This window comes from Nelumbo nucifera, chromosome 1 (genome assembly GCF_055504915.1).
Source record: "Nelumbo nucifera cultivar China Antique chromosome 1, China Antique-T2T, whole genome shotgun sequence".
NCBI classification, from domain to species: Eukaryota; Viridiplantae; Streptophyta; class Magnoliopsida; order Proteales; family Nelumbonaceae; genus Nelumbo; species Nelumbo nucifera.
The window spans coordinates 180,260,248-180,332,336 of NC_142649.1; the positions used below are offsets into that span (position 1 = coordinate 180,260,248).

At 37.3% G+C, this 72,089-nt stretch overlaps 2 protein-coding genes and 1 long non-coding RNA gene across 4 annotated transcripts in view; 1 reads left to right on the forward strand and 2 right to left on the reverse strand.

Annotated features, from left to right (window-relative positions):
• Window positions 1-873: 873 nt before the first annotated feature.
• LOC104600298 (uncharacterized) lies at window positions 874-3,148 on the reverse strand. Its single transcript, XR_735651.3, has 3 exons — window positions 2,875-3,148; window positions 2,521-2,685; window positions 874-2,341 (listed from the first exon to the last, which is right to left on the reverse strand). It is a non-coding gene; the product is annotated as an uncharacterized LOC104600298 (long non-coding RNA).
• Window positions 3,149-41,073: 37,925 nt separating this feature from the next.
• LOC104600297 (uncharacterized) lies at window positions 41,074-53,231 on the forward strand. 2 transcript variants are annotated; one of them, XM_010263167.3, is made up of 5 exons: window positions 41,077-41,345; window positions 41,638-41,690; window positions 42,019-42,183; window positions 51,029-51,130; window positions 52,665-53,231. In XM_010263167.3, exons 1-5 carry the CDS (start codon window positions 41,147-41,149, stop codon window positions 52,797-52,799), a joined length of 654 nt encoding a protein of 217 aa, XP_010261469.1. In that variant the 5' UTR covers window positions 41,077-41,146; the 3' UTR covers window positions 52,800-53,231. The 2 variants fall into 2 exon arrangements, with proteins under 2 accessions (XP_010261470.1, XP_010261469.1); XM_010263168.3 differs by lacking the exon at window positions 51,029-51,130 and having other exon boundaries at window positions 41,074-41,345.
• A 4,469-nt stretch (window positions 53,232-57,700) lies between these two features.
• Window positions 57,701-72,089, reverse strand: part of LOC104600296 (Galactosyltransferase family protein) — a 25,164-nt gene continuing 10,775 nt past the window's right edge. Inside the window, exons 5-12 of the mRNA XM_010263166.3 lie at window positions 70,133-70,196; window positions 69,978-70,050; window positions 69,286-69,409; window positions 60,838-60,925; window positions 60,672-60,722; window positions 58,509-58,580; window positions 58,292-58,404; window positions 57,701-58,180 (exon numbers count right to left, since the gene is read on the reverse strand). Coding sequence (XP_010261468.1) covers window positions 58,158-58,180; window positions 58,292-58,404; window positions 58,509-58,580; window positions 60,672-60,722; window positions 60,838-60,925; window positions 69,286-69,409; window positions 69,978-70,050; window positions 70,133-70,196 — 608 coding nt within the window. The 3' untranslated portion in view covers window positions 57,701-58,157. The remainder of the gene's footprint in view (window positions 58,181-58,291; window positions 58,405-58,508; window positions 58,581-60,671; window positions 60,723-60,837; window positions 60,926-69,285; window positions 69,410-69,977; window positions 70,051-70,132; window positions 70,197-72,089) is intronic.

The following is a 72,089-nucleotide window of genomic DNA, read 5'->3' on the forward strand; positions in this document are numbered from 1 at the left end:
CCAAATCTACCATCATCAAAAATACTTGTCAAAATTTACAAAAACAGACTCCTATATAATTAGAAAGAAACATCAATTATAATAAATCACATATCTAGTATGAACTTAATTTAAGTTCACTCAGCTTATCCAAAAAAAAAATCGCTCAAATGGCCACTATAGTTTTATATGAAAAACCTCAACCAATAAGACAGATTTAGCTAAAATGAGCAAATGATTAAATACAAAAAAAATAAACTACATGGTCACTAAATGAATGGTTGGACAAGTTAGAGATGGCAATATATGACCCAAAACTAACGCATGTAACCCCACTAAAATCCATCCTTGATGAAGGTTGAATATGGGTTGATTGACCATTGGGTCAAATACAAAGGGTTGGGTTAGGTTGGGTCATTCACATCCATTTGGGTCAATTATATCAAAGATGTTATATTCTTCTTTTCTCCTTTCTCTAGAAATTCTCTCACTATTTGCTATCCTCTCTCTTCCCCTCACCTTTTCTTTCTTGTCTCTCTTCCATTTCTCCTTCTCTCTCTCTCTCTCTTCCTCTTCATAGCACACAATTATGGGCAACATACATCAAGTATTAATAAGCTTATGGAAAAAAAATAGTGAACTTTCCTTTTAGGGGGTGTTCTTTTTTCAGGTTTTGAGAGGGGTGAAAGTTGGTCAATGGGATTTTTGTTCCCATTGACCAAGAATCTCATGTTCTTTTTTCAGATTTATGTGGGGACCAAGAAAAGTTTATTTTCCTACCGGTAAGTGATACCCATTTCCTAGGTGGATAAATAACTTTCCCACCTAGAGGGAAAATCGCCAACACTTGAATGGGACAAAAATACCCTTTTTAATAATGGATTTTATGACTAAAATGGTCATTGCCTTATTTACATGAGAAATAAAAGAACATGGATAAATACACTTACCCCAAGTAAGTATTTCCTAGGAAAAACTTACTCAGGTAATTGCATTTACCCGGATAAGTAACTTACCAAAAAGCGAACGGGACCTTAAACCAATTGACATACAAGCTCATTCCTGAATATAGCAATAACAAAATACTTCTCAAGTAAGAAATACAACCATATAGGCCTCATGTTTCTTCAAGAAGGCTTATGTGTACGGTTGCTATTGAAATACAGCCAAGAACAAATACATGCAACAACGCATGAAGTAATAATAAACTTCTTAAAAAATAACTAATAACCACAAAAGAAAAATCTGGGCTTCACAAGAGCCCCCTTGTAACTAAATAGACAAAAGTTCAAAAACACCCATAAACCAGAACAAGACTAAAACTTAAAAACAGCAAATCCAAAATGAGAATACTGTAAAAACTAATACCTGGAACATTCCAAAAAGCTGAGTTGTAAACTGATGAAAGAAGATTTGGCCCGACCTCGCAATCATTCCACGTGGCAAAAACAAATAGCTCGGCACTTAAAACAGCGTACCCAGGGTGCAAGCACCAAAGGGAAGAAACCAGCAGTTCGAACTCCCTTTGAGGAGCCCGAACTCCCTACGAGGAGCCCGACCTCCCTACTAAGAGCTCGAACTCCCTACGAGGAGCCCGAACTCTCCCTTAGGCCCCGAGCCACACAAGGCAGTGACCCGAACTGGCCCGCCTCATGGCAGTTCGGGACACTCCCCTATTCGAACTCAAGACTTCACCTCGTTCGCCACTCCAACACTTCGCCTCCGAGACGCTGAACTGAACAAACGTACCATACCTGACACCGAGGAGGTCCGTATCCAAGGGGCGGCGCATCTGACTGACTTGGGATCTGACGCTTGACAGCCGCACTTCAACGGTCACCTACCACCGCCACCTGCCACCGTCATCGCCAGTCGCAGAGACGGCTCCGACAAAAGGAAGCAGTGGCAGTTCTGACCAGCAGCGGGGATGACACCCGAACTGGTAGGAGACCAGAGGTAACCGTACCCGACCTGACAGAAGCTTAGGAGTGAGTGCACGAGGTGGCTATAAAAGGCCCCCTACCCCCAAGAACAAGGTATGCAAACTTTGCGCTATCTGGTTTTATCTTGCCTTTGAAGGATTCTAACTTGAGCTTCGGAGCCTCCACACTGGGTTCCCCCGGAGCTTCCTCATCTTCTCCGTTTCAGGTTCCCCGCAACTCCGTTCAGAGGCAAGGTCGTTGACAGTTAAGACCGGCCAGATTGCGCACCATCATAAACCAAATACAGTCACATGATAGGTTAATGTCAGCAGATTTTCTCCACAAAAGGAAAATTTACGCGAACCACTAATTTGATTTACCCACAAAAAGTTACTCGATATCACTTGATGACAACCAAGGGCTCACTCTCACCATCCCACCTGGGTTAAGTAAAAAAAATCAAGACCAAACCCAAAATCGTCATGTCCCTATTCGCAAAAGACAAATCAAAACTGTAGAATCCTGAATCTATATAGCTAAAACTTATTTTGCTCAATCATCTAAGCTCCTTGGGTAGAAGCCCTAGCGTAGAAACCGTGGAAAGACAATGGTAGAGTACCTGAATCGTGAGCTCTTACACCCTAAGCCCCTTTCAAGGATCAGGACCACGAGAAGATTCAATCTTCGAAATGCAGTTATGTGATCGAAAGTCTCAGATCCCGACCGCCAACAATATCCATGAAATCGATTTCAAAAAGTAGGATAACATGATGAGCAATGAAAGCTATGAGAATGAAGAAAGAAACAAGAGAGACAAATAAAAAATAGATAGAAGAAATAAAGGATAGAAGCGCATTTAAAGCTACAGCAATTGCATAGAAACACATAAAGAAAGAAACGAATGATGAACATCATATATGCATGAAACGAAAACGAGGGAAGGAAGGAAAGCACAAAACCTGATAATACTTACAACAACTACAACAAAGATCTAGAGATCTCCTTGAGTGCATTTTGTATTGTATGATGGGCCGAAAGCTTTTTTTCGTAGTACTTCCATAATATCAAAATAAAAGCTTCCACGCCTTGCAAACATCATTGATAAACAAACGCACATTAAAACCTTATAGCAATGGAGAGAGAGCGAGAGAGACAAAGAAGCGAGAAAAGACAGAGAAAATGATTAAGGGAGAGTATGGGGGGAGAGACGGGTGGAGGTGGAAGATAGAGTAGGAGAGTGGGAGGAAGAGAAGGTAAGTGTTAAAGGGAAAGCATCCATTTTGCTTTAATACAATATATATAATTTTTAAAAATATAAAATAGCTTTTAATTATCTTTTAAATTAAACAAAAAACTTTTTTTTTTCAATTTGACACAATGTTTTAAAACTATCATTTAACTTTTTGGCCTGAAAACTGGTCAGGTTCCTGATTATATTTCAACCCAAACGGATGAACCGCCAACCCTGTTCAACTAGAGTAATGGTTTTTAGGCCATTTTTTATTTTCATTAGTTTTTGTTTTTTAAAGTGTCATGATTTGACAGTTTCGGTTCTAGGGCAGTTTCTAATTGATTTGACCATTTGGTCTGGACCGAGTCCAATGACATACAAGTTCAGTGTTCAATTAATTGATTACCCACTCCATATATCTATTTGTATGCTTCGAAGTTGGAAGAATTCATCCTGATAGGATTTACCGCGTATGTAGTCAAATAGTCACTTGGCACCGGTGCTTTTTACAAGTGTTTTGTTTCTGTGGATGTGTCATGTGTGCCATATCAATAAATAAATAAATAAATGGAATTGGCAGGAAAATCACATTTGGTAATCCTATTTCTTAAAAAAAATGTTTTTGTAATGATTAGTTTTGTAATTCAGGAAAAAGAAGGGATTTTTGAAACATCAAATTAACGTTTTTTAAATTATCTTGGTGATCCTGAATCGCCCTAATAACATGACACATTGAAATTTGAAAAAGCTAATTACTTCTATGAGATGTCACACAGTTATCATTATAAATATATTATAATATTAAGTTAAATCATTTTATATGCCCAATCTGCTTCCATCCCGATTTTTTTTTTGTATTTTTCAAAAAAAAAAAACAGATGAAATAAAACGCTTGCGAAACACACCAGTAACAAACACCAACTTGGTAAGTCAAAAGTTAGAAGTTCAAAATATCCCCACCCCAAAATTTATTTGAGAATATACTGTTCCTATTTGCCATATGTTCCACAACAATCTCATATTTGTCTCTTTAGGGGAAAATTTGCTTTTCTAATAGAAAATGCAAGAAGGAAAGGTGCCGGTAGAATATGGGTTAAGTGGCAACTCACGATTTGGGCTTATTTGATTTGAGAGGAATCAGAATCAAATTCTCATTTCTGATAAAATGACATTCTCCCATTTGAAAAAATGACAATTCCCTTCACCTAACTTGGAATTTGGAAATAAGAATTCCACTCCAACCTAACCAATCAGGTGGGGGAATAGACTAATCCAATTCCGAATCCAACTGCAAACCAAACGGACCCATTGATGCTTCCCATCTATCTGATGAGAAATGTCTACAGACTATAAAAGAAAAATATTAGCAGTTCGTGCAAGTAACAGTTGCCCAGCTGGTTTCACTTCCAGTAATGCAGCTAAGTCCAGAGCAGCACTAGAAATGCACAAAACAGAAATATGGAGATGGGCAATTCTAGATGGATGGAGGAAGACTCAGACCACAATAGAATACCTAATGGGCCATGAAACCCCTCCAGGAGATGCAAATGGATCATTATAGAATGCCTGAAGTTTGAAAGGGAGAACGAGCTCGAGATCATATACTCTAACATTTGGAGAGTGGAAAGAAGGAAATCAAGTTACCAATTGGTTAACAAACAAAAACAAGGGCCACAGGGAGACAATTTGAATGTCTAACAATTATCCTTCAGATTAATCTATATCTATATAGTAAAACAGGAGTGTCCAGAGTGGCACCTTCCTTTTCTCTGGTATTTTTTCAATTATTGTTTTTCCCTCTTAAAAAAAAACACTAAGGCTGTATTTGGTGGCAATGCATATAAATTTGCACTGATGCAAGACCATAACAGTATAAATGATTTGAGTGTAAATTTTGATCTATTTTTGTTTTAAATTGTAGTTTATTTTATTTAATTGCAGTACAAATGAAGTAAATTAAGCCATAAAATAGAATAAAGTAAAACCCAAAGAAAAATTGAACAAGAATGTGTGCACTCTCATACATTTGTACTAGTGCAAATAAATTTGCACTGCAACCAAACACAGCCTAAACGTTGGGCTCCAACCTAGGTTCTTCATATTCTATTTCTCACTTTTCTCTGGTGATACAAGTCGCACTTTAGTTCACGTGTGTATTGACGCTAAATGTAGCAGACACTCTTCTTCTTCCAATCTTATAAGATTGCAAAACATTGTACAACTTCCATTCATTCTCTATTCATTCCAAGAAGGCATTGTTGTGAAGGGGGGCATTCTCATTTTGGATTAAAGGATCTCAGGTTTAAGTAAGAACTTTTAAGTTGGGTTGTTTTACCTTGATTTAGGTTGTATTTGATATCATTAAGACATTTTGAATTGATAAATACAAATTGGTGAGAGATGTGTGTTGTTACATTACATGCGAGAAGTATTGCAGTTGGAATGATTACACTCTACTTAGGAATGACAATTTTCCCCATTTCCTCTATTCCCATTGGAACCCACGGGGATAGGGAAATTTTCATTCCCATTGGTAGGGACAGTAAGAGCACTCCCCGCCCTGAGGATCCCTGCTAATATATATGTATGCAATGTCTATGTATGTATGTATGTATATATGTATATTAATATTTTAAAATATGTTTGAATATATTTGAATATTTTAAATAGAATTGTTTAATTATTTTATTTTTAATTTTTTAAATAAAATGATTAACATTATAAAAAATCACGAAGAGTAGGGATTCCCATGAGGACAGAAATGGGAATAACCATGTCCTCACTAGCAAGGACGGAGACGGGGATGAAGATTTTCATGGGGACGGGAATGGGGAGTGGTTCCCCATCCCCGCCCTGCCCCCTTGCCAGTCCTAAGTCTACCCTTAGAGTAATAAACATAAACAGTGTCTTACACATGCATATTTAAGATATAATATGAATTCACATTTGTGCCCCACAGCACATCCCAAACATGCATTGAGAACATCTTCCAATAACAATTATATAATATATTTCAAATGCAGGGCCGAGATGTGAAAGCGCCTGAAATGCAAACTCATATAATATATTCATTTTAACGAGTACTAAATAAGAATTGTATGTCAATTTATATTAATCAACCCAAAACTTTTCAGGTACAAATAACAATAACAATGGTACCGCACACAACCTTATTCATGAGTAATTTTTGCCATTTTCCATTTTTCATGTTTCTTCTCATTCTCTTGCACCGGTTTTTTGTACATTCCAGAGCTAATTTGTCATCTGTATTGTATCATTGCAGAAATTTGCCTCGTGTCCAAAGTTGAACAAGATACGTGTAACTTTTGGATCTGGAAACTAAAATATAAAAATGAGTGAAAGTGTATCTTTTCTGGGATTAAACCCCTAACGAAAAATAAAAATTCGAGACAATGAATGGGGATATGGAAAGCCCGTTTGTCAAATAGGAACCAAAGATGGTGCCTAGTGGCATCGGCCGGATGCAATCTTGGTTGTCCGCTGCTAACCACCTCCAACCACACCCAGGGCAAAGTCAAGTATAAATAGGGGTGTCCCTCTACTGGTAAGATCACTAGCTAGCTCATTCCTGCTCTCAAGCTCTTTTGCTCCTAGGTGATCTCGTCTGAGCTCTCTCCTCAGGCCTCGTCCTACCCCCTTAGTGCACTTGACTAACTAGAATGTCGGAGACTCTGCCCCTGAGATAACATCCAGAGCCTCTGACATGCTCTCTCATTCTCAGGTCAGACACATCATCCCTCGGACACGTTAGTCCTCGGCTAAGGAAGCATAGTAACTCTGTTGCTCTCGGCCCATCCTTGGCAGCAACAAAGATGATCAAAACAGGTCATTTTTTACCCATTTTTATAGCTCCATTTAACATTTAATATGGGTAACCAGGTTTACTCCATTTGGACATCCATCTCGTATTAGACACGGTACCGTGTCACTCACAATACCAAAAGTATAAAACATTTAATATAAAATACAAAATAAAATATTTAAACAAATAAATTCAAGTATCTATAATTAATTCACAAAACAATTAAACAAAATAATAATAATATTAACAACAACAACAACAACTAAAATCGCATTCATTAACAACAAATAATTATATGAACAAAGAAGTAATAAATTTAAAATCAGTCCTCTAAAACAGATATAAACTTGGTAAAATTTAGAGAGAAAAGAAGAAGAGAAATAGAGAACAATAACACAAAGGAAGAAGATGAAGAAAATAAGAGGAAGAAGAAGAAGAGTTTGAATATCTCTTCCCTTCTCTAAACCTTTTACTAAACTTCAATCTTAGGTTAATTACAAGTATGACCTTAAATGGGCCAGCTAGGCAGAAACATAAAGAGAACTAACAAAAAAGAAATAATAGGCCCATTAGCCAACAAATAAATAAATAACATACTACAAGAAAATATACTAGGGACCATTCGACCCAGTCTCTCTGCACTCCCCCTCAAGCTGAGCAATAGATGTCAATCATGCCCAACTTGCTTATATAGTATGTTAGTTTCCCTCTTGGAACTCCCTTGGTCAAAATATCAGCCAATTGTTCTTCTAAGGTGATGAATGGCAAGCAAACTTCTCCTGAGGAAACTCTTTCCCGGATAAAATGTTTATCAACCTCAATGTGCTTAGTTCTGTCATGTTGAACAGAATTATGTGCAATATTGATAATTGTTTGGTTGTCACAGTAGAGCGTCATTGGCTTCTCATAGTCAACCCCCAATTATTCTAAAAGTGTTTGCAGCTATAGTAACTCTGACACACCATGTGCCAATGCCCTGTATTCTACTTTAACAGAGGATCTGGCAACTATAGACTGTTTCTTACCCCTCCATGAAACAATGTTCCCTGCCACCAAAGCACAACAACCCGAGGTAGATCTCCTATCATCAATACATCCTGCCCAATCAACATCAGTGAATAGTTCTACTTTCATGTGTCCATGTTTGGCAAATAGAATATCTTTCCCTGGAGTACCTTTCAAGTAACATAAAACTCTTTTTGCAACAGCTAAATGAGTATCTCTGGGAAAATGCATAAAATAACATTCACTGCATAGGAAATGTCCGGCTGAATCATATAGAGATATAACAACTTCCAAAGCAGTCTTTGAAACACTCCCCTATTAGATAAAAGTTCACCATCTATAGCAAAAAGCTTATAATTGGGATCAATAGAAGTGAAGGCTAGTTTACCACCAAGTTTACCAGTATCAGCAAGGAGGTCAAGGACATACTTGCACTGAAAAATGAAGACACCATCCTTAGTTCTAGCAACTTCCATGCCTAAAAAATATCGGAGATCTCCTAAATCCTTGATTTCAAATTCAAAGTTAAGAAACCTTTGAGTTTACTAACATCCTGTGTGTCATTACCCGTGACCACAATATCATCAACATAAACTATCAGAAAGGTTACCAGAGAGCCACTTCTTTTCAAGAACAATGTATGGTCAGATTGAATTTGTGTATAACCAAATAAGACAAGAGTAGCCCTGAATCTCTCAAACCAAACCCGAGGAGACTGATACCATAAATGGATTTCTACAGTTTACACACCTTTCGTTGCATTTCTTTTCCATACACTCCCGGAGGCAAAGCCATACTTGCACTGAAACATGGGTAACTTGTTTCCACTCCTACAAAAGAGACTCTTGCTCCTCTCATCATTACTGAGGTAACAGGTCAGCCTTCTTCTAACCCATCTACTTTTTCCCAGATCTTTATCTTCCTATTGCTCTTCGCAAGGACAAGTGGAAGTGTACAACCCATTGTATCTCTAAACACTTGTCCTATAGCCTTCTATCTCTTACCTACTACTCTTTTCTTGCTTCTATTTCTTCCCATGTGATACTCAGGTCTGTACCAGAATTCCTATCTAAACCTGAATGGAGGGATGCTATGATTGCTGAACTAGATGCTTTGTATAAGAACCATGCCTGGGATATTGTTAATTTGCTAGGAGGGAAGGAACCGGTGGGTCGTAAATGGGTATTTGTCATTAAATATCATTCTGATGGCTCTATTGAGAGGTTTAAGGTCATGCTGGTTACTAAAAAATGAAGACACCATCCTTAGATCTAGCAACTTCAATGCCTAAAAAATATCGGAGATATCCTAAATCCTTGATTTCAAATTCAAAGTTAAGAAACTTTTTGAGTTTACTAACATTCTGTGTGTCATTACCCATGACCACAATATAATCAACATAAACTATCAGAAAGGTTACCAGAGAGCCACTTCTTTTCAAGAACAAGGTATGGTTAGATTGAATTTGTGTATAACCAAATAAGACAAGAGCAGCCCTGAATCTCTCAAACCAAGCCCGAGGAGACTGTTCGATACCATAAATGGATTTCTACAGTTTACACACCTTTCGTTGCATTTCTTTTCCATACACTCCCGGAGGCAAAGACATATAGACTTCTTCATGTAGATCTCCATTCAAGAAGACATTTATAACATCAAACTGGAGGAGAGGCAATTCAAAAGTAGCAGTTAGGGACAACAAAACCTGGACTGAGGTCATCTTAGCCACAAGAGCAAAGATCTCAAGATAATCAATACCATACATCTGAGTGTAGCCTTTAGCAACCAGCCTGACCTTAAATCTCTCAATAGAGCCATCAAAATGATATTTAATGGCAAATACCCATTTATGACCCACTGGTTCCTTCCCTTCTAGCAAGTCAGCAATATCCTAGGTATGGTTCTTATACAAAGCATCTAGTTCAGCCATCATAGCATCCCTCCATTCAGGTTTAGATAGGGATTCTGGTACAGACCTGGGTATAACATGAGAAGAAATAGAAGCAAGAAAAGAGTAGTAGGTAGAAGATAGAAGGCTATAGGACAGGTGTTTAGAGATACAATGGGTTGTACACTTCTGCTTGTCCTTGTGAAGAGCAATAGGAAGATCAAGGTCTAGGAAAGAAGTAGATGAGTCAGAGGAAGGCTGACCTGTTACCTCAGTAATGATGGGAGGAGCAAGAGGCTCTTTTGTAGGAGTAGAAACAAGTTACCCATGTTTGAATATGTGTCTTTGGTACCACTTTTGGAGAACAAGATGAGGAGGAATTACAAGAGGATGAGATGGAGGAGGAATAAGGATACTGGAGGTAGGCCCAGTGGGAGAAGTGGACACCTCATTAGATGACCCAAAAGGAATTGGAAGATGAACTATTGGTGACATAGCAAAGGGTTCCTTAGATTTCTCCCCCTCAGGAGGAATGCTAAAGAAATGAACAAACTTAGCAAATATGACATCCCGAGATACAAAGCGGGTGCCACTAACCAGATCAAAACATCAATATCCCTTATGTGTGGAGGCATATCCCAGTAAAACACATTTACGAGCATTATGTTCAAATTTGTGCCTTTGATGGTTGTGAATATGTACATAGCAGGTGCACCCAAAAATACAGAGAGGAAGAGATAAGAGATTCTCATCCGGAAAGAGAAGGCTAAAGGGAGTTTTGAAGCCAAGAACCCGAGAAAGCATACGGTTAATAAAAAAGGTAGTAGTAAGGACAACATCACCCTAAAATTTTATAGGAACATGGGATGCAAAAAGGAGGGATCTAGAAACTTCAACCATATGTCGGTTCTTCTTTTTTGCCACTCCATTCTATTGTAGAGTGTAGAAACAAGAACTCTGATGAATAACCCCAAAAGTTTCAAGATAAGCTAAGAGGGTTTTCTCAGAATACTCCTTAACATTATCAGAACGGAATATTTTGATCCAGGTGTTAAATTGGGTAAAAATGAGTTCATGAAATTTTTGCACAATAGTTAGTACTTCATCCTTGGATTTCATGAGATAAATCCAAGTATAATGGGAGTAATCATCAATAAAAATGATAAAGTACTTGTAAACCCCTATAGTAGGCAAATGATATGGACCCCATACATTAGAGTGAACAATATGAAAAGGAAAAATAGATCTTTTATTGCTTACTGAATAAGATTGTCTACAATGCTTTGCCAGTTTACACAACTCACAATAAAGACTAGATAAAGACACTCCCTTAAACATATCTGGGAAAAAATGATTCAAAGTAGAAAAAGACATGACCAAACTGAAAGTGACATAACGTGACTTTGTCAACAGACTCTGACAAAACTGATTCCAAGGCAACTCCATGAGGTGGTCCAAGAACTCTATCAGGTGTGTTTAGCAAGTATATTCCATTCGTCTCATGGCCACTCCCAATCATCATCTGATATTACAGGTCCTGAAAAACATAATGAGTGGGAAAGAATGTTATGCTACAGTTCATGAATTTAGTTAAACTGCTAACAAATAAAAGATTTGTATTAAGTTTAGGGACATGAAGGATAGAGGATAAATAAAGGGTGTGCGAGGTCTTGATATCCCCCTTGCTAGAAATGGGAGCAAAAGACCCTTCAACAAGGGAGATTTTCTCTTTTCCAAAAAGAATGTGGTATGAACAAAAAAGAATAGACAAGCTGATCATATGGTTTGATGCACTAGAATCAATGATCCAAAGGATTTTATGATTACCTAAAATTAAAGTATGGTTTCCAGAAGCACAGATACTTGAGTGAGCAAATACTGATGATGATGATGTGTTGCTTGAAGAGTGAGATGTAGAGACAGTAGCTTCCAAGTGATTTAACAACTTTTCATACTTTTCAAAATCTACCTTCATTATTGCCAATTGTTCCATGATGGACTTCTCTTCACTCTCCTTATTTCCTCCTTCGGGTATTGTAGCAACATTAGTTGTCTTAAGCTTTCCTGTCTGACTGGTCTTCTTAAAATTGTTATTATTCTTAAATCGGTCAAGTAGGAGATCAGGATGAAGCTTCCAGCAAGTGTCCTTAGTATGCCTCGGTTTCTTGCAATATTCACATACCTTCTCCTTCTTCTCAGTTGGACCCTTCGGCTTTATTCCAGCATGTGCAAAGTGTTCCGTAGGTGGACTCTGTAATTGAACTTGCCGCCTACTCTCTTCACTACTTACCATAGCATATGCCTAGGCAAGAGTTACCTCATCCTTGGCTAGAATATTCTGCCTAGGGGTGGATTCGAGCTGAGCCAAGCTGAATAGTACGACATCACTTCTTGGCAGTTTCTAGCTAGAATTCAACTCTCCAAACTCTTAGCCAACTAGGCAAAAAGTCCTCTGAACTATAGAGAACCTATCTCTCCATATACTCTCTTAATCGAAGGGTGTATGGGAAAATAGTAAAAAAGAAAAAGAAGGAAGAAGAAACCTACTTTGATACCAAGATGCAAATCAGTCCTCTAAAACTGATATAAACTTGGTAAAATTTAGAGAGAAAAGAAGAAGAGAAATAGAGAACAACACAAAGGAAGAAGATGGAGAGAAGAAGAGGAAGAAGAAAAAGAGTTCGAATATCTCTTCCCTCTCTTCTCTAATCCCTTTACTAAACTTCAATCTTAGGTTAATTACAAGTATGCCCTTAAGTGGGCAGCCAGCTAGGCAGTAACATAAAGAGAACTAACAAAAAAGAAATAACAGGCCCATAAAGATAGGTCCATTAGCTAACAAATAAATAAATAACATACTACAAGAAAAGATACTAGGGCCCATTCGGCCCAGTCTCTCTACAACTTTTTCTTAAACAACATGGTCTTTCTCATAATGGTTATAGGTTTCTATTGTTTCACTTTCACTTAACAAATCCTGGGCATCGCATGCATACCCGCTAGTTTATATGTGTACTTGTAGTATGGATTAAATGGGGTAGGGCTTTGCTTTATTAATGTTTTATCTTTCATCTTACAAAAGGAGAGGAAAAAAAAGATGTACCAATGTCCCCAATTTTATAGGTGGCTCATGGTTGGCTTATTTAGGGGGCATTGGACACCATGGTTTTTTTATTTTATTTGTTGATGTGGCAATTGTTTTTTGTATTTGAAAACAAAATCAATAATGTTATTGAACATGAAATACTACAATTCAAGCTGAAATGCTTCAGCTTGAAACATGATGGTACCAAACCGCATCTTGGTCATTTAAACCATGGATTCAAATATTGACACGATAGGCCCGATATGGGGCGTATCGTATCGGTATCGACCTTACCCAACACACGATACACTATGACTAGAGGTGTATCTTGCCAGTCGTGTGTATCAGAGGGTAATGGTCTGATACCATGTGATACGAACCGATACGCACGAGCTTGTTTATTAAAAATTAAAGAAAATTGTACGACTCGAACCTAAGTCTCCTTAGATGGTAGGCGCATTTAAGGCAACTCGTAAACCATTTAGGAAACTTCTAACTTGTGTAAATATTTAACATAAAATAACTTTTATTACATATAGCATCTACATAGTACATATAATTCAAATAAATAATATATTTATGTTGTTCAGCAATTTTAACTAAAAATTATAAAGAACAATATTCAAAATTGATATTTTATAAACCAACGGAATAAATAATCTATCAAATCTAAATTAAAACCAAAAGATGATTTTAATCTCTAGAAATTTATGCAAATAAAATATTAATAATTAAATAATTATTTTAATACTTAAATTTAATATATATATATATATATTAAATTATTAAGTAATTAATATTTAAATTTACATCACATTAAATAACAATATATTAAATATTTACAAAAATTAAAAAAAATGTTTAGAAAATATTTGAGAGTATAATATTAAATAGAACCTATTAACTCTACTAATCAACATTTATACCAAAAAATGATTTTAATTTTAGAAAAAAACTATAGAAACAAAACTATCAATAATGTAATAATTATATTAGTAATTAAAAATTTGCATATTATATCTTAGAAATTTTAACATATTTGATATATTTTAAATTGAAATTATATTTTTCATAAATTATTCTTGATATTTTAGTTTACATTTGAGAATTTAATATTTAGTTGACTTTTTTGTTAATGTAAAATTTTTAAAATAGTAAAATAAAAAATAATTGATATAATAATCAAAATATAATATGTGCATATGTTATGTGTCTTGGACTCTTGATTGATGCATTATCAATAAATTGTTTGATATTTATGCATCCTTCTATATTAATTGTAATATATTTTATCATATATACCATTAAAATGTACATTTCTTTTGTATTTATACATTATCTATGACTATTTAATTTTAAATTTAGTATTATTAATATATTTGTGGAATTTGTATGTGTTTCCCCAACGTATCTAAGCATTTCCATTTTTTTCGTCCGTATACATGCATTTCCAAAGTGTATCCGTATCTATATCCAAGTTGTTTGATATGATGCTCGACACCGCTACTTTGATTCTTGATTCAAGGGATTCTAGGGATGACTATCACGGGGGATGGAGAGGTTCTGTCTCGAGTTCACTCCCCAAATTCTAAACTGGTTATCCGCTCGCGAGCCATCATTATCTTGCTGTGAGTGCCGAGGTGGATTCAGTTGACTATCTCTGGACCTATTCCTGAGATTTCCTTGCGAGGCAGATGGAATGTGTTAACCGTCTTTCCTCCCTCGAGGTGAGACCTGACTTCGGAGAGGAATCAATGCTTGTGAGGTCTCTTCACCCCGATGGGGGAATCTATTGATGTTCTGGTTAACTCCGAGGCAATTCGGATTTTGACCATGATGGGGCCATAGGTGCCGAGGTGGAACTGACTGCTGATTTGGCTGCAATGGAGGGAACTGGTGTTGGTATTGTTGGTAGAGGTAATATTGTTGATACTGCTAAAACTGTTGGATTTGCTGCATCTAGATCTGAATGGCCCAGACGCACTGAACGAGGTCATAAAACTGTGAACTCCCCACTCCGGGAGAAACCACGGAGGGATTAGAGAAAGTTGCGCCTACCACCAGGGGAAGCGAGGTGCTCACCTGTGCGGTTCTTGGAAGTGCAGTTAATGATGGGATTCCAAACGCTGTGAGCGGAATGGTGAACTGTCCGATGCACACCGTAGGAGCTTGGGGAAAGGTTGGCTGTTGGGCTTGCCCCCCGGTGGTGTTCATCTTGACGCTTTTCCCGGTGTGGCTGGAGGATGCCATTGAATTTGAAGTTGCAAAGAGGTAGGAATGACCTTTCAATCATTTCCCACAGATGGCGCCAATTGATGGCGCGCGATTTGACTACTCCTAGCTGAAGGACGATCTGAACTCCAGGTAGACGGCGAGCTGGATCGGTCTGCAAAACAATCTATCAGAGAACCTAGGGTGCCTAACCTGGTGAGGTCGCTCTGATGCTTAAGTTAGTATGTTGTAGATACGGGTTGAGTGCTTGAGAGCTTGAGAGCTTGAGTGCTAGAGAGTAGAGTAATCACGCACACCTTTGCCTTGAGGTTCCCGTCTTTATATACTAGAGTAGTTGTGGGTCTTACGAAAGAGCTCTAGGATCTTCGGGGTGTGGAGATAGGGTTCGTTCTGCTTCCGAAGGAGCACTATGTAGATAAGGCTTATCGTTTCACTTACGACTCTAGCGGAGCCGGGATGAGTCCTTATCGTGATCTCAAAAAAGTCAGGGTCTGTTAGCTCATCGTGATCCTGAGTAACTTGGGATCCGTTAGCTCATCGTGATCTCAAGAGATTCGGGTTTTGTTGGAGAGACCTCTGGAGTCGGTTACATGGCGATTCAGGTTGTTAGCCCCGAGCTAATACTTCGATTCGTTAGTTTCGAATTGGATTGGATACCGAGGTGCCTTGACGCCGAGGTGACTGAATACCCGAGCTCAAATGTTGCAAAATAGGCTTGCCAAACTGAATTGTCATCCCTTAATCAGGTCGCATCCACGTGTCCCCTTTTCGCTAGGTCGGGCCAAATCACCCTTCATCAGGAATTCCTGATTCCAAATCCACTAATCAAAAAGAGAAAAAATGCTTCTAATGATAATAATTAAGTCACCAAATATAATCAACAGTTCCCATAAACTTGAAATGATGTGAAGTTGCCAACGGTTCTCCATTACGTCTCTTGTTCTACAACTCCCCTCTATAATGGCTAACATTTTTTTTATAAGCAACAATACTATGCAATAGTGAGCATAATAATATTTAATAATGGAAAATTGGAGGATGTTGAACTCTGCCTCACAACCTGTCCTTTGGGGATGGATTGGGAAAATCAAGGTCCCAACCAAGGTCAGTTTCTTTTTTTGACTGCCACAATGACTAGAATCTTCAGCATTGACCACTTGATTGACAAAGGGCTGAACATTGCTAATTCCTGCTGCCCCTGTTGCCCTTAAAGGAATCAATAAGTTTCATATTCTTGACTGCGACTTTTCTGCTTAGGTATGGTCACACTTTGCAAAGTTGTTTAGAAGGATATAGGTTACACATGTCTAACTTACAAAAGCTCTAGCTGCCTGGAATGTCAATAGTCTGATAGTCTCAGACATAAAGGTGCACTTGTTTGGAAGTGGACTTCCCCTGGCCACCCATAATATGGAAAAAGCATAAAACAACATATATAGACATTATTATAGTAACTGTAACTAATCTGAACTAGCCTCTAAACAATGTACACCAACAACAACCACTTCCAAGCATCTTTTTCAGCACAAAAAAAAAAAAAAAATGAACCACATCAAATGATAGACTTCACAGGATTAGAAACTAAAGAATATGAGAAAGATAAACAACTAAAACTGAGAAAGCATTGCTTTTCAAAAAACGCAAATCAAAATAATGATGAAGATTGATAAGACAAACAACAATACTACTTTAACATTTCACTTCAATTTTAACTTGTAATGGATGGAGTTAATAAAATACCCAAAAATATCATTTCCAAAAGATCATATGGGATTAACATCTACAATGTTGAATAATCAGAACATAGATAGACCCAAGGAAATTTCCTGTTTCATTCCCTAACAAATATATCAATCATGATATCCTTGTCCCACTTAAGTTCCAAACAGGTGGCAAGTGCTAGAACCTACAAATGTACTCAGTTGACACATTATCTTGAACATGACAGTTAAACTAGATGTGAACTCTCTAATTATAGTAAAAAGATAAAAATTGCCTGGTGAAAGCTTGCTTTCATTGCCATGTTCTTACTTAAGCAAAGCAAGATTTTCTAACATTTCTCATCTCTTGAACCACCAAATTCTGATCAAACGAAATTTTCTTTATGTTGATAGCAACAAATTATGATCTTAATTAATTGTTCTTATTCATTTATGGAAATTCACCTGCTGTGGATATATTGGTAATTAAAAATTGATTTATTAGTATGATAAAAATCTAAACAGTAATTTTTCAAGCTAGCCTGGCCTCTAATGCTGGCTTACTTAGGCCTGTCTGCACCTTCCTGAACCAGGTTTTCCTACCTTTTCCCTTTCTTTTCCTGCCTTTTCCTTTAACTAAACACAGCCTAAAGGTAACAAATCTTGGCTTTACTTGCCTACCTAGACCTACATGAACCCACCAATGTCGTAACTCACATAGAGACATGAGAGGCTAAAGTTAGCAGGAAGTGCTATACACCCAAACAAAATAAATTGAATTAAAGCTTGTCGAGAAATGAACCATAACAATATTTTGAATGATTAATGAGATTTAATGTGTTGTCACTTACACCCATATGAGCCCAGATAGTGAAGTTACTACCAACAATTCTAAACTACGCATAGCTTTTGTCCATTATTAAATACAAGAAGTTGGATAAGTCTTTACAGAGTTGGGGACTGGAGATAATAAACACCCGAGAGGCCAAGACTGAAGCCAATAGGGGGTTGTTCATACCTAAGGTCCTAAATAACCTAGAGAAGACATAATAGAGCTAAAGAAATTCATTTCTAAGAAAGCTAGGATTATTCATGTGAAACTAAAAGTGGTTAACTGAAAGTAGTACAAGATCAATCAGATATGAGCAAACAGTAAACTAAAGTGATCACAAATCTATCCATGTTTAAATTCACCCAAAAGTAATAAACTGAATATTATACCAGGTAAAGGAAAAATACAACCTAGGACTAAGATTAGCTTACTCAGGCCTATGTAGACCCAAAACAGGATAGACCAGAGCCGTCACCACTTTATTCATATAAAGCAAAACTCAAAGAGAGGTGGGCTGAAACTAAAATTGGCCAAACCAGATCTGAGCATTTTCTTCTTAGGTAGATGTGCATCTTCTACATACAGCTGAGATCTCATTGGGAGAGTTAGTAAAGCAATAACTGTAATTTATTTGCATACACTGTTTAACTTGATCTAGGAGAGACAACAGCAACTAAAGACTGAAGGGCCATGAGTTCAAAATTCATTTGCAAATTTTGGCTCTAGATCTGAAATGGGGATAGGAACAACATGATCCACCATCATCCTAGAGCCAAAGCTCACATCTGATTTGGGAAGCCAATAGATTTTCATTTTACAACGCTTCTCTCAAAACACTTGTCAAAGTCTAGCTTTAAGTCATAACTAAGTGCCAAAAATGGATGTGGAATAAAAAACTATGAAACCTTAATTCATATTCCAAACAAACTCACGGGCCTAGTATCAACCTGTCCCAAATATCGAGAGCTGATTGGCTTGTTTGGGTGAAGAAGTTAAGCAAAGTGCCAATCAACTAGAACTACCCTAATCTTAGAACATGTTACCCTGTTTCTATGTAGCCGGGAGGCCTACTTGTTTCTAAAGCTGAAATCACAGGGGAAAAGTCCCACCCTGTACTGCAAATACAAAGTTAAGAAATTTACCATTATCATTGTTTTTGAAATCACTACTCAAGATTAAAAATCCAAACACTAATCTGAGGTTGTAATGCAAGAAATCCTCCCAACCCACTTTTAGAAATCACTACTGCAAATACCTAGCATGTAGGTTGTAATGCAAGAATCTGGGTTTGCATTGAATCAAAATATAAGTCACAATTTGATATTAGTCCTAATAAAAACGTCCGTGGAATCCCTAGCATGTAGGTCATACTGTAAGAAATGATAAGTGGAATCAAGTATTAAACAAGAGTTAATCCAATGCAAATCCAAATTCCAAACCAAGAGATCCAACAATGATCCATTTATAGGCTGAGTAAGGCTAGGTTGGGGAGCAGTCTCTTTGAAAGACAGAAAAAGGTCTCATGAGTAGGGGAGTGAGGGTCTCTAGGCCAAGGAAGTAGAATGGGAGAGTTAGGGCATACTCGAGAGTACTAGGTGGCTGATGCTTAGGATTCAATCCCCTTTATTTATGGAGGAGATCCCGAGATCCTATAAGGTAGGAGATGGGATATTTGCTCCGTATCGGGAAAGGGAATATTTGATTCATTATCAATTATTGGATGCACTACTAGGGTTTCGTCATGTGTCTTATGAGGATATTCTCAATGATTGATTTTCCTTATCATTAAGATCCCTCATTACTCACGTGCACTACTCCCTTTTGCGCACTATTACTAATCCTATGTGGCATCGGTGACGTCCTCGTTCGGCAGGTGGTGCTTCACCGGTTCCACGTGGCGGCTCGTTATGTCCTTTGCTGTGTGGGTTTCACGTACCTCCGGGTATGCACGGGCCTCATCATGGGTTTGGCCAGTGTCCCTTTTGTCTCGTCATCGCGAGCAAGTTCGTGGGCTGCGGGGTTCATCGCACGCCTTAGCGGGCATAGCTTCATCGCACATTCAAGTGGACCTGGGAACCTCGGATGGGCTCGGTCGTGGTTTCTTTAGGTTCAAGCGCTGACTAGACTCGGTGAACCACGGGTTTATCATGATTTTGTGATATGTATTGCGAGTTCATCATAGGGGTGATGGTGTGTCGTGGGTTAATCGCAGCATGGGGATTGATTGTAAACTACTCGCATGTGCTTCTGTGGTGTTAATCCTAATATTTGGGTGTTCTCTAAGGGTCTGAGTGAGTGGTACGTACCTACACCATTCATATTGTTAAAGGTTTACACCGATCAAAATAGACATGAAATATTAAGCCAAGAACAACCTACTAAAATGGATTAAAACAGGATGTTAACAAAATTGGTTCTTAACCAAGATTTTTCTCACAGAAGTTGTAATGTTCAAGCTATACTGTCAAGGCAACAAAGAGGGCCACACATTTAGATTTAAGTTAGGAGCTTACTTTTAACAACCAAACCAGGTATGTTGCAACAACTTGGAAGACCCAATGGTATGGTACTGTGATGTAATTAGAGAAATAACTCCTTTGTCCAAGGGGTAACCAGGTTGAAAACCAAGAGTATCTTAGAACTGGATTTCGTACTCATCCTCCATCTCATATGACTTTGGTCATTCAACCAGCAACGATTCAGCTTTGAAATGTGAGTTTGAAACCATAGGTACCTATGTCTATTGCCATTCACCGATTTATGCCCTAAAATGGGAGAAAACACAAATGAATCAACCACAAAAAAAAAGTAAAGTAGAAGAAGAAGATTTTAAGGGAGGGAGAAATAGATATTCGCATCCTCTATCAAGCAACGATGGAATGGAGCCACCGATCGATCTCTTCGTGTCCTTGGTTGAATAGATGGAATGGAACTACCTTTCTCTTGTTCTCAAGCAACCTATTGCATTCTCTGGATCAAAAAGGGTTTTTGCTACTATCCTGTCGAACGCAAGAAGTAGAAGAACGAATGCGGGAACTTTTTAAGTTTTAGCATTTCCGCTTTGGGTTTTGTTGATTTGTCTAGCAGAATGTGATGCTTTTAGACCGATTCAAATCCGGTTAAAAAATAAAGCGTCGTTCCATATGCCAAAAACCGCCGCCCAACTTTTAATTTTCTCTATTTCGGTTTTGTATGCGGTGGTCTTGACGAGAATGTCACCCAAGTTCTAGCTATGGCGGCGGTCTTTAAAACCGCCGGTTCTAAACCGTCACCTTAAACCGTTTTTCTTGTAGTGGTTGGCGTGTATTTCTGTTTATGGTTCATTAATAAATTTTGTTTAATTGAGCTTTGACAACTGTTTATCCACATTCAATTAAATTCAAATGGTGGAGTCCATTAAAAAAAAACGTAAACACACTTACGTATGTTTTTAAATGATTTTTTTTTTTTTTTTCTAATAGAACTTTTTCAATTATCTTCCCTCTCAATCTTTGTTTCTTTCAACTCACAAATATCGTGCATTGAATGAAAGCAAATTGACATTCATTGGAGGTTCTATCAAGAACAATGTAGGTCCTCTTCAAATGTATTGAATTATCTATACCAAATTTCTACACAATTACACATTAAACCTGATTTAATTTTTTAAATTAAATAAAAAACTTAAATCTAATTTATCATATAAACATAAGTTGTGAATCTCAAATAAAATAATAAATAATGTGGGCTCATTGTTTTAAAATATGGTAAGTCTCTTAAATCAAATAAAAACATTATCTAAAATTTTAATACATATGATTTTTTTTAAATTTAAATAGTTTCTGAATTTCAGATCAATGACCTCGTGTTTAATACGGGGTCATTCCTAGTATATATATATATATGAGCCAAAGTGAACCGAAGTATTTTCTCTTATTAACCGTTAATATGGTCCCACCTCAAATGTAGTCCATTAAAAAGGAAAGTTTACTAAACGAAAAATAAAGTCGCTATCAAGTTGACGTCCAATCTACTCTAATCTTGTCGGTAATTCCCTTTCTTGTTCAGAGTTAAATTTCCTTCTTAATCTGATGTAGGCGATCCTTTGGTATGAAATCATCTGATTGGTTCGTAAAGGAAACACTGATAGTCTGATATAGACGTATTAGTGATCATGGGCCGGTTTGGGCCAGGTGGGGTTCCAGATCGGGACCAATTGAATGTTAAGCCACTCCTCTACTCTTCGTCAACTTTCAATCCTATTGATTGTGCAGTTGTACTACTTGTTCATCATGTTAAAATGTTATATTGTTCTTTTTCGTGGTTGCGTTCGATCGTGTCCTATGTGGTTCACAAACACAACCAGTGTCTAATGTTTGTAATTGGAATTAGGAAAAATCTATGATGCCGAAAAGATATAATATCGGTGGGGGTGAGCATTATTCGGTTAAAAAATCAAATCGAAAATTTTTATTTTGATTTTGATTTGGTTTGGGTTTTTGGTTTTTAGAATATATAATACTATAATAAAATTTGATTTTGTAATATACATTTATATATTATATGTTATGATATATATATATATATATATAATATAGTATATAGTATATATTTTTGAAATTCGGTTTTAACCGAAATAATCAAAAACCGAACCTAAAATTTTGGTTTCAGTTATTTTGATTTTCCTATAATTCAGTTTTTAAAATTTTGATTTATTCGATTTGATTTTTAATCGAACAAACTGAATGCTGACCCTTAAATATCGAAAAGGATTTGACCGTGAATCTTGGTAAAAATCACCCGATTGATTCCTACTTATATGATGCCAGTTGATTGGTTGTGAGTTTTTCCCATATTATATCTTTTCAACATTATAGGCATATCATTGGAGTTATTATGCATGGTGTTAATTATTTTTATTTATTTATTAATCAGAACGGTCTATACATTCAAACCAGACTGACTGTTAAACCATTTGACCCAGAAACCGGTCCCCAAAACAGTTCTGTGTCCAATCTGGTTTTTAAAACCTTGTTATCATGTCTGATCTGTTAAGATCCCATTATAATTTATAACTATAATTCTAACTTGTAATTTAACATTTAACCTTTTTTTATTAAACTGACACATTTGGACATTATTATATTATCATATTACAAGTATATCAGAAGAAAAACAGGTATTTTTTTATAGTGAAACAAGAATAAAAGGAACAAGATTAAGAATATCTTTGTAATATGCCAAGGCATATACATATTTATATACACATGTATTTCGAACCACCAAAACTGATTCTAGAGCTCAGTTTGGAAGGAGTACAAAATACAAATATGTACAGTACTATAAATACATAAAAAATAATACAAAATGCATAGTTTTGCACTCTACGTATTTACATTTATACTTCTAAACTGAGCTTCAAAATACAAGTTTTTGCATTTTACATGTTTGTATTTGTACTCCTTCTAAGGCTCAGTTTGGAAAGAGTACAATTACAAATATGTGCAGTACTATAAATACATACAAAAAAATACAAAATGCATAGTTTTGCACTCTACATATTTACATTTATACTCCTTTTAAACTGAGCTTCAAAATACAAGGTTTTGCACTCTACATTATTGCATCTGTACTCCTTCCAAACTGAGCCTAAGCCTAAGCCTATATGATTGGTTCGGTGTTGGTTCAATTTAGGTCTGTTAGGTCTGCTCAATCCATTGACAGCCCTGCAGTTCATCTCCACCAGGTGGCATTTGATTACAGTCAAAGTGGCTGAACTGAATAACTTATTTGTTTTTTTAGGATCCACTTGAGAGGACTGAGCTGAAACTTTAAGCTAACCTGATACAACTGCTTTAAAGCTCTGGATAAGCTATTCAAAGCAGAACAAGAACCCTCCAAATGACTTACTGAAAGCAGACTTGAGACCGCTAGATTTCTCACCCAAATGTATCTTATAGGTGTACATAGGCTGTCCGCGTAGGGCTCACCTTGTAAAGGTCAATAATATTTATTATTTTTGTCGAGAAATATTTTATTATTTTATTCTATTTATTAAAAACAAAATAATAAATCATTCGGTTCAGCCACTTTAACTGTGATCTAATGATCCCTTAAACTTTATACGATCAATAAGGCTTTATAACGAGATCAAATCAGCCCGATCCCTACAACGTCCAATAACACATCTCCATCGTGTATTGGAAACATCTCCCAATGATAATATCATCATCAGGAGATATTTTTAATGCACAGCGGATATGTATTGTGGAAAGTTGTGGGGGCAATATTGCGGGGGATGATTTGAAATCCTTTATATATAAAATGTCTTTTTTATTATTCTTTTACTCTTTTATCTCACTAATTTTTCAATGAATCAGTTAGAGATTGCGAGGCAGGGAACATGCGAGTATCAACAAAGTGAGCCACTTGTATTAAAAATAACTTTGAATAAATATTTAAAATATTACCAGTCTCTGTTTCAGTGACTTGTTCTGAATATTTTACCTTTGATCCTCTACATTACAACATTCACATTTCTCCATTCTTACTTTTATTATGACAAATCTTAATTTGACTAAACATTCTTGTTTTAAATATGGGAGACATTGGTTAATGTAATCACAAAACTTCTGGTTGATAAACATGAAAACACGAATTCAAGTCCATATATTCAATCTACCCCTGCCAAAACCGTGATTAGGGATGCAAGTGTTATCCATTTATCCAAATTCAGATTCAAATTTGATCTGGTTAACGATAATCTGAATTCAATTATATTCATCTATAATTGGATTAAGTTCAATTCAATTTAAATGTACGTGCTTGTATATACTTGAAATTGATATTTTATCTAGTAGTATAGTTGGGTTAAAATTTTGATTTTACTAAAAAGTGATGATTCGAGTTTCATAAAATTTATTTTTAATATATTTTATTCAAAATATACAAGTTTTCAAAGTCATTTTTAGCTAATTTCATTAACAGTGCAAATCTATGATGCCAGAAATATATGATATCAAAGAGCTTTAGCGAATAAGAAAACCCCATGAAGTTTGATTATATGAGCTGATTGCTGACTACTTTAAGGTCTGTTTGGTTTGCAGTCGGAATTTAACCTAACTGTATTACTAGATTCTTGATAGAATATGAATTTCAAGTATATACAAGCATATATATTTAAATTGAATTGAACTTAACCCAATTATACATGATTGAATTCAGATTATCCTTAACCGGATCAAAATTTGAATCTGAATTTGGATAAATGAATAACATTAGCATCCCTAGTGCAAATCATGCCACCCTTTTGTCCAAGCCTTGGTCCCATAATTCGTGTTTTCATGTTTATCAACCAGAAGTTTTGTGATTATATCAACCAACGTCTCCCATATTTAAAACAATAATGTTTAGTCGAATTAAGATTTGACTAAAAGATACTTTGTTGTTTTAATTTAAAAGATAATTAAAAGTTATTCCTATAGTCTGTTTGGTTCAGATAAGAATCGAAATGGGAATTAAAATCATCTAGAATTGGATTTTATTCCCAAAAAAGAGGGAGGATATGGCCATTCCCTCAAACAGGGGAATGCCATTCCAGCAGGAACAGAAATGGGATTTCAATTCTGTCCAATCAAACATTTGGAATTGGAATGACCCATTCCAATTCCAATTCCAATTTCAGACACCTATTCCCATGAACCAAATGGGCCCTTAGTTTTTCTGGTATTATCCATGATATTCAATACCAATTGCAACTTAAATTTCTTTTGAACCCCATTTAAATCTGACCAATAAGATTCTATTTGAATCCAAATATAAACAAATAAAATTTACATCTAACTTTATATTCGATTCAATCGGATTCATTTGAAACTGTATTATAAAGTTGTCACTGGCTACTCGAATTTATATCACTCCTGCTCATGGGTTTGCTCATTAAGTGGATTGAGAGAAGAAACATTTTAATCTAAGAATGATTAAATTAATTATTAAAAGTACTCAAGTTTCATTGAACAAATGTGATATTTTTCCCTGACATCTATGCTATATTATAAAGTGATTAGGTCTCACCTTAGCAGCTCTCTCCTTCTCTCATTCCCCCTTTTCTCTTCTCTCCTTAAACCTCTTTCCTTTCTCCATTACCCCTTCCTAGCCTTTTCATGTAGCCAAGTGGCAGCCTTCTCTTATTCACTAGATTATCACTCAAAATCTCTCTCTCCTGTTCCCAATCGCTTAGTCACCCCTTCTGAAATTTTTTCATAAACTATCTTTCTCACCTAAAATTCTTCCTAAAACATCTCTTAATCTATATTGCCACTCAGCCAATTCGCTCAACTCCCTCCTAAAATCTCTCCTAAACAATATCTCTCATCTAAAATTCCTCCTAAAATACCTCTTAACTTATACTATAAACTATCTAAAAGCAAAAAATGTGATTAAATTAATTTATGAAATATTTTTAATATTCTCAATAATTACTGATATTATTGAATATTATTAAGTAAATATCAACACCTAAACTATAATTTTTCTTAATTTTGGTAAATTGAAAATTTTAATTACTAAGAATTACTTGCTGAAAATTACTGATTTTGGTAATTTAATTTCAGCATTTTTTTGAAAATTATTTATTTAAATCAATAATTAATAGTTAATTAAAATATTAATAAATACAAATTTAATAATTAAAAATTATCAGCAATTTTTAGAAATAAGTGGTTATTGTAATTTTTTTTCAATTTATTAATGTTTAATGATATTACCAAATAATAGTTAAATTTTTTTAGTAGTTTTTTAATGGAAAGTTAATTTGAATAAATATAAATTTATTTTTACATTTCAGTAATTTAAATATTTGCTATAATTTTTGAGCAATAATTAGCGATTTTGGTAATTTAATGAAACTTAAATTATAAAACTTCTAATTTTCAACTAAATAATTGGAAATTTTTAATAATTTCCATAAGTATTGGATACTACATTTATAATTACCATAATTAAGGGAACTATGTTTTTGGGTTGGGGGGTGTGTTATGTTTTTAGGAGATGACCCCTATGGTAGGAATGGCAATGAGCAGGTTCAGGGCAGGGATCATATCCCCATCTTGACCTCAAGTATTAAATTAATCACCGTAAAATATTTTAGCCTATATCCCCAATCCTCAACGGAGAGGGGTTCCCCATCGAGGACTTGAATGCTAAATTTTTTAATAAAAGTTTGTTTAAGAAAAGGTATTTATTTAAAATAATGGAAAAATTAAAATGTAAATAATATTTTAAATATATTTTGATATATAATATAAATAATATTATATATTTAATATAATATATACACATATATTTAATATACATAATTGGGGTTGGGGAGGGGTGTGGACTTCACCCCCTCGGTCCCCAATCAAGTATTCCTATTAATCCCTTCCCACCCTATTCCCGCTAAGGCAATCTCCGTCCCCATCCCCGCTTGATCAGCATGAGGGCCCGCTAATTACACATAAGAGCATTTTCACTTTGCTAGTCAGTTGTCTTATATGGATGTCATATGGCATTAATGGCACTTACGTGATTTAAGCTACAACAAACAATTGTACTTGTACATTATATTATGTGCCATATCACCTTATGTTCCCAATTTGCAAATGCAAATATTTAGCAGGCATAAAATTTTAAACACCAGGGTTATGTATAGGCGTGATATGGATTGATCTTATTTTTAACGCAATCCGGTTAAACCACTCCAAGCTGAATCTGCCAGCTCCATGAAAAGAATATAGCAGAAAGAAAAGAAAAATACAAATATAATAGAAAACACTACAAAGAATTCTTTTTCTTTTCTTACCACTAAGGCCCTATTCGCTTTTCGGTAAATTATTTATTTGGGTAAATGCACTTATCCAGGTAAGTGTTTAGACTTATCCGGGTAAGTGCATTTATCCATGTTCTTTTATTTCCCATGCAAATAAGACAATAACCATTTTAGCCATAAAAATCCATTATTAAAAGGGGCATTTTTGTCTCATTCAAGTGTTGACAACTTTTCCCCAATGTGGAAAAGTTATTTATCCACTTAGGAAATGGGTAGATACCCAAGAAAATAATTTTTTCCTAATCCCCACATAAATCTAAAAAAAGAATATGGGTTTCTTGGTTCCTCCAACAAAATCAAACCCATATAACTAATTGCATGCTCTCCGTGGTAAGATCAGTGGACATTGTGTACATACAACATAAGAAAAAAAAAGATATTTATAACTCCTATAAATTTGATGATCCAAGAAGATCCCTTAACATGGTTCAAAGTATTAATGCATGCACCTCTATGTATCGACACTTTGATTGATACATGTTTTTTTTTTAGTTTTTTGTTTTTAAATTCTAGTTTTGAATATAATTATATAATCTAGAAACTCTCTCTCTCTCTCTCCCCCACACATTCCAATAACCTAATCTCCTAAGCAACCTCCCCCACTATCTCCAACTTTCTCCTAACTTATCTCTAATTTAGTAGAGACTTTCTCTCCTAAATTATCTCTAATTTTTATTTATTTACTCCCTCATTTTTTATCTACATCTATCTAAAGAAAGTTTGAATTAAAAAATTTAAGAATTATTTAAATATTCTAACAAAATTATATAATAACTTTAAAATATTTATTAAAAAGAAAAAAATAATTATAATTGATTTAATAATATTAATAATTATATATTTTTACAAAATTCATCACGAAATTATGTACAAACAATATAAATTATGATTTTATGGATTATTCAATCTAAATTTTATTCAAATAATAAAAATCTAACATTAAAAATGAAATATTATTTATATATTTCAATAACTAAATATCTGAAATAACAAAATATTAAAATTAATATTTAAATCAATTAATAATATATTTTAAATAGTTACTTAATAACCTTCAATTATAATAAATAGATTAAGATTTTAAATATATTAAGTTAAAAAACTAAATATTTTAAATAATGAAATATTTAATATAACTAAATTTTAAATAGGTGAAATAACAAAATTATGTATTAATAGTACTATAATTTTATGGATTATTAAATTCAACAAGTAATTAATATTTTAAAATTTAAATAATGATATTATTTCAATAAATAAATAATATTGTAAATAACTAATTTCATTTATACCGATTAATAATTATAGAAAATAACTTTCAAAAAAAATATAGTTTATTAATAATAATTTAAAAAACTTAATCTTTATTTACTATATATTTATCTATACTAAAATTAATATTTATTATATTTCAGTAATTATTTATTGTTTTTAGTGATAAACATATTTTCAATAATTATGTAGAAATATATTTTTCTTTTGTTATTTAATAGAAAGTATTCAATAATTATGTAGAAATATATTCTTCTAAATGTGTTCTATACGACATTCTTTCATTGTCGTGCTACCTTCTATCTGTCTGATTACTAGTTTAGAATCTCCTATGACCTTTACTTTCTTTGCCCTAGAATCCCTTGCTACTAGGGCTACAAGTCGGGTTGGCCCGAGTTAATAGTTTATACTGTTTTGGGCTCGGGCTTCGGTTTGGGCCTAGCACCAGTGCCTCGTATTCTGTAATGTTGTATGAGTAGGGGAATTGCAACAGTAAAGGAATAGGCTAAAGTCTGTCCAATAGGCGAGGTCAATGTAACTCCGACTCCTACAGAGGAATTAGTGCTACTACCATCAAAAGTTAAGATCCATTCTACTTCCTCTACATCTGCGATGAGGGGGAGGTCTCTAGGTATCTTTTCGGAGATAGGGAAGTCATCACTAGTGGGGAAGGCAACTAAAAGATCTATGACTACCTATCATCTAATTGCCCTAGGTTGGGTGTATTCAATACTATACTTACTCAATTGCATCATTCACTTGACCAATCTTTCGAAGAGTGGGGGCCTATCGATCAAGTACCTAATCGGGTCATACCTTTCTATCAATACCACCTTTTGGTCTAGGATATAATGTCTGAATTTCTGTGCAGTGAAAAATAGGAATGACAACGGGGCAGGTTCAGGGCAAGGATTACATTCCCCATCCCCGACCCCGACCCCCAAATCACCCCCATCCCCGTCCCTGATCCCCGACGGGGAAAAGAATCCCCCCTCCATCCCCAACCCCGATGGGGATGAATTCCCCATTGGAGACCCGAATCCCCGAGGATTTAGCCATTATTCCATTAATAAAGCAAAACTGCTGAAAACATAAGAGAAAAAACTTGATTCCATTGTTGGATACTTGATTTGCCATTAACAATAATAAGAGAAAAAAACTGCTGAAAGCAATACAAGGTAAAATCATGTATAAGGAATTTGCCATTAACAATAATAAGCAAAACTACTGAAAGCAATACAAGGATTTAGCCATTAACAAAGTAGTCAAATCTTGTATAAGGAATATGAAAATAATAAGAGAAAAACCTCACACCTATTTGATTTGCCAAACTCCAAATTTCTTGAACAGATTACAGAAGTAATTAGGTGCTCTTGAGGTGCATGGATACAATTACAACCGAACCAGCAATGCACATCATACAGCCCAAGATCCCCAGTTTGTGTAATTTCTCCTTCAAGGTAAAATGAGCCAACACAACACTAGTCCATACCATCCAAACCACCATAAATAGTCACTAAAATTCTCTTTTACACTGAAAATAAAGATAGGACACAAAGATGGTGATTGCTTGACAAGAAAAACGAAGAGAATGCTGAACAATAGTTTGGTTTCTGAAATCTGAATACACCAATCATGAAAAAAAAGACCAACCTATAAATGGTGTTACTGTGTTAGACATGCTGTTAGTGTGTGCCTTGTTTCATGAAAATATGGCGTTTAGTTTCACTCACAGCTTCCTTGTATGCCCCACCTGAATTTTGCATTATATCAGTTACCAATGTGTCATTGTATTTACTTCTCTCTTGATAGAAGCAGCAAAAGAGAAAATTGCCCGTTAAGCTACATTGAGTCCTTAACAGAATGTAAATTTTAGATGTCAATTAAACTTGAATGTGCACCTTTTAGAACTCTAGAGTTTTATCTGGTTCCAGAGTTGATATATGCCACTAACTAGTATTGTTTCTTGGATAATCTATTTCAAAATCACATATCCTCATGTCATCTTAGGAAGGGCTCAACAGGTAAATGAATAAGATGTTAAATATGAAATAAAATTAATAATAAATAACTAAATAATGAGAAAACAAACTCTGTCACATTATATCCAGTCTCTCAAGTAAAAAGAAGATTGGCCACCTTTGGAAACAAAAAGATGTAGTGAAGATAATAATAATAATAATTCTGGCTCCATCAACGCAGTTACAAGAAATTGGCAAGTGACTTGAAATCATAGCAGTTACAGAAAAAGGAGATATTCAAATATTCAATCCATATATACTACACGATAACAACATGTCTAAACCAACCCAGTACTAGCTTTGGAAAATTTATCCATCTCCTATATTCTTGAAAAGAAGCATGGAAGTAATTTTGACTAAATGAGATAAATCCAAGAGTAGATGGAAGTATCAAATAAAGCTTATGGGAAGTAACTTACCTATCTCTTATATTCTTCCCCACATTATACTAAAAATAAGCGATTGCCAATTCCAAATTGAATAATATTGAACATCAAAAATATGCATAAGATCTAAAAACAGAACATTAAACATATGTACTTACCCACGAGAACTGTCCACCACGAAACCTATTGTTCGACCTAGCCAAATGGGAATCCAGAGGAGTCAACTTCAACAATCTTGGAGCAGAGAGTCCTCCACCTCCTCATCTAAATTTAGCAATAAAAGCTTCTGATCATTTAAGTTCTCCTTCCAACCACGATAGTTTCTTGTACACTAGACCATATAAAACAAGACTCTATTGTTAAATTTATTTGGAGTACTGAAGTGTAATGACAATTTTGAGCATTCTTTTAACAGTAAAACCCAGGGCTGAGTTCTTAAATGAGCAAAATAGAACATAAAAAACTATTAAAACATACATCTAAAGGGATGATATCAGCACAACATGTCAACACCAATGTGTGTACATTTCAAGCAAGAGAGGAAAGCATTCTTCGGAGCATGAAGCAATTATAGACAGCCTTTTGTAATGAAGAGAGAGAGAAGCAATTACATGGTTACAACACATAATTGAATCAATATAGAGATTGCACATATGCAATCCATTAACATACCTGAATCAATAAAGACAACTAAAAGTAAAAGGGAGTAAGTCACCAAGAAAACATTGAAATCAAAATTTGTCCAACATTCAACACCACCAACACCAAGTAAAATGTACTAAATTAAAAAATAGTTTAACTTCAAAACAACTCATTCATGGTTTATCATGGAATCATTAAATATTCAAGTAGTCCGACTTGATTGAGATTAACTTGTTGTCAAGACACTTTCCTAGAAAAATTAAAGTAATTATCAATTATTAATATAAATAAGAATCACAAAATTCATGAACATCAATAATCAAATTAAGAAGCATATTTATTACCCCATCAACATCAGAATCATATTCAATTGTGCAGTAATATGCATCTGTAACTTTCGAATGAACACCTAAAAAGAAAAGACAATAAAATAAAATTAAAGGTATCAAATTAGATATACATCAAAGAAAACTAATAGTTTATAATATTAATTCAAATACATTGTACTTGCTTCAATAACCAATTTTGGGCACACATTAACGCTTCCAAAGTTTCAACATAAAGTCTATTAAAATGAGGACTCACCAATCTATCATCGGTACTGAAAGCAAACTCGTAAGCCACAGTTGAAATGGGAATAGATAAAATGTCCCTAGCAATCTTCTGCAATGTTGGATACTTGATTCCATTAGATTTCCACCAAGCCAATATATCAAAATCTAGATCTCTTGGCAAGACTTTCTCCCCCAAATAATGATATAACTCAGATTTCATTGTCATATCATCAGAATCATTAATAAATGAATCATACCCATAGAAAAAATTGGAATCTATAGAATCATTCATTGTTGGACAATGAGATGAAGATGAAGAAATCCCTTTCCATTGATGAGTATTCTTGCTAGAGTTAGTTCTTGATTGATACTCATGGAGTAAATCACAACAAAGTTGACGAATCCTCAAAATTTCATTTGAAACAAAACTTCCATAAAGTTTAGGAAAGAAATACTCTAATAGCTTCAACTTGAACCTTGGATCCAAAACACATGCTACAGCTATTACTTCATGAATGATGCACCAATACTTGTCAAATTTAGCCAATGTACTTGATGCAATTGTTCTAATAATCTCATTAGAACATGAGAGCTACTTAGATAATGAAAGTCTAATATCACAAATCAATGGAAAAAACTTGTTTGTCATTGGATATTTAGTCCTAGAAAATATTTCAATGACATTATAAAATACTTGCAACAACTTGCAAATCTCTTTAGCTAAATTACAATCCTTATCAGTTGGTAAACACTTATACAAAGGCTCTTGTTGTTTCAACCGATGAAACACATCTTTATAAATTAAAGCAACATTGAGCATCAAGTATGTCGAGGTCCATTAGGTCTTACAATCAAGAACCAATTTTTTTGAACTTGATATTTGTAATTGACATGCTACTTCTCTAAAAGCTTACTCTCTTTTGAGTGATGCTACCAAAAAATCTACACTATTTCTAACCCTTTCTATGCCTTCTCCAATGATCCACAAACCATCTTGGACAATCAAGTTGAAAATATGAGCACAACAACACATGTGAAGCAATTTTCCATCTAACATAAATGCACTAGTGTTAAGCTTACTCAAGATAATCTCAACGAGGGAATCATTAGTATAGCAATTATCAATTGTCATTGTCGACAAGTTCCTAACAATATTCCAATTGATCATGCAATCCATTACATCATTAGAAAGTGCTTCCGAAGTGTATGGACAAGGCACATAAACAAACCTAAAAATGTAACATTAATTTACTAGTAAGAATAAGTCTCAAATATTTGTTTTAAAATCAAATTACTAAGAATACAAAAAGAACTTTGACAATGTACTAAGAAAATTAAATTTTAAAGTAACATGTTGAAAACTAAATACCTCATAATCCGACTTTGCATCTCCCAACTATCATCAATGAAATGCGTCATGATAGCCATAAAGCCTTTCTTTTGGTTGCTAGCCATCCACATATCAATAGTTATTGCAACCCTACTAGGATTCTTCTCTAAAAAGTGTAATATTTTTTATTTCTCATAGTCATATATCTTCAAGATGTCACTTTTGATAGTATTCTGAGAAAGAACCTTAAACAGATGTTGAAGACCAATTATGTATTTCCTAAATCCACAATGTTCAACCATTGAAAGTGGGTATTCATGTAAAATTATCATGGTGGCTAGGTCTTTCCTTGAAGCATCTTGATAAAAATGATAATTACTAACACAAACTTTCCCATCAGCCTTTCTCTGTTCTTTTACTAGAACATGTTGCCTTATATCTTCATAACATTTTCTTGGACAAGTCTTATAATGGTCATGCAAATGAGTTGTCCTATTTTTATTATTGCCTCCAAGCTTTTTATGACAATAATTACACTCCACCTTATCCTCCCCATTTACTTTTATCTTTTTGAAATGATTTCAAACAATAGATGTTAATTTCCTTTTCACACCAACATTAGCATCGGGGGCTTGACTAGGTGAGTCTGAATCATCAACCAAAATTTCATTAGAATTTTGAGCGGGAGATTCAACGGGTGACTTACTTGGAGAACCAATTGGAGTTGATAAAGCTGGAGTTTCAAAGTGTTCAAGTTCAACCCCAATTGGAGATTGATTGCTACCAATAGGTGTCCTTGATTTATAACTTTCAGCTTATCTTTCCATATTTTAAAACTAGAGAAAACATTAAAAAGCAAAAAATTCCATCAATTATAAATCTAAAAATAAAAAAATAACACCAAACATGAATTAAATAATAAGTATATCTGAATATGTTAACCTTCGATTAATGAATATCACTACCAACTTATATCAAAATATCAAATGTAAAAACACAAACCCAATGTGAATTAAAAATTTTTAGAATATGATAAAACTAAAAATTAGAATAACAAGAGTCTTTATTCCTAGTTGCTTTTCAATTCAGTGATTATTCAAATTATAGAAATAATAAACAATAAAACTAATATTTTGATAAAATAACATATGGTAAGTTGGTAACAGCCTAACAAGGATAGGGGGACCTTAAGGGTGATTTGAGTTTGACCCATACTACATTTCAGGGCTCGGCTCATACTGTATTTTAGGGTTCGGCTCATACTGTATCTGAGCATTTCATTTGGGTTTGGCTTATACTAATTTGAGTACTACATTCCAGGCATTCTATCTAAAGTCTGAACTATATTAGAAATTATTTTCTAGATTCTAGAATATAATGGAAATCAATCAAAGTTGAGAGAAAGACTGAGTTTGAGAAATTGAGACTGAGAGAGAGAGAGAGAGGACCGTTGCGAGAGTTGAGGTCAGCAACAGGAGAGAGAGTCTGATGGGCGACGATAGATGAAGGTTGAAGGAAGACTAAAGAACTGAAACTCTTCTTTGAATATCTATTCTTTGTCCTCTGTCCGATGTCTGACGGGCGAGTGGCGACAACAACGGCGGACGACGACGAAGACGAAGCTAAGGTTCAGAGTTCTCTCTTCTCTCTATCGAAGACTCGAAGTCAAAGTGTTTTACTGTCGAGTGTTTTAGTGCTTTACTATTTTTTAAGCTTTACTCTTTTAAAAAACTGAATAATAATTATTATAATTATATAATATATAATATTATATTATATTATATATATAATTATATATTAATTGGGGTCAGGGCGGGGTGGGAATTGCATTCCCCATCCCCATCCCTGAACCTGATCGTGAATTCAAGGATCGCCCCATCCCCGACCCCAACCCCACCAAAGTACCCCCCATACCCGACCCTATCGGGTCGGGGAGCTTGGGTACCTGTCGAGGACGAGGAAAATTGCCACCCTTAGCGAAGAACACCTCTAAACACTGTTGTTCTATATGCGAGTAGTTTTTCTTTGTCAGCTCCAAAGTCCTACTGGCATAATAGATAGGGCACTTGACCTTTTTGTCTTTCTCTTAGGCTAACAAACAACCTATAGCTTCTGAGTTGGATGCTATATATAACCTGAATTCTCAACCGCTCTTCGGAGGGGACATGGTTGGGGTTTAGCTAGGGTCTGCTTCAATTGGTCGAAAGCATGTTGGTGTTGCACCTACCACTGGTATTTTGTGGATTTCTTAGTGAGCTTAAGGAGAGGCAATATGTGTTCTAGACCAAGGATGAACCTTCTGAGGTAGGAGATCTTTCCTAAGAACGTATTCAACTATAACTTGGTGCTCGGGGTGGTAAGTCGAGGATTGTTTTTACTTTATCCTCATCTGGGTGAATTCCAGTGTGATCGACTCGATAACCTTAGAATTTTCCCGATTGCACTTCGAATGCGCACTTATGTGGATTAAGCCTCAAGTTGAAGGCTCACATCACATAAACACTTTCCTCAATACTTTAGAATGATCCTCTTTTTTCTTGGCCTTGATTACGATACTGTCCACATAACACTCTATCTCCTTGTGCATCATATCATGGAAGACACTCGCCATTGCTCTCTGGTATGTGGGCCTTTCCGCTGTATAGGGTGCATCTATGGAGTCCATATAGATCTGATTATAGCCACTGTATGCATCTAGGAAACAGAACATCTAGTTCTCGGCCATAGCATTAATAAGGGTTTCCATATTCGGCAATGGAAACTCATCCTTAGGGTAGGCTTTGTTCAAGTCCTTGAAGTCTACACAACACCTAGGGTAAGAGAGAATGGAAGTTAGTGCGCTAGACCTTCACAAATGACTATAGGCTAGTGTGTTGGGATCTGGATACTAACCTTGGTTAGCCATTCTTCTTCTTGATTGGAACAACATTTGCTAACCACTACGAGTAAGCGATTGGCTTTATAAAGCCCACCTTCAAGAGTTGTTCAACTTCTTTGATCTTTAGGGCAATTTCCAGTTTGAAAGCACGTTGCAGTTGTCTCACGGGCCTAAACTTGGGATCAATAAAGAGCGAATGCTTAATCAGTGCCAAGTCCAGCCCAAGCATCTGGTCATATGACCAGGTGAAAACATCTTAGAATTATTCTAATGGGAGAGGAAGTAGTTTAGTTATGTTTGACAAGGCTTCTAGTCTTGCGATTAGGGTGAACATTTAGTGCCTTTTAAGAGGTTTATCAGTTTTGTCTTTTCTTCAGGGTCTAACTTGGCTGACACATACAACAACCTCTTTTCCATTCCTTCGGTAGCCATTTCAATTTCTTCCAGGGGCTCTTCCACGACGCCATTTGAGTCTTGCATGTGCATAGGAGGCATGTGGACTTCGTCATAGTATTCCATTGTTTCTCTAAGATGGTCCTATTATTAGCACCGTCTCAATATTTCTCCTATCACTAATGGAAGTTTGAGAATGTTGATTCGTGTACCTTTACTATTGTTGTTTTGTCATGATTGTTCAGATTTTGTTTGCGATGGGAACATTGCAATGTCGTTGCATGGCAATTTCATGGTTGTGCCTTTAATGCGGTAGTTCTGACCATGACAAAATCCATAATGATCAATAAACAGATCATACCTCTAGAATGGTCTTTTTTGCAGATGGAGTGTCAACTCCCTCATACTTTTCTATAATGGTATAATAGCTCCTTCTGTTTTTGTCTATCACTTGTATACACTTGGACCACTTCTTTCTCTGAAGTCATCAAAGGCTCGTTCATTGGGCCCGATAATCGTGCAGTCTCTATCTTTGCCACATGAGTTTCCCCTTCTTTAAGAAGCTCTGTGTAGTATATGGCATCTTGTAGGTGGGATTCGGATTTGTCAAACAGGACATGCATTGTTGGGATCCTGATGGTGCAACCCTTGTGCTTGGCTTTTATGCACTGATGGTAAGTGGGTGGAACTAACGCCAGAATGTGTATCAGCGGGCACCCCAACAAGACATGGTACATTGTTTTCCCAAAAATTACTTGAAATTCCTAGTTGATAAAGAAAGGTCCAATAACTATTGGCAACTCAAGCGACCCTTCCATAACGAACTCATTCCCGTTAAAATCCATGACCTCCATGGGTAGTCCTCTAATAGTCTCCTTTTGTATATTCATGAGCTTCAGGGTGTGAAGAAAGATCAGGTTCATGGAACTTGATCGATCAGCAAACGTTGCATCTCGTACCCCCTACTTTGGCCATAATGTACAGGGGCCGATTGTGATAAGGGTCCACGGCCAACATATCATCCATAGTGAATTCTACGTTGGACTTGTCTATTCGGTGAGGTTTAAGTGGTCTCTTGAAAGCCTCTGCTAATGCCTTGATAGCGGGTCATCGCATCGTGGCATTATCTCCTTGTTTGCTAAGAAACTACTACAAGTCTGGGTTTTCCTCAAACCACTGTATTAGCATGTTCACATGGTCACCACCTTACGTCCCAACCATGTTTATACTGCCTCCTTGCGAGTGCACGGGGAGGGGATTGGTTTCCACCTGTTTTGGTTTTCTTTTAACAAAATCATCTAACTTTACCTTTTGCACGAAGAGCTGCCAAAGGGTGAAGTAGTCCATCAAGTCATGGTTTGGCGACTGGTGATAGTTACACCTCCTCCCCCGTGTCTTTCTTTCTCAGGGTCAATCCTAGATGGTGGTGGCAGAAAACTAATCACATGGTCTTCCACGAGTTTGTCCATGATCATTAATACTTCGTTCTTGCTACAAGGGAAAGCAGGAGGGGGTGGCAGCAATGGGCCATTTTGTCAGCTTTTTTGCTATTGTGATAGTAAGGCCCTTGGTTGGGCCCTCTGGTGTTCTGGGGTCTGCGATTGACAACATTGCTTTGTTCCTGGCATATGGTGATCTTGATGTAATTGACTGCGATGTCAGGGCGGCAATGGTCTGTGCTATCCTCTCAGCGCACTTCCAGAGTTGGCTCAAGGTTTCAACATCGATGTTCTCGTTCCCAATTCTGTACACTATGTGCATCGCATGGATGCACTACTCCACAATGCCCTTTTCTATCACGTGCTCTTCGAAGACTGAGTGCGTTAACTTCTGAAATCGCATGATGTATGTCAAAAGGTCTTCTCCAACATGTTGTTCGGTATTGCGGAGGTCCGCCATCGTCAGTCTCCGTTCGAGTGTGAACCACTTAGATAAGAACTTCTTTGTGAGCTCTGCCCACAAATCGATGCTCCCCGTCATTAGGTTGATGAACCATGAATATGTCGGTATAGTAAGAGATTTAGAAAACTCCCAAACTTTCAAGTCCCCGTCCAAGGCAAATGCTCCTAGTGCATCTTCAAATTTGTTGACATGTTCTTATGGGCTCTTTCTCTACCTATCATACTGCGGCCACAACTAGGGGAACATAGCTAGAGGGATATGGTTTGTATGAGATACGATTGGAGTAAGGCTTTTGGAGCATGAGTGTAGGCTGGGTTCTGTTTTGGCTCTCCTCCACTAGGCCTTATACATATTCTCTTATCTCCATTTGGCTGATGGGCGCCTCCGTCATCATATTACCCCATGGGATTGTACGGGGTTGTTCAATGGCGAAGAGGCAGGTCCTCTATACTACGTTTGGTGCAGGTGCAAGGTTGGCTTCGAAGGGATGCTTAGTTGCTCCAAGATTCAGGCCTCCAGGGTGGTTAGTAGGGATAGATGTAGAAGGGCCATTAGGGGTGAATGGGAAGTATTCGGTTGTCGTCATTTTCTGTAGGAGTAGTTGTAGGGTATTCCTCATCTCGGCTTACATCTATTCTAGGCGGTCGAAACGGGTCTCGAAGTCATACACTTTGTTGGTCAATATCTCAATATCAGCTTGGTCAATGGTTTCTTAACTAGCTTGGTCCTCAACTTCCAAGTTAGCATTCTTGAAGTTGTTGGGTTGTTCTTCTAGGATAGGGGAAAGGTTGATTCAGTGAGCAGCCATCCTCAGTGATCAAGGATGCATCCAGAGATTCTAATGTATATGTGGTGGTGAGGCTAGGTAGAATGGTCTCTTTGAAGGATGGAGAAGGGCTAAGTTAGTGAAGCTAGGTGATCTGTCAACTTTGGCTGAGTGACTATGGATTCCCCCATTTTCTGTCTAATCCCCCTTAATATAGGGAAGATCTCAAGGCCTTATAGAGAAACACCTAAAAGGATCCAATTCCTATTAGGGAAGGGGATCTTTGATTCGGCGTCAGCTGCTAGGAGGATACTACTCGGGGGTTCACCACGTGTCAGACGAGATTTTCCTAGGACAAAGTTTCCTTTCGTTCGAGGATTCTCATGATACACGTGTGCTACTTCCTTTTGTGGATCTCCTGTGTTGTCGTGTCATAAAGATTAGTATCAACGTGTCTTATCCGATGGCTTCATTATCCGCTCGATATTAAGCATAATCACAACCGCACAATGTTTTTTTTTTCGTTCATCATGCATTCCATGGTAACTCACAAACCTGTTGTGATGCAGTCCTTTTATGTGTCTATGTGATTTTATTTTGGTGTGGACATTACAGTTATAGTTACAGTAAATTACATATGCTTACAACATGTTTTTATTGTTTATCTTTAACTTAACAAATCCCGCACATCACATGGGTCCCTACTAGTTTTATATTAAAAAGATTTTATAAAAAACACATGTAATGCAAATAGATGTATGCTGATGTCAAATATCCCCACTCTATAATTGTAACCCAGAAGGGTCAACGATTCCTTAAGAAAAAATTAAAAAAAAAAAAAGGTAAGAGGGACTTGTGGCAAATCAGTGCTCTTGCTTATTTCCTCCCAACCACTCACGAAGACCATTGCCGTCTTATTTTGTTAAATACTGTTGGGATGAATTATAAAATCCCAAACTGGAGATTTCAATAATAACAGATACCCATTCCATCCCATCCTCCCATGTTTCTGAAATTGCAAACACCCCCTTTAGTCAGATCCCAAAAAAGAGTAGGTGATATTAGTAATAAATGCAATATCAAAATGATTTTACACAAGTAACCCTAACTTTTTACATACTAAATCCATTAATTCATTGTACTCAAATAATACACCAAAAAGGATGGCTCAATTCTTAAAAGGTTTGAGGGCAGTAGGGCACCCATAAAGGTTGAAATTATCATAATTTTTTATAAAAAGGTTGAAATGATGATTATATGATGATAGTATGGTACTTGTTTAAGGTAGCGATGGGTAATTTAGAAACTTGGGATACGTATTCGATATTATTGAAAACATTTTTGTAATTTACACAAAGGGCCGTTATTTCCCCGAAGATTGTTTCCTCTCTCCTCCCAGGCTTCCAAACTCTCTCACTTTTTAGTTTTTCCTGCCTGTCTGCTTCGTTCTCGGCTTCGATGGATTACGATTTCAGGAACAGAGCAGGACCACCATACGATTCGCACAACTCGATGTACAGGCCAAACGCGAGCTCATCATCATCAAGCCATCCACACCATGGCTCATCTCTTTACCCCAGGGTTGGCCAGCCCGGTCATGCCGTTATCCCTCCGGCCAGCCGGACGACCCCCCATCATCAAATTGCTTCACCTTCCTGTAATCTTTCACCTTTACCGATTTGAATTCAAATATAATTCAATTGTTTTTTCGGTAGCTGCCAACGTAAATTTGAATTCAAATATTTAATACCGATTTGGATGATTTCTGATTGATGATGGTCTAGGTTTCTAGGCTTTATAATCATACAATCAAACTAGTCACAGACCTTATATTTCCACCTATATGGTGAAAATTCTACTAGAATTCGAAGTACTTTATTTTTATCTTCTGCATAATCAGCTTTGATATTAGGGTGCATAAAAAGTTTATTATTTTCTTTGGTTTGCAGTAGGATTGGGCATTAGAGTTGCAATAAAACCAGAGTATCGAATAACTCCACCAGTAAGTCTTTCATAACATATTTATTTCAATTGCACCAATAAGTAAAACGCAACATATTCACATGTTCTGCTGAAAGTTAAGCTATCTTTCGGCCTTCTTACTCCATGATAAGTAAGAACGAGCAAATGATGTTTTACATTTAGGATGATGCTAATTACTTTAAAAGCAAGTTGAATCTGAAAATGCTGTGTGTGTGTGTCTTGACCTCCTAAATGGACATGTCATTACAACTCCAAATAGTTTCATGTGTACAAATGCTTGTGATTCTTTATTTGTTCTTAGTACTCAATATGGATCCATCTTGCATGTTAACATGCTAAATTTGCAGCCTCAGCTGTCCCCACAAATGGAAGATATTCCCCGAAGCACATTTCAATTTGATTTTGAATTTGAGAAAAAAATTCTAGCTGAGGCAGAGAAGGAGAGCCAGAATTGGAGCAAGCTTGTTTTGGAAAACCTTCCATCTAGAGGGACGGAATCAATTTCTTCTTTGGTATGATGGTTTTTCCTGGTATTTTAATGATAATACTACTACTAGAAATGCATACATTTAACTTCTTTTTTTTGTTGAAGGTTTTACTATAGGGTTAAGTTACCTTGAAATAGGCATACATACCTTTTCCCTGTAGTAAAAATTTAGTTTTATCACACTTTTTTTTTTGTCATCTCGATCTCAATTCTGTTAAATATGTTATATAATAAAATATCAAGTGAAGTAGAAAGATACAGAAGGAGATATGCTTATGCAGAAACACTTGGAGGTTCATCATAAAACACCAAGGTGACCAATTAGGATGGAGATGATTAGTGGAGCTGCAATTGTGGTCATTGAATTTGCATAACATTCAAGTACCAAAGTGGTTTAAAATAATTAAAGTTGAGCTTATTCTGTAATTCCTGCAAATTCTTGGGGCATAGAAGCAACAAACTGCCTTGATTTCTTCTCTAGCACGAGTCAAAAAGAGCACTACAAATTCTCCATTAGCTCTTGAGAGTTTTTTGTTGTCCTCATGATATGGTACAAGTTTGAGATTCTCTTTTTGCCAGCAGATCTGAGTACCTTATAGGGAGTGCTTGTTTTCATCCCCTTTGATTATTATTATTTTTTTTTTGTACAGGTTTGATAGGTCATTTAGAATTTGAATTAACCTAACCAGTAGCCTTATAGGCATAACAATAGCACTCTAATACAGAAGAAATACCACTATAATGCAAACCAAAATGATTGTTACCCTTCAAGTATCTAGATACTCAATTGATTTCTTTCCAATCCCCATATTTTTTACACAATATCAGGAAATTAACTCCAGTAGGCTGCAGGTACTATGGATTTCTGACCCAATTGAGTTGCCTTCCTGTGCCTTGCCAGTGCTGCTTGTAGGTTATGATGTGCATGTGCCTTGGGACAGCTGTCTCCTGTCCTCCTACTGGTGGAGAATCCGCTCCAGAGTTCTCAAGTATCAAAAGTTTAGTAGGTCATCATCCCTCTTAAACAAAAACAAAGGAACTCATCATTCATCCCATGGACGGGATGTCAAGTATTTGTGTTTTTTATGGGCCTTCCATTTCTAAAATGGATCATGGACCATGTCTGGTTCTGCTTAATTTGTAAACACCAGCAAGTCTACAGCCATTAGATTAGTTGTAAATAATTGCTGATAAAAAAAAGTTTGGATGTAAATAATTGGTACTAGGACGTAATAGGATGTTTGAATGGGAGTGATGAATTAACTAGATGTAGATGACACTTCCTTTTTTCTTTTTTTTATAAAGAACTTGAATTTTATTAATAAACTTTGTCATATCCTTACAAGCATCCCATAGAGAGGCACGAGCTGCTACCTCTCATACAAAAAGAAAACCATTACGAGTGTGCCCTGAATAAAATAGACCTATTTACCTCTGACTTAGCCAAAGCATCCATGATCCACTATCCCATTTTCTGATCTCCTTACCCATTGAATCCTCAAATTCATATTCTTGGTTAGCCACATGAAATTTGTCATTTCATTCTGATAGCACCGGATTATAGACTCTGGATTCTTTAGCCATTCTACCACCACTTTCAAATCCCGTTCAATCACCACAGTTGTCAAGCTTAGCTCACTAACTATCTGTACCCCTTGAATTGCAGCAAGCAGTTCCACTTTGTGGGAGTCACCATACCTGCCGGGCCAGAAAAAAGTATTGTAAGTTTACCTTCTACATCTCTCAAACCCCCTCCTATTCCAGAAGGGCCTGGATTACCTTGGCTGCTCCCATCAAAGTTCAGTTTAACAAAACCTTCAAATGGTGGCACCCAAACAACCTCCACTCTGTCCTTTCTCTTAGAGCTTTTAGCAACTGCTTCCTAATTCCTCCAAATATCATCAAAAGAAAACTAGGAAAACACCTCCAAATATCATCACACAAGTTCTGATTTCTTCCTTCTCTCCTTCTCTGAGAATATTCTTGCATTCCTCTCTTCCCAGAAGGTCCAAATCAAGGCTGCTGTTGAGGGCCCGAGAATAGGATCTCGTCACGGGTCGGTCCACGGGGAAAACCTCATGTTTTCCCTTGTTCCTTCCTGCTCTTGATGAACCTATCTTGGCACCTTGGTGATTTGTTCAAGAGATCACCAACTCTCCTAACTCACTTCTTTAACTGAATATTCGATATCTCATTCAATAATGGTGTCTCCCTAAATAAGAGATTACAAGAGTCCTAATCTTAGGGAGTCTCCTTGCTGAATAGGGAGACTTCCAGTCCTATCTTGCTAAGGATAAGATAAATTAATCCTAATCTGATAATCCACTAATAAGATAAGATAAGAGCAATAGAATAAGATAAGAACAAGCAAGATGATCTAATCTAATCTGCTGTTGCCGAACTGGGTAGGACGAGGATCATTGAATCACTGTTGCTGCTAGCGGTGGGTCAGGTTCCTGTTGCTGCCGGCGACGATGATACTTTTTCCCGAGGAATGCGTCCATAACATTACTCCCCTCCTGGACTAAGAGCTTGTCCTCAAGCTCGAACTCCAGATACATGGCTTGGAACTCTGCCAATGGAATCCAGGTGGCTTCGGCCGATGGTAAGCTACCCCATTCCACCAAGACTTCAAGAATTCCTCGATTGAAATGAGAGCGGGTGAGAGCCCTAGGCTGGGGAACAAGTTTGCCATCTTTCAAGGGCGACAGGGAGGGGACTTGGTCCGGAGGATCACCCGTAAATGGTTTCAGCAAGGAGATATGAAAAACATCATGAATCCGACTGTTCTTTGGCAATTCTAGCTGGTAGGCCACACTGCCAATCCGCCGTAGAACCTTGAAGGGCCCATAGAACTTAGGGGCCAGTTTCGGGGCAGCCCTGTGGCGCAAGGAGCGTTGCCAATAGGGCTGGAGCTTTAACCAAACAAATTGTCCTGGTTCGAACGACAGTTCCCGGTGGTCCTTGTCATAATTGAGCTTCATGCGGAGCTGGGCCTGTTGTAAGCGAAGGTGGACGTCGACTAGGAGGGCGTCGCGTTCTTGTAAAGAGTGATCAATTTCTTCCAAACGAGTAGAACCAAGCTCATAGGACAGCAAGCGAGGAGGGTCCCGACCATAAACGACACGAAAGGGAGTCATGCCGAGGGAAGAATGGTAGGCTGTGTTGTAACAGTACTCGGCCCAAGGAAGCCAATCCACCCACCGTTGCGGTTGATCCCCTACGAAGCAACGGAGATACATCTCGATCGTGCGGTTGACCACCTCTGTCTGATCGTCGGTCTGTGAATGATAAGCTGAGGAGAAGGCCAGGGTGGTGCCGTGCAGTCTGAATAACTCCTTCCAGAAGGCACTAGTGAAAACCGGATCCCTATCGCTAACGATGGATTCTAGTAACCCATGTAAGCAGAAAACATGTGTAAAGAAGGCGAGGGCAACTAAAGTGGCACTTTATGGATGTGATAGAGGGATGAAGTGGGCATACTTAGAGAAGCGATCTACTACCACGAAGAGGACCGATTTGCCACCTACCTTGGGTAGTCCCTCAATGAAGTCCATGGAAATGTCGGCCCAGATTTGTATCGGGATCGAAAGGGGCTGAAGGAGGCCTGTCGGGTCTAGGTTTTCCCATTTATGCTATTGACACGTGGAGCAATTCCGGACAAAATCCCGAATAGAAGTCTTCATACCCCGCCAATGGAAATCAGCCCGGACGCGGTGTAGCATCTTCTGAACTCCTTCATGGGTGGAGTTATGGACGCCAGTGATGATGGTGGAAATCAACAGGGAGTTAGGCGAAAGATGTACCCGGCCTTTACATAGTACCAACCCGTTGTGAAGCGACCAATTGGAGTTGGTAGTGCCGGACTGGATCTTTCGGACCAGGAGCGACCATTCCGGAGACTGGCGTTGCCTTCTTAATGTCGCCTAACAGGGAGATCCGGGGTTGGGAAATTGCATTCAGAGCCATTGTGTCTTCATCTCGCCTAGACAAGGCATCAGCTGCGCGATTGGAGGATCCCGCCTTGTATTCCACCCGGAAATCGAACCCGAGCAGTTTGCTAACCCAATGTTGCTGAGGGGAAGTGGTGAGACGTTGCTCCAATAGGTATTTGAGGCTGTAATGATCAGTTTTGACGACGAACGACCGCCCCCACAAATACGGCCTTCAGTGCTGGACGGCTCGGGCTAGGCCGATTAGTTTGCGCTCATAGGCCGGAAGTTTCAAGTGCCGATCGGACAGTCTGCGGCTGAAGAAAGCAATCGGGTGCCCTTGCTGCTGTAACACGGCCCCGATACCCATTCCAGAGGCATCGCACTCGACTGTAAATTCGAGAGCGAAATTTGGTAATTGTAGGATTGGGGTGGAAGATAGGGCATTTCTCAGTGTTAGAAAAGCTGCATCGGCTGTGTCGTCCCACCGGAAGGAATTTTTCTTTAACAGGTTGGTTAACGGGGCCGCCAACAGTCCATAATTCTGTACAAATTTGCGGTAGTAGCACGTTAATCCGAGGAACCCGCATAAGGCCTTGGCTGATTGAGGCTTGGGCCATTCCTTGATAGCCTAAATTTTGGAACTATCAACCGTCACACCCTGCCCGTGGATGACGTGGCTGAGATAAAGAACCTGTCGCTCCCCGAAGGAGCACTTGGACCGTTTGAGGAAGAGTTTGTGTTGGCGCAGGAGATCAAAAACGGTCCGCAGATGGTGCACATGCTCTACCCATGATTTGCTATAAGCGAGGATGTCATCAAAGAATACTAAAACAAATTTGTGCAGATGGGGCTGAAATACCTCGTTCATCAATGACTGGAATGTGGATGGGGCATTGGAGAGACCGAATGGCATGACTAAAAATTCGAAGTGGCCATGGTGGGTTCGAAAGGCAGTCTTTTCCACGTCACCCATGCGAACCTGGAAGTATCCGGACCTGAGGTCCAACTTAGAGAAGTACTGAGCACCATGCAGCTCGTCCAGCAGTTTGTCCACAACGGGAATAGGGAACTTATCCTTGATCGTCCGGCCGTTGAGTTCTCTGTAGTCAACACAGAACCTCCAAGTTCCATCCTACTTCGCCACCAACAGAACCGGCGAAGAGAAAGGAGAGTGACTCTTGCGTATGATCCCTTGTTTCAGCATCTCTGTACATTGCTTTTCTATCTCGTCCTTCTATAGGTGAGGGTAGCGATAAGGCCGGACAACGACTAGTTCTGAACCCGCCACCAAAGGAATTCGATGGTCGCATGCTTGGGGAGGAGGGAGCCCCTTGGGTTTCTGGAATATATCTGAAAACTCGGCAAGGAGTCTTTCCATGGTCGCCGGTTCTGTCTGAAGTGCATGGACCTATGGTGTCCTCTCTTTAACCCCGCAACCGTGCCATGAAACTTGTTTCCCATTCAGATGGAATGTCATTGTGAGTGCACTGAAGTCCCATAAAATCGGGCCTAGGGTAATTAACCATTTGACCCCAAGAACAACATCGAACCCATCCAAGGAGAGTACAAATAAATCAGCAAAAATAGTTCAGAATTGACCTGTATCGAGACGCTACCTGTAGTCGTGGCCGGAGTTCCATTGGTAGTTTTAACTGAAGGGCGGCATGTTCACTTATGAAGTTGTGTGTGCTCCCTAAATCGACAAGAATGCGCACCGGTTGACCTGCTATCTATGCCTGTAAATGCATGGTCTAAGAGGTTTTAATACCGGTGATCGCATGGAGGGAGATCTCTGGCTCGAATACGACGGGTTCTTCTTCCTCCTCCCCTTGCTCATCAACTAGGAGGCAAAAAAGCCTCTTGCACCTATGTCCTGCCGAGTAGAGGTCATCGCAGTTGAAACATTGGCCTCTTGCTCGGCGTTCTGCCATTTCTGCCCTGGTCAACCGCTTAATGGGTGGAGTGGCCATGTTGCTACCTGCACTTGTCACCGATCTAGAGGTGGCGGTTGTGTGAGATCTCAGTTCCCGGCTGGCTGCCGACGAGGGGGTCGCTGTCGCTGATTTTGGGGGTGCCCATGAGTTCGGTGGACGACCCACATTGTAGGTCCCGCGGCTGAGCTGCAGCTTGCGCTCGAACGCGCGGGCTAAGTTCATGGCTGTAACCAAATTTGGGGGATTCTGCATTTCGACATCCACCCGCAGGGGTTCTGCTAACCCTGCTGTGAACATGTCCACCTGCTGGTCCGGTCACACGGAGGATGCCCTCGCGATGAGGGTTTGGAACTGACGCTGGTATTCTGCCACCGTTCCAGTCTGTTTAAGGTTAATCAGCTCACCTAGGGGGTTGCTGGTCAATGGGGGTCCGAACCGAAGGAGACAATAGGACTTAAACTGGGGCCAACCAAGCCCGGGTTCTTCTTGCTCTAACCGATAGAACCAAAGTTGTGCTTCCTCTGTTAAATGAAAGGCGGCGAGACTTACCTTATCCCGGTCATCTGTCCTCTGATTCCGAAAAAACTGCTTGCAACGATACAGCCAGCCCAAGGGGTCTCCATTGCCATTGTACGACGGAAATTCCAACCTGCTGTACTTGGGGATGATTGCGGCTCCTTAGCTAACGGACTGCTGTTCGCCGGGAGACTCCGGCAGATCTGGTCGGCGGCCGCTAGTGGCTGTCCCTCCTTCAGTGTTCCTTTCCTTGTTAGAAAGGAACAACTCCATCAGACGTCGTAGCTCCCTTACCTTGTCTTTGATCTCACGTACTTCTGAACTGGTCTCCACGAGTTGGTGCTCGAGGTCGTGGACCCTGGATGGCAGCTGTTCCATATCTCCCATGACGCCTTGCTCTGATACCAAGTTGTTGAGGGCCCGAGAATAGGATCTCATCACGGGTCGGTCCACGGGGAAAACCTCCTGTTTTCCCTTGTTCCTTCCTGCTCTTGATGAACCTATCTTGGCACCTTGGTGATTTGTTCAAGAGATCACCAACTCTCCTAACTCACTTCTTTAACTGAATATTCGATATCTCATTCAATAATGGTGTCTCCTTAAATAGGAGATTACAAAAGTCCTAATCTTAGGGAGTCTCCTTGCTGAATAGGGAGACTTCCAGTCCTATCTTGCTAAGGATAAGATAAGTTAATCCTAATCTGATAATCCACTAATAAAATAAGATAAGAGCAATAGAATAAGATAAGAACAATAAGATAAGAACAAGCAAGATGATCTAATCTAATCTGCTGTTGCCGAACTGGGTAGGACGAGGATCATTGAATCACTGCTGCTGCTGGCGGTGGGTCAGGTTCCTGTTGCTGCCGGCGGCGATACTTTTTCCCGAGGAATGCGTCCATAACAGCTGCTTTGACACATCTCCACATTATCCTCCCTCTCTTCTTCAACCAAGTAAACAAGGAGGGATCAAATAGCATATTGGCCTCCGTTCATAAAGTCCATCTGCATCCAAACAAAGAAAAAAACCAAAGCCAAATATCTGCAATAAAGGGGCAGGAAATTAGTAAATGAAGACAACTCTCATTACTGGATTTGCATAAGACGCACCAATTAGGGAAAAGATAGGACTTAGGTCTCCCCTTTTGTAGCAAGTCCATAGTATTTATCTTCATATGAATTACTTCCCAACAAAAAGCTCTTACTCTGGGTAGGATGGGTCTACACAAAAACTCTTTAAAGGGAAAGGAAGAAGCTGAGGAGTCACAAAAGGTCTTTGACAAAGAAACATAGGAAAACAAACCCTTGGGGGCCCAAATAAGCTCGTCCTCCTGAGAAGAGAAAGAAAAAGGGATTGGGAAGAAAAGGAAATATTCTTTATATGATTCTAACTAACCGCTGAGGCCTTATATAGTAGTGGCCTTGTTACAAATCTCTCGCACATGGGAACCTCACTGTCTCTAGTAACCTTCACGTGGCTTCCTGGTGTAGACAAACGGAACAGGGGGTTTCATGGGCTGCTCTTTGATACCATTCTCCTGGGCTGCTTCCTGTCTGTGACCACCATGGGCCTGGTTCTCGTGGGCTCTAGATTGTGGGCTAACCAAAGTCCTATCAATTTAAGTCTGGTGTCGTGAACTGAGAGTACTGAATGGTTTGGGTAATGGGTAATGAGACCTCACTTGACAATAGATGGTTACTCATGAGGATTTGCAAGGGTAACCCTGCTTACCCAAACAATTATGCAACACCATCTGATCTGGCGGAACCCTCTTTTTTGATAAATTGTAAATTTCATTAATTTGAAAGAGGGTGAGATCCTCTGAAAACTAGAAAAAGAGAGAAACTAGGGCCCTATCTATTATTGTTGTCTCTGGTTGTTGTTATTTTTATTTATTGCTTTTGTGTGTGTTGCAGACAGGGGGTGGGGTGGGTAGTCTCATTAGCCATGCCAATAGGGCTGTCTCTTAAGGCTTACAAATTTAGAGTGAGCTTTGTCCTTTATCCCTCCCCCCCCCCCCCCCATTGTCCACCCATTGAATGGTGACCAAATAGCTAACCTCCTTGTACGAGGCAACAGAAGCTTGCTACAAGTTCCAGAGACCATACTTTGTGCCAGAGCAACCTATTTTTACCTAGTGCTATTTGAATGAGACTCCTTCCATCAAATTTTTAGCCTTTTATACAGAAAGATAGATTGTTATCCCCCTCCCCCTCTTCTCTTCCTGACTAATAGTAGCAATACATCATGAGATGCCCAATAAAGGATTGTTTCTTTAAAGTGTTGTTTAATTTGATTTGTCACGCAGCTATGCAGAAGTTACTTGAGATCAATTTAGATCAAGTAACTTTCATATATGTGAACTGCCTGTATTTGAGATTGTTTCGTTGATATAAAACATAACTCAATATGTAATTAAGAAGAATTAGTTGTAAAGATTGCAAGCTAACTGTCAAGCTGGAAGCTGAGAATTGTCTGATGCAGGGATCTGCCGCAGATCCAGTGGTGAGCAAATACATTGCTTCAGGACTCAATAGAGAAGCTGTGGCCCTTGCAGTTGCAAACTATGGAGATAATCCAACAAAGGTATGCACTTAATTTTAATAAAATATCTAACATGTTTTCATAAAGGATAGGGCCAGAAATGAAGTCATTCGAAAGAACCTAGGAATAGCTCTAATAGGTGATAAAATGAGAGAAAGTAAACTAAGATGGTTTGGTCACATGCATAGAAGACCACCAACAGCATCCGTAAGAAGTGATCTGTTGCAAGTTGTAGGGGCGGATGGGGCTGGAAGGGCTAGGGATAGAGGTAGACCAAAAAAGTTATGGATTGAAGTATTTAGAAATGATTTAAGCGCTCATAATTTAATAATGGATATGGCATTAAACAGAACAGAATGGAAAAAAAGGATTCACGTTGCCGACCCCATATAGTTGGGTTAAGGCTTGGATGATGATGATGATGTCTCCAACAGGTTATGACCTTGGTACATGTATATGTAAAACCTAGTGGTATATGTAGCTTGGACAAAGGTGGCACTGAATGCACATTTGATGATTTGTACATTAGTGACCCATGAACCTTTAACATAACGGACCTTTTCTTGCTGCAAGCCATATTTCTTAATTTAAAGAAGGGAACCTATTGATGGAATGGATGCGGTGATCCAGTCATTGGTATTATTTAATTTTTATCTGGGAGATAATGGTTGGGCCTAACATGGACAATCTGGGCCATCAAGAATGTAAGCACATGCTGTCTAGGAAAACTGATGATGCTGCCAGATTTGTTGCATGACCTAAAGTATCACAGATTAGTTTGTACAAACTATACTTGATTCATGGCATACAGTTTGCCACATTTTAGGCAATCTAACAAATTCATGTACTGGCAACCTCATAACCTGTAAAAAAGGACAGCCCAATGCACAAGGCTCCCACCAATGTGGGGTCTGGGGAGGGACAGTTGTACGCATACTTACCCTGAAGATAAATAGATAGGCTGTTTCCAAGATTTGAACTGTGGTCACCCCAGGTGGCAATGGAACAACCCAACTGTTGCACCAAGTCTCACCCTCAACCGTTAAGCTGTAAATGTACATTTCAACTGGCAAGACATGGCGTGGAACAACTTCTGGTTTAGGGATCTACAACAATCTTTTTTTTTTTTTCTCTTGGCGTAAAAGCTGAAAACCAATTGAATTGATACATTAGATATATCAAACTTAATTATTATCACGAATTTAATTAAAGAGCCTAACGAATCAGTGCTATGGACTGATTGAATCAGATTCACTGCTAATCTATGAACCATGTACTGTGAATTGAGTATTAATCGATTGAATCATAAGTACTGTAAAACATGGTAGGTTGCACCTCATCTCAGAATTAGCTGGTTATAATGATCTTAACTGGTGAGTTGTTGAACTAATTGCATTCTTTTCATATCTGCATATTTGAATTCCAGTAATTATTGCATGTCTGCAGGATCCACCAGATGTTGATCATCTTTCATATCTGCATATTTGAATTATCATGCCTACATGGAACTATATGACTGAGCATGAATTATTTTATCATAATCTAATGAAGCATCTATGATTCTATTCATGTTCAGGTTCGGGAGTTTGTAAATGGGTACAACCTTCTTAGCGAAATGGGATTTTCATCTAACAGTGTTGTTGAAGCACTGGCAATGTATGATAATGACACAGAGAAGGCATTGGCTCATTTCCTGAACAACCCATCGTGATGGTGCTGGGAATTGATGGTGTCATACAGGAACTTTGATTGTATAGCGCTTTGTGCATTCTCCTGTTTACTGATTCTGCTATGAGGAGTGCCCAATCCTTGAGAAACCAACAGACATTGGGTATGTATCTTTGCCTATCAACTAAGAAAAAGAAAACTATCTGGGTATCCTATTAGTGTGGTGGTTCGTAAACCCATTGCTCCTTTGTATATAAAGAACTCTGGTGGTGTCAAAAAAAAAAAAAAAACCGAGGCCATTGCGTATGTATTGCCTTATCTTTCTTTCTTTTTTTTTTTTTTTTTTTTTTGATCAGCATGTATAGGCTGTGTAGCCTTATCTCTTTTAAAGCAATTAGCAGTTGAATTTTCCAACAATTACAGCACTTTAGTATGTAATCGTTCTCCTTGATATGCCAATAATTTATCAACTGCATATCTAACATGTAGTACTGATATGATTACTACCGTCACAATTGGTGCCATGGCGAACCTAGATAAATGGTCTGTGATTTTTTTGAATGGGCATGGTTATTTACTGGAAGTACAGATTGAAATTGAAATCCTTTGTTTTAGATAATTGGAAGACCCCTCCTTTACAGAAATTTTGTGGTCGAAGTGGTTTTCAATCAGAGTGAATGATTTTTTCACCTTTTAGAGTGAATGATTTTGTATCGTACATATGTCCCTTCCTCAGACCCTGTATTGCTGGGGTAAGGCTGCCTCATGCACTGGGGTGTCCTTCACTAAAGAATGCTATGTGTTCACCGTTCAAAGTAGAATATGCCTATTTTTGGAGGGTTTTTCCTTTTGCTGGGAAGGCCCCATTTTTTGCTCATAAATAAAAAAGGTTAATACCTAATGTTGGCACCAGTTATCTAGGGTAGAGCTGTAAATCGGCCGTGCCGCCTACGACCCAGCATGATTTTGGACTAGCTTGGCATGACTCGACACAGTGGAACGGGGGGGCTGTGCTAGACACGATACAATTCTATGAGCCGTGTTAGGCTTGGGGTTTCATGTCCATGGACCGGCATGACTGTGTTCTGTGCTACCCACATGTCGGCACAGCCCACCACGTGGCATGACACAGCTTACGCCCTTGGGAACCCCCCCCCCCCCCCCCCCCCCGATTAGTTAGGGGGTATATGTATTTTAGCTTTGGGGGGGCGGGGGGAAGAAACAATAATGCTCGTCCAACAGTAATATTTTATATAATAGGTAGTTTGGGATTTTGGGGGCATTTGGGTAAAGTAATAAATGACTTTATAATAACCAAAATACCCAACTAAAAAGCAATTAGTTTTTAAAGGTATTTTGGATAATTGAATTATTTACAATTCCTATAAATAGCCCTATCCTCTACTATTTTCATCATACCTTCCAATTCTCATATACTTTCAATCTCTCATAAAGTCTCATACACTTAGCAATTTAAGAGGAGGCTTTGAGGCTTCAACCATTGAAATCAAGTTGAGATTCCGAACCGTTAATTTGAGTAAGTGCAATTAAATTAATTTTTATTTTTTTAGAATTAAGATAAATGGTCGACTTCTCCTCCCAAAACCAATTCCCCAACATTAAGTTGACTAACCCGATTTGAAAAATATTTAAAATAAAGGACTAAGAGTAGATTGAAGGGAAGGGAAAAAAGCCATTTGCCATAAGCATTAGAAACATACATCTACATTAAAGATTTGTTGGATGCTGAGGATAAATTACAAGACAAAGGAGGGCATGGCACTACACCTGATTAAGTAGATGATTAAAGTCAAGATGGAGTAATTTTTTTTAATTTTATTTAAATTATTTTCTATTTTTTCAACAATGTAATTTTTTATTTTCAAATTGTATGTTTTTTTGTATTTTAAATGAAATAAAATTCCTTTTTTTTCAATTTGTTGCCTATTTTGTATTTTGGTAATTATTTTTTTCCTTTCTTTCTTAGATTTTTTTATTTTTTTCAATTTGTTCCGAAAGGAAAGGTAAGTATTTTAGTATTGCTTAGCAAAAAAATCAAAATGACAAAAAAAAGTTTGGGCCTTCTGGCCTAGTTTGGCCTAGGCCCAAGGCCCAACCCATAGCCCCGCCCGACACAACCTGTAGCCCCATGTTGGCCCAGCATGCCCCAATTTACACATTTAATTTAGGGTGTTTAGGGGTGCAACTTGGGTGGGCCTAGCCCAAACCCGAACCGACCCAGTTCAAAATTTTACACAGGCTAGGCTTTGATTTTCATCCTCAGGATGGGCTCAGGCCCAAGAAGTTGGTCTTTTTTATTTTTCAGGCCAGGCCCAGGCTAGCCCTTAGGTAGCCCAAACCCAACCCAATATACACATTCATATAATATATATACATATGTGTGTGTATGTATATGTATAAACATTTGTATACATATATACATATATAATTTTAGAGCAGCTTCATTGATCAACCCAAGCTCCGCCTGGGCCTGAGCATCAAATTATAGTCTGGGCTGGGCTCGGGTTGAAAAGATCGGGCTTGACCTCGGACTCAGGCCTTAAACCCAAATTTTTGGAGCTTGGATTGACCATAAACCTGGCCCAACCTGCCTAACTTGCACATGGGTGTTGAGAGGGGTAGACTGGATATGATCTTAACCTTTGACAATTTTTTACACAAAGTGGCTGCTCTTAAACTCAAACATGTGATCTTACATTTGCAGCCTGAGATTTTACCATTACAGCAAGTAATGGCCCCTCCATTTTTGCTCATGGACAAAATATGTAAATGTTTTGAGGGAATTAAAACAATTGGGAACAGGATTGAAAATGGACCATAATTGAATATCAAAATGAGTTGAACAGTACCTCTCTTGAACAAGGATCAACCAGCAATCAAGGTGTAGAATATCAATGACATGATTTGTATTGGATCTATTGGTATATCGTATCCGTTTCCATGGAGATTGGCTCAGTGGAATATGGCTAGGTGAGTAGGTGCCATTCATTCCACATGTACCAATCGGTATCATCTATAACATTCCAAATTCAAACTGTGTCAATCGATATGAGGTGATACAGTATGATATGGACCATGTTTTGGTAGAATGATTTATGGTTGTTGGTTTCACTTTTCTAGCATATTTTCTCAATTCCAAGTTTTCCATCTCCATCCTAGTTGCTTGTAGAAGAGTTCCTATAACTCTTGATATCTTACCCAAAAGAAAATTCATTGAAATCAAGTCATCATCATCATCTAGGGCTTATCCCTATATGGGGCTTGTTACAAAAATCTTGTTTTGCCATGACCATTAAAGTGGCATAAGTTTTAAATGTCAAATGCCAACCTAACGCGACCCTCCTCTATCTAGGCTTGGGACCAATAATAGTATAAGACAAGCTCACACCAAAGAATAATGCATTTTTTTTTTAAATTTGATCCTTCAATATTTGGTAGATTCATATATTTTAGTGGTTGAAATCAAGGTTTAGAATTGTATCGTGCATATCATACCAGTATTGAGAGTTATGGATACAAGAAATACTAAGAATGATATGATATGCACGATACAATGCAATACATATTGAAAAGGTAAATAAATAAATGAAGTTTCGGTTGTTCAAACAACTACACAACTTTTGCTTATTGTGTGTACCGATATTTTAAACCCTTTTAAAATGCAAGGATATATTGTTTTTTTGTTTAATTCTGTCTTCTTTTTTATATGGATTTCTCAAAAAAAAATCATAAAAAATAACTTATTTTTAAACAGATTTGAACTTTTGATGTTAGGAAAAAACTATATATGAATGATCTATCAAAAATTTATGTCAATAAAATGATTTTTATATTTTTTGGTAATTTATAAATATAAAATAATGAAAAAATAATGATTTAGTAATTAAAATTAATGAATTGCATATGATGTGATATGTATCTCAAAGAAATTAATTAGCAATTATCTATCATGTTAGAAATTTATGATTAAGTTGACTTTTTTGCAGATATACAAAATAAAAATAACAAAATATAGAAAACATTAATTTAATAATTAAAATATAACGGTGGCTATATCCTCAGATAGCCAAGGAAAAAAAGAATACCGTGGAGATGCACTAAGCATGTTTATAATGACTTATAACTTCATTTCAGATAATATAACCTTAATAAAAATAACAGTAAATTGGTCAATTATTTTTGTTTATATGTTGATAAATCAAGTGTTTTAAACCAAAATTATCTTATATATATTATCTCAATAACCTTAAATGTAGCGTTTTAGGTACAAAATATGACAAATTACAAGAAAAAAGACCCTATATTATTAACTCAATAACCAGTTCAAGTCTTAATTGTTTCGGAACAATCAAAACTAAAACCAACCAAATTATTAATAAAGACAAATCACAACCATTCAAATCGGTTTGATTTGGTCAGGTAGAACCGACCATCCTGCAAAACAAACGCGGTATTAGTATAAGAACGAAATACAATGCAAATTTCTGTATCAGATGATTTACAAGCAAAGCATTTATTAGACGGCACTCCAAGAAAAGGGTACCCGACCGAACAAGACCACCACCAACGCATGGTTCTCCAAGCTCAGATGTCGCTCTTAAATCTTAACATTGCCGGCTATTGGCTAACGTGACTTTATTTTTTTTGAAAAGCCCGCATGAGCAAATTTACAAGCAAAGCATCAGTCTGACTTATTAGACGGCACTCCAAGAAAAGCTTACCCAATCGAACAAGACCACCAACAACGTAATGGTTCTCCAAGTTCAGATGTCACTCTTTATCAAAAAAAAAAAAATGTCGCTCTTAAATCTTAATATTGCCGGCTATTGGCTAATGTGAGTATGTGACTTATTTATTTTTGAAAGCCCGCATGAGCAAGAAACAAATCGCAGAACTTACACCAAAGAATGGATAGAGAAACAACGGGGAATCATCAATTATGTAGACACTGAAATGAATTTTCGTTTTTTCTACTGATACGAATTTTAATTTTGTATGGATTCTACATGGGAAAGAATGGTTAACCCCTTTTATCACCACACGTTGGGGAAAAATTGCTGGAATGCAGTACAAAAAAATCATTGGATCTTTTCCTCTCACTCTTCCAAAGTACCGTCAAATAGTTGCAATTGCCTGCATCCACACTCCAATCTCTGAAATATTGAGTTTTGACGACTCCTCATCAGGTGTTAATCGTTTCACAGCCTCAATCCTCTGACTAGCTTCTTGTTGGGGAACTTACTAAGAGGAAATGAATGTTGTCAGATGTGTCGAATCAAATGCCTGAAAAGTGAAATGGGGCAGTGAAAATAACACCCTCTACGGAAGCCTATTGCCACTGGGCCGACAGTCTTCTATCTATGGATCTAGAGATATTGAATCATACGGCTGCACAAATAGCCCCTGCAATTGGAGATTTTCAGTCTCTTTGGGGAAGCAATGCTATCATGTCCAATGACAAAAATAACTTTGTAAGTGCAACTGTGTGTGTGTGTGAGAGAGAGAGAGAGAAACCTGAAGACCAAGACGAGCAGCAAAACTTCCCTTCGTCTATATGTTTGACATCAATGCCAATAAACCATGATCCGACGCTAACATCGTCATGTGCATATGTACGAAGAATATGCCTGCCAACACAATAAAAGAGGTATTTGGTTTACAAATACGAGTGCGAGAATTCAATGTACAAAGATAACAACAGAGCAAAATAAAAAGAGGAATGGAATATTACCTATTTATGGAAACAAACTGGGCCAATGCTCGGGATATAACAAACATCTCACCAGAAGCATGACGAAAGTAGCTGAAAAAAAAAGTATAAATTCCACATTGAAGATGTGAAATTTATAGCTCTAGGTCAGGATTTTCATCAAATTCTACATTGAAGATTTTTATGGATAACCCTCCAGTTAAGCATTAGTATGCTTTTTTACTGAATAAATACAAAATATTTATATTTATATTTACATTTTTATTGGTCCTGAGCTAATGTCAATTTATCAGAATACTCGCCTGAACCTCATGTTGACTATATGTGAAAATCAACAAGTAATATCGACATCACAGAAAGTTAACTTCCTAGTGCCCAAGGAAACAAGTGTTAAATAATATTAAGCCCTCGATAAACTTTTACTTTATTCCCACTTATCTGATCTATTGAAACTCCATAGAAAAATCTTCAGAGCTGGACCAGATGATCGTGTTGCTTGGACCAGGGAACTAATGCAAATGCAACTTAATTTTGAAGCAGGTGAAAATAGAACAAAATCCAGATTATAAAAAAAAAAAAAAAAAAAAAAAAAAAACAAGAACACTCAAACAAGAGTTTCATAAATATGATGCCTTAAGCATTATGCATTGGTCAAATCCATCCTTAAATATGAAGCTTCAATATTTGGGTCCCACGTGAACAATTTTTAATGCATAAAACCATATGCACCAACAGTGTTAGACGTTGAAGTCAATCCACTGTTGCCCACTAATTCTGAAAATCAAGGTTCAAACTATCGATACACAGGGGTATCAGTACTTTGAACCTCATGCATCATATTTTTTTAGTGTTTTTTTTCAGAATTCCTGAGAAAGCCCCTTTTAATGCTATTTTTTAATTCTTTTGAAGGGCCCAAGTCTCTGCTATGACCAGCAGGAGACCTTACCAACCAACTGGTTGGCACCTTGCACCCCTTTTAATGCTATTTATATTTAACTATTAAAAATAGTGTTTCCTTAAAATACCTTAAAAGAACCATATTGGCCACCTGCCCATACCGGGCATATCATGTCAAAATTTTGAGCCTTGCTGGCAATTAATCCTATGGGAGGTCATTGGCACAAAACATGAATCAGGATAGGTTTCCCACTTATTCTAGTAGAAGAGGTAAATATAGTATCCTGTGGAAACTTTCTTAACATGAGCCAAAAGCAACTAGCAACACTAACGTGCAGCATCATTTTGACAAATGACACATTAATTCACCATGGCAAGTTATAAGCCAATTAACATATACACTAATTTTTTCAGTAACAGAAAATTTTATTAATTAATTTAAAAGTAAACAGCTACAACAAGGGTAGCCTCGGTTAACCCTGTAAATCAAAGTTTGTGATCCCTATAACGCTTTGTTTTTACAGTTACAACTGAGCCCAGAAGCAGATTTCCCTATGGACCCCTGTTTTGCTAGTTGATCCGCTAAATTGTTATCCATTCTTGGGATCCACTGAACTTATACACTAATTGACTCGTATTCTTTTTTCCAAATCAGTCAGCTAGCAATAAGCCCAACTACTCATTTGGATAATAATCATTTTTTTTATAATAATAATAATATTGACTATTTTTTTATGATACAACAAGTATATTTGAAATTTCGGGTTTATATCTGGGGTGTTATACACTTGAGCTATTTTGGGGGCCTATATAATTCTTTTATTCATAGTGGCCTTGTCCAACAAGATAAATGGTTTTAGCTTATTTAAGCCATTATTGATCTCTGGTGACACGAGAGAGGATGGATATAGACCACTGGGTGTACAGGATTCAATAACCAGATTGGTACCATTTCTTATTTCTGATAATGTAGTGCTGCCCTCTCTTTCTCCCCTGTAGTCAATGAGCCAAACTATTGTAAGTCTCGTTTCTCATTTTTCTGTTTGTTTTGTTGTTTAATCTTTCCTGGTATGTTTTCTGTTCTCATAGATGGCGATCTGGCTTCCACCTATGCTAATTGTCTGGGTATGAGTTTCCTTCTGGTTCTCTCTGTTTCTCAGTCTAACAGGGTATCGAGAACATCCAACAAATTGAGCTGTGATTATGATCCATGTTAAATTTCTTTTTGTTACTATTATGATGTGATAATTTCTGAAGTTAAAAGACAGAAAGAAACAGTTCGCTTACGATTTTCCATCACCAAATTTCCACCAGTCTGGTTCATACCACTTGTGGTTCCTGTAGCAAGTCCAGCAACAAAGCATGTTACCACAAAAAACAGATGAAGCTCAAAAATTATAAGCAACAGCTCATTTTCTGAAATATTTGATTACAAGTATTTGACCACACTTACTGTTCAGAGAAAACTTCTCCTGATTTCATACACCCAATATAAACACGAGGTTTGTCCAAATGAGTTGCAAGCATAGCACCCAGAGCATCTGTATTACAGATAAACAATTACCTGCAGTTAACAACATATACTTCTCTGCTTCCATTCTTCACTTCGTCATTGTTACCACTGGACCCACTAATTTTAGTAGTGAACCTAATATCACTTCCTCTTTAGAAAACTGGATCTATAAATTAAACAGCTTAGAAGCATTAATTTATATAATTCATCGGAATACATTTCCTCCTAAAATGGAAAACAATTTAATTACAGTAGAACCACACAGATCTACAATGATGCACATTAAAAGAATTTATAGATAGTGATACAAAATCCATTCATTTGAACTGTGAACAAAACTGCATAGGCATTAAACTATCCCAGAGAGATCAGATACCATTTGGTGTATGCATTATGACAAATTTATGTTACACTGATTACTTGACCATGTCATTACAATGGCTACTAAAAGTTAAAAAAAAAAAAAAAAAAAAGTAAAACTACCACAAAGACATAATGATGATATACAGGGAAAGGAAAGAAAGCAAAAAAAAAGTGCAACCAGCAAAACTCAAGGCGATGGAGTTGGAAACCCAAACAAGACCCAAGAAAGCACGAAGAATTATTGCCTTAAAATCTAGGGAAAGCCCACCAAAACCTGAGGACCTGGATCCCCAAACTAGCAAATGCACTATTACAAAAAATCACAGCTCTAATCAAGTTAACCTCAAATTTCCCATAAATTTCAGATGCCTGCAGCATACAAAATCTTCAAACATGTTGTCATACTTTGTCTAAGATTATTAGATGAAGAATAGCTACATATAAATACATAACACTGACAAAAAAGAACATGGATATTGATAACTGGAAACAGGAATAATGCACTTTACATTCAAGAATCCAGGACAGACAGAAATATGATATCATTTTTTTTTTTTGAGAAAGGTATACTAATAAGGGTACATTTCGAGTTGGAGACCAAGAGATCAATCAATGTGACCTTTTCCATTACCTTGGTTCGAAAATTCATAATGCAGAGGTTGAAGAGGATGCCGCCCATAGAATTAGAACAAGATGGGCAAAATGGAGGGGTGGATGATATTGCAGTGACTGAAAATCATGGCGAGTTATTTATTTATTTATTTTTGATAGACAACCATGGTCAGATTCAGAAATTGCAATCTTTTCCGGCATCAAAATTTGAAATCAAAGATTTGGGAGAACTGAAATACTTTTTGGGAATGAAGTTGCAAGATCCAAGGAAGGTACATTCATTTCTCAAAGGAATTATACTCATAATCCACTTGAAGAAACCAGGAAAATGGATGCTAAGCCTTCTAAGACTTCCATTGATCCTGATCACCACCTAAATGGGAGTAATGGGGAGCTTCTTGAAGACAAAGGAGTGTTTCAAAGGCTTGTAGGCAGGCTTTGCTACTTGTCCTTTACAAGGCCAGACATTGCTTATGCAGTTGGTGTAATAAGTCAATATATGCATGCACCTTGGGTTCCTCGTCCAGTGGCAGCTGAAAAGATTCTCAGATACTTCAAGGCTTTACTTCAAAGAGGCCTTTTGTTCTCTAACCATGGGCATTTGCCATTGGAAGCCTATATTGATGCAGATTGAATAGGATCAATTGATAATCATAGGTAGATTTCAAGCTATTGTAACTTCCAGGGAGGGAACATGGTGACTTCAAAAAGTAAGAAATAGAGCATGGTGGCTAGGTCAAGAGCTGAAGCAGAGTTCACATCGATGGTCAATGGAGTGTCAGAGATAATGTAGCTCAAACAGTTAGTAAGGGATTTAGGTGTCGAATTCCAAGGCAATGAAGTTGTATTGTGCTAAGAACTTAACAAGGCAGCTATCAACATTGCTCACACTCCAATATAGAAGACCGATTAGCTTTTTTTCTCCGAAAGGGATGATAAAGAAGAAACTTGAAGCTGTTTTGAGCAAAATTGAGCACGAGACATTTGTGCTTCAATTGAGGAGTGTAGGAATATATAGCTTTGTAATAATAAGAGAAGGGGTAATTGCTGGAAATTTCTGTTTTTTTAAGAATAACTATAAATTGTTTGGGTGACCCGACCCTAAGGGAAACTCACCCAATTCCACTAACCTTTCTCCATTTCTCTCTTCTTCTACCTTCTTTCCTTTCTTCTCTCAATCTCTTAACTCTTTCTTACTTCTCACAACCTTAATAGATACATTAACAAGAATGATGAAGTGTCAAGCACCCCAGTCACCTCAGTGGTTACTTTGTCCCCCTTTTTCCATCTCCCCAAGTGTTTGAAATCCTGTTGCAATTAAGATGCATCATAGAAAAAAAATGACAAATTCAAGAGAAGAAAAAGAAGAAGGTAAAAAGAAAGAAAATATAGGGGCTGAGACACTGAACCCGTCTTGTCCTAGTTAAATAAAAAAGGTTGGAAGAGGAAGAATGCATTGATTAAACAAAATTTTAAGTTTTTCCTTGCTTATCAGTTCAGATTTTAAATTCCTGAAGGGCCGATGGCATATGTGTGTTGATTGAACCCTAACAAACAAGAAAATAATAAAAAGAAACTAGTATATATATAACCCATAAAATAAACAATTTATTGTAATAATGTCTATTTTATTATTATAACCCCAAAAAACAAAATATAAAAATATTTTATAGTGCCATGTAGAAAATAGCTAGGCACTTAAGCAAGGCAACCCTCCATGGGTACCTTGTGTCCTAGATGCCTGCCTAGGAATCACCTTGACAACTATGCACATAGGGTCAGCTCAAGGCAGGTTCACCACTTAAACTGACCCATTTAAATCCCTACAACTAGGACAAAATCCTAAACATCAAATCTTTTTTTTATTAGGTAGTTGATATTTTCATTTATAAACAAAAGCCAGAAGTTAAGTGCAGATGTACACTGTACTACTACCGCCTCTACACCCAAAACAAAATTCCAACTAAATACAATTACAAATTTATTTAAGAAGCTCAAGACTAATCCATGAAACAACTAGAATCCACACAAAGATGAATCAAAGATCTCTTGTTTCCCTCAAAAATTCTGCAACTCTTAAATCCTAATCACCAGTTGTATCACACATCCCAAAATCTCCCCACTTAAGAAAAAAGGAGACTTGAATCATGTTAAAGAATGTAGTGCTGTTCCTTCATGATTTAAATTTCATGAACAACCAAATTCTGGAATTAAGTGTAGCCCCAACTTTCATGAATTGCATCCCAGACTATCATTCAACTTGGAAAAAACCACCTCAGTGATTATAGTGCCATGATCCCATGACTATTGGCATTCTTTTGAAGGACTGACTTATATAGTTAAATCCATGGTTTAAAATGTCTCTAAATTCCCTAATATTTCCATGACATATTTGCATTTCCATGGGTAGCAACACAAAATTTTACCAGAATTGACATATTCTCCAATGAATACTACCAGCACTATGTGGCGTACAAGAGATAGTTTCCACAACATATTTCCATTTCCACTTCCATGGGTAGCAACACAAAATTTTACTGAAACTGAAATATTTTTTTTTTATGAATAATAGTAAATTTTATTAGTTCAAAAACTGATTTAGAGTTGTGAATTCATACAACATCCCAGGGAGAGGCGCAAGCTGCAGCCCCTCCTTGAACCTTACAAGTAAAACTAGGAAAGAAAAACAGGAATCAAAGCTGAGACCAAAACAATTCTTCCCGATTTACCCCTTGCTTAGCTAAAACATCGGACAAAGTATTTGCTGATATCCCCACCCACTGTAAAGAAACCACCATATTCCTTGTCAACCAACTGAATTTCTTCATTTCATTCTTGTAGCGCCATATAGCGTCTTCAGGATTTTTCAACCAGCCCACCACCACTTTGGAATCTCCTTCAATTACTAGATGTTGTACCCCCAGCTGGTTTGCAAGTTGCACCCCTTGTATAGCAGCTAATAGCTCTGCCCAGATGGAGTCCCCAACTCCTAGGGGACCCGAGTAGAGCAACAGAATCTCTCCCTTCTCATTTCTCAAAAGATCCCCCATTCCGGATAAGCCTGGATTACCCATGCTACTTCCATCAAAGTTCAGCTTCAATGAGCCTTCAAATGGAGGAGACCAGCTTGTAATTGACTTATCCTTTACGGGTGAACACCTTGCTACTGCTGACCAGTTTCCCCAAAGGTCATTAAAGGAGAATTGATGAAAGATTTCCAAAATTTTCTACCAAAGTATTGCCCTATGCAGCACATAGTCTTTCAATTCCTCACTGCTCATTTCCTTTTCTTGAAAGATTCTAGCATTCCTTTCTTCCCAAAGAGTCCAAATCAAGGCAACGCGAGCACATCTCCACATAATTCTCCCTCTTTTTGTAGGCCAAGAGAAAGTAGAATGGTTAAAGATCATGTGAATTTCTGTTGGCATACTCCAACAACTCCCAAACAACGAAAGTAGCCAAGCCCAAAGGTTTGCAGAAAAAGGACAAGATATTAGTAGATGGTAACAATCCTCCCCATGAACTCTACAGAGGATACACCAATTGGGAGAAATACAGAGGAAGGGTCTTCTCTTTTGTAGGATATCTAGAGTGTTTACTTTCCCATAGAATACTTCCCAACAAAACGCCATAATCTTTGGGGGAATGAGCCTACACCAAATTTCCTTTGATGGAAAAGGTTGTTGAGCAAAATGCTGAGAGATGGACTTGAAGTAAGAAGCACAAGTAAAGGTTCCTTTGGGTCTAGGAGTCCACACCCTTTTATCGGGCTTGGAGGGATCCAAGCAAACCTGATTAAGGCAATGTAGCAAATTAGAAAGAGATTTAATTTCATCATCCCTGAGTCCCCTATGAAACCCAAAATCCCAATTAGGAGCCAAGGGTGTTCCCAAAGGTGAGACAAATTTTGAAACTACCTCTTTTTTATAAAAGGAAATAGAAAATAGCAAAGGGAAAAGGTCCTTTAGGGGGGTATCTCCTAACCAAATATCCTCCCAAAAGCGAACAGCATTGCCAGAACAAACTTCATACCTGATAAAATTGAGAAATTGAGGAAGAGTGTTGTGAATGGCCTTCCAAGGTGCTGCCAGGTTAGCCTGCCTTGTTACACCAACATCCCATTCATTTCTCTCATGAATGCTTCCCCCCACCACCTCATGCCACTATCTCTCACTTTCCAATGGCCATCGCCACAACCATTTCCCTAATAAAGCTTGATTTTTTTTCAATCACCCTTCCAAGTCCCAAACCCCCCTCTTCTTTACTTCTGCAAACAATTTCCCAACTAACCAAATGATCCTTTTTTTCTTGTCCCGACTCCCACAAGAAGTCTCTCATCAACTTCTCCAACTTCCTAGCTTCCCTAGTTGGTATCCTAAAGACAGACAAGAAGTAAGTAAGTTAGCCAACGTAGCTCTTATTAAAGTAATTCTCCCTCCCAAAGAGATATGATTCTTCTTCCATGAGGCTACTCTCTTCTCAAACTTTTCTAACACTGGGGTCCAAAATCTGCTCTCCCTAGGGTTTGCCCCTAATGGAAGCCCTAAGTATGACATAGGCCAGGTAGAGATGGAACACTCAAGACATTCCGCAATAACCACGATCTCCCCATCCTCCAAGTTTATACCTGCTATGCAACTCTTTTCCAGATTTATTTTCAAATTAGAAATCCTTTCAAATCCTTTGATTAGCTCTTTTAGGTTTGCTACCTTCTTCTCACTAAAGCCTCCTTCACAAAAGATCATTAAGTCATCTGCAAACTGAAGGTGGGTGACTGGGATTTGGTGTCTCCCTATTCTCCAACCCCTAATGGCATCTTCACTATCAGCCTTAGTAATGATCCTACTAATCACATCGGCTACTAATGTAAAAAGAAAGGGTGAGTAGATCCCCTTGCCTGACACCCCTGCAAGTTGGAAAAAAGTCCCTCACCACACGATTTACCAGAATGAAGTAGTGACAAGTACTAATACACCCAGATATCCAACTGCACCACTTGTCCCCAAATCCACAGTTTCTCATCACCTCTAGTAAAAACTCCCAGCCTACCAAGTCATAGGCCTTTTCAAGATCCAATTTACAAATAAAGCCTCTTTGCCTAGACCTTTTCACTTCCTCCACACACTCATTTGCAATTAGGATCTGATTTGTTATTTGTCGCCCTTGAATGAAGGCCCCTTGAGTTTCACTAATGATAGAAGGGAGAACTGTTTTGATCCTCAAAGAAAGCACTTTAGCCAGAATTTTATAGATGCTTGTCACCAGACTAATAAGCCTGTAATCTTTTGGGTGGCTGGCATCAATCTTCTTAGGAATCAAGGCCAAAAAAGTGGCATTGATTCCAAGGCTTATTACATGATTATCTGCAAATTCCTTAACACTTCAACTAAATCCTCTTTCAACACCTCCCAACAATCTTGACAAAAGCCCATTGTAAAGCCATCTGGACCTGGAGCCTTGGATCTATCCGTTAAAAAGACAGCTTTTTTAATCTCTTCTTCCTCGAAATTCCTTTCCAACCACCTTGCCATTCTGTCCTCAATTCTTGGCCATTCCATCCCTCCCACAACTTCTCTCTCATTCAAAGGTCTTCTATAGATCGATTTGAAATGGTCCACAAATTTTCTGGCTATATCATCCTAGTTGGTAATCACCCCCTCTCCTATCTCTAGCTTGGTCACAAAATTCATCGTCTCCCATTGGCCAAGTCATGGAAAAATCTAGTGTTCCCAGCGCCTTCCTTAATCCACTTGTGTCTACATTTTTGTCTCCAGCTAATTTCTACCCTCAATAACACCTCTTCCAAATCCTTTTTCAACTGTCTCCTTAACACTCTATCATCCTCGGTCAAAACATTTTGGGATTCCTTAAAATCCAAGTTTTCTATTTGAAAGATTAGGCTCATTTTTTGCTCCTCAATTCTGCCAAAATGTTCTCTATTCCATTCTTTTATTTGGCCCTCAATCTCTTTAACTTCTTATGAAACTTGACCCCCTTCCATCTTACCCCTCTCACCTCCTCACCCCACAATTCCTTCACTTTTTTCACAAAATCTGGATGGGTAAGCCACATATTTTCAAATCTAAAAGGTTTGGGTCCAGTAGGAAAAGTCTCAATGCCTATCTGGATAGGACAATGATCAGAGGTGACCCTAGGTAATGCTCTAGCAACCAAGTTTTCCACACTATCCTCCCATGCTAGGTTAAATAAAAATCTATCCAACTTCGAACACAAAGGGGTTTCTTGAAGGTTGGACCAAGTAAAACTAGTTTGCAGCAAAGGTATTTCCTTCAACTCACAATCTTCAATAAAGCCATTGAATTTCCTCATACTTGTTGTGATTACCTATTGGGGATTACTGGAACCGAAATATTCCCCAATGAACACTATCAGCACTATGCAGAGTACAAGATAATGTGGAGTATTATAACATAGTGGTCACATTAGTAGATATGTGGAGTAACAATGTTATTGCTTGCCTAACTTATGTGATACCACTTTGAGCTAGCTCAATGTTAATTTCAAACATGAAGTTACATATTAGTTTTTGTTTGTGTAATAAATTATTTAGTTGATCTATTAGAACCATTTACATTTCCTATAAGTTTAAATTTTGCTTTAACTTATTCTATCATGAAGTTTTGAATCTTAAGGTTTCATAGGACAACTTCAGAATGTATTCTCTTGTCTATAACCTTAGTTTTTTTAGCTTTGTTTAATGATTTGAAACAAGATAATAATTTAAAAAGGTGTGTCTATGCTTCTTTTATCATTTTATTTTTGAAAATTCTTTTTCATTTCATAAAATATCAATCTATACTTTTGCATATTTTACAATGTTTCCACCATATTTATAATTTTTACAATATTTCCAACCAAGGGTCAAAATATCGCAACGTATTAGGGCATATCGGCCAATACGTATTGTATTAGGGGCTTCCCGATACACCCCTATAAGAAGTATTTCGGGGTTTGGTCTAGTTCAGGCGGTAAACCAGCCTTAAACTGACACCTCTGGACCAGTTTCAAAGAAAAGGTAAAGAAAAAAAAAAAGCGAGCAAAGATACAGGCCAATATGCTAGTAGGGGCGTATCGGCCTGTATCAATATTTTGAACCTTGTTTCCAACATTTCCGACATATTTCCTACATTTAGACGATCAACATTTCCATCAACACTGACATTTTAAACCTTTGGTTAAATTGGATAATCTCAGACATGCTATTTTCTTTTTCCTATGCACAAATCAATTTTATGTGGACTATAGCCTTTCAGTGAACAATAATAACAATTATTTTACAGATGCAACAGCAGCAGCAACAGCAACAAACAAACAAATGATAAATAATAATAGAAACATCCAACAGACACAGGAGCATCAAGCTATCCAGTGTTTCATCAATGGAATACTTACCAATATTAACATACACATCATCATTGACCTTTGCATAGAACTCAGCTTCCCATGTATCTGCTGCATGTGCAAAGAAAAATTTTGTCTTCTTTGGAATCTCTTCAGGTGCCTCAACATGATTATCCTATCAAAAGAAGGAAAGTATCATGATAAAGCACATTATCTACCTCATACACCACAAACATTCTTGAATCATACTTAAATTTGCAGGTATCTATTTTAGTTGGGACTCAACACATAATACAGAAAAAGAGCTCTTATTGGAATATATAGTAATTAGGTTTATATCAAACCCTTGGATTTTGGACTTGCACAAAGTGAAATTCATTGTCTGCTACCACATCATTATTATTTACATAGCCACTTCTCTTTTTGAAAAGGTAAGGTACATCTTGTATTAATGTCAAAAAAAAATGCTTACATTTTTCTTTCACATAAAAGACTGTTGAGTTGTGTACATTCACCAAAAAGAAAAAGGGAATAAAAAAAGCTATTATTAGATTATGTTAAAGAAAATTATTTTTATCAGCATTAAAGAAAATGATTATTTAAAACAACAATTGTTCTTCGTTTCCTACTTAAAATTACTTAAGAGAGTTTAAGCATAAAAGTTAAAACTGCTTGTTCAAGGTATGCAACAGTTTAAAAAGTCAACTCATTTGAACATCATTTTAATGATAAGCTGAACATACAAGAATAATGAAATCATTGGTCTGCCTATTTTCTTTGTCAATGTCCCTGTCCATACTGTCTCCACGATTGGCACTGCAGATCAATATTTGAAACTTGGTTAAAATGTAGATTTGTAAATAATGGTTGGAAATATCTCCACAAACACACAATATACCTCCTTCCTATCACAAATCGTACAACAATGCCCTTCTCATCTTCCAGCTTTTTCAGCACTGCACCTGTACACATTACATTTAAGGTCTATTATATCCAAAGAAGAAAATCTGATGAGAGTTTACTAAGTACTTCCATAAGCTCAAATAGTTTGTAGTTTTGGACAAGGCATTTGACAACATAGTGAAAGGTTTTTTGCATAAAGTGCAATTGCTAATTTTACAAATCGAAGCATCTTGGCCTGATAGAGAGGATTTCCAATTAGTAGTGGGATGACAGTTTTGCAAGGGATAAGATTGGGGAAATCCTTATGGTTCAGTTTAGGAATAGTGCAAATACAAATATGTTTGGAGCAAAACCTTGTATGAGATATTTCTAAGCCTTGTATTTGGTACTCTTCCCAAACGAAGCCTATACTATACTAACTTGGTGGTGGAGGGGGTTCCAAGGTAGTAGTGGGATGGTTCAAGCAAAATAATACTGCCCTTGGTTACACAAACAATAAATAAGAGAAGCAAGAAGAGCAGATTTGAGAAAGGAATGGGAACAGCTGATCAGAAGAGAAGAATTTTACTGGAGACAAAGATCAAGAGTGAGATGGCTGAAAGAAGGAGATAATAATTCCAGATTCTTTCACACTTATGCCTCGGGAAGGAGTAGGAAGAATTTCATCTCTAAGCTGAAATTGAACCAAAGGAAAGTGGAGAATCCTGAGGAAATTAAGGAAGTCTTCCTTTCCTTCTTCAAAAACCTTTACTCCAAGGATAGTAATAACCGATTTACAATGAACAGATGGGAAGGCACAACTCTATCAGCTGAAAAGAGGGTTTGGTTAGAAAGAAGCTTTGAAGAGGAAGAAGTTAAAATGGCTGTCTTCAGCATGGATGAAGATAGGGCTCCAGGGCCGGATGGTTTCCCCATTTTTTTCTTCCAGCAATGTTGGGAAATAGTAAAGTCAGATCTCATGGATTTTTTTCAGGGACTTCCACTCTTCTGCCATTGTTAACAAAGGCTTTGCCTCATCCCAAAGAAAGGGGGAGTCTTGGAAGGTAAAGAATTTAGACCAATAAGTTTGATAGGGAGCATCTATAAAATTCTGGCCAAGGTTTTGGCCAAAAGAGTTAAAGAAGTCCTAGAAGATCTAATTTCCCCAAGCCAATTTGCTTTTGTAAAAGGAAGACAAATTGTGGACAGCATTCTAATTGCAAATGAGTGTGTGGAAGACAGAAAATCTTCTGGGAACCCGGGGGTCCTCATCAAACTAGACCTGGAAAAGGCATATGATAAAGTGGATTGGGATTGTATTTTAGATTTTGCTTAAAGATGAGAGGCTTTGGTAGAAAATGGATCAGGTGGATTAAAGGCTGTATTGGTTCTTCATGGTTTTCAGTGTTGATAAATGGTGAAGTGAAAGGCTACTTTAAGGCTAGTAGGGGTCTTAGACAAGGTTGCCCGCTTCCCCCCTTTCTATTCACTTTGGTAATGGACCTCTTTAACTATCTCTTTGATAAGGCTATTCTCCTTAACTTGGTGAAATGATTTGAAGTGGGAAGGGACAAGATTCACATTTCACACTTACAGTTTGCTGATGACATAATTTTGTTCTTGGATGCCTCCATAACCAACATCACAAACACTAAAAGGATAATTGAATGTTTCGAGCTTATCACTAGTTTGAGGGTTAACTTTTGCAAAAGTAATATAGTAGCTCTTAACTTAGTGGAAGTGGAACTTCTAGAAAGCTTAAATCTTTGTCGGGGTGTAAAGAGGAGAATGTTCCTATTTCCTATCTAGGGATGCCTCTTGGAGGGAATCTAAAATCTCTCAACCTCTGGAGACCAGTGATGGAGAAATGTGAGAAGAAACCATCATCTTGGAAGAACTGTTATCTCTCAAGAGGAGGAAGGCTTACCCTCTTGAAGGCCTCCTTAGCAAATTTGCCAGTCTACTTCCTTTCA

Bases quoted from the DNA above. Each gene is read 5' to 3' on its own strand.
- LOC104600297 (XM_010263167.3), top strand. From the start codon at position 41,147: ATGGATTACGATTTCAGGAACAGAGCAGGACCACCATACGATTCGCAC. The intron at 41,691-42,018 runs GTAAGTCTTTCA...CTAAATTTGCAG, and splicing joins AGTATCGAATAACTCCACCA to CCTCAGCTGTCCCCACAAAT. The intron at 51,131-52,664 runs GTATGCACTTAA...ATTCATGTTCAG, and splicing joins ATGGAGATAATCCAACAAAG to GTTCGGGAGTTTGTAAATGG.